General features: G+C 38.1%; 3 protein-coding genes across 4 annotated transcripts in view; 1 reads left to right on the top strand and 2 right to left on the bottom strand.

Annotated features, from left to right (window-relative positions):
* The window catches only part of LOC149828070 (heat shock 70 kDa protein, mitochondrial-like), a 4,901-nt gene extending 4,336 nt beyond the window's left edge, over positions 1-565 (bottom strand). The window contains exon 1 of the mRNA XM_090019866.1: positions 367-565. Within this exon, the coding sequence (XP_089875992.1) occupies positions 367-438 (72 nt within the window). The 5' untranslated portion in view covers positions 439-565. The remainder of the gene's footprint in view (positions 1-366) is intronic.
* A 4,175-nt stretch (positions 566-4,740) lies between these two features.
* Positions 4,741-12,719, bottom strand: BUBR1 (BUB1-related (BUB1: budding uninhibited by benzymidazol 1)). The gene is made up of 11 exons (XM_090018632.1): positions 12,464-12,719; positions 12,268-12,327; positions 10,937-11,081; positions 10,690-10,847; positions 7,174-7,255; positions 6,955-7,021; positions 6,827-6,881; positions 6,277-6,466; positions 6,058-6,140; positions 5,199-5,279; positions 4,741-5,069 (listed from the first exon to the last, which is right to left on the bottom strand). The coding sequence occupies exons 1-11, from the start codon at positions 12,652-12,654 to the stop codon at positions 5,006-5,008; spliced, it is 1,176 nt and encodes a 391-aa protein (XP_089874758.1). The 5' UTR covers positions 12,655-12,719; the 3' UTR covers positions 4,741-5,005.
* A 15,684-nt stretch (positions 12,720-28,403) lies between these two features.
* On the top strand, positions 28,404-63,089 carry LOC149828068 (Chlorophyll A-B binding family protein). 2 transcript variants are annotated; one of them, XM_090019869.1, is made up of 6 exons: positions 28,404-28,626; positions 28,745-28,911; positions 40,818-40,964; positions 49,648-49,780; positions 61,532-61,624; positions 62,590-63,089. In XM_090019869.1, exons 1-6 carry the CDS (start codon positions 28,498-28,500, stop codon positions 62,887-62,889), a joined length of 969 nt encoding a protein of 322 aa, XP_089875995.1. In that variant the 5' UTR covers positions 28,404-28,497; the 3' UTR covers positions 62,890-63,089. The 2 variants fall into 2 exon arrangements, with proteins under 2 accessions (XP_089875995.1, XP_089875994.1); XM_090019868.1 differs by having other exon boundaries at positions 62,581-63,089.
* Positions 63,090-72,089: the final 9,000 nt, after the last annotated feature.

Genomic DNA, 72,089 nt, shown 5'->3' with positions numbered 1-72,089 from the left:
ACCAAACATAACTTCATGTAAACAGTAACTGATCAACCTTGACATGACCACATAAGGATAAATTTTTATATCTATTTCAACCATCCTCTGCACCACCGATAGTTTGAAGATGACACCTTGAGGGAGAAAAAAAATCCCTTTTGACGTCAAAACACTCCAAGTCTTCTGAATAAAAACGGGAAAAAAAATCCCTCATATCCAACAACAGAGTTAAACCACCCAACGAAATCATCATCTAAAGAAATAAAAGAAAAAAAACACAACTTTCCGACCTGAAGCTTCACGATCCCAAAACGAATAAAGTAGCTATTACTCCATCCTATACAAGACACACAGAAAGAGAGAGAGAGAGAGAGAGAGACCAACCTGAAAGAGGCCCTTGGCCGCGATCCTGGAGGAACGAGCGAGGCGAGACATAAGCACCGAACCAATCGCCATTTTTTCCTTCTCCTTCTCTCTCTCTCTCTCTGGGATGCTGATGAGTCGCAGAGAGAAGACTAATAAGAGAAGAAGAAGGGAAAGAAAACCTCCCTAAAACCCTGAGAGAGAGAGCGGCTGAGACGGGTGAAGCGTGGGTGAGGGGTAACCCCTTGATTATATAGAAGACTTGAAGAGGGTTCTAGAAGGCCTTCCGTTTGCCACATTTTTCCGTCTCTTGAGCTTTACTTACCGAAACTACCCTTCATATTCCAGTTAAAGACGAACTAGGCGATCTGCTGTGGTTTTGGTGGCTCAACATAGGGTTTTGCTTAGGGGTCGGGTTTGGTTCGGATCCAGCTACAATCAGAGTTGAGCCCGATTTTCGGGTATGGCATCGGGTTCGGATCAGGATTTAAACGGGTCCTACGTAAGAAAAACCATACTGGACCTCATAAGAACTACATGAACTAGACCCAAACCATACCTGGTAAAACCATATTTTTTATCATTTTTCTATTAAAAAATTGTGGATCTTAATTTGAACTTGGGTCGAGACGGGTTCGGTATAAAATTTTACAAACTATACCCAGGTCCACATATTAACCTGACCTTCAGGTCTGGACCCGAATCTTAATCGGGTCTTCTTATTTATCACCATACCCAGACTCGATAGGGTTTGGACCTATCATGAAGGGATGTCAGTGGACCAGGGCAGGGACAAGGTCTCCACCCCATCCCGCCATCCCCGGTTCAAACGGGGTGAGGCGGGGCGGGGCCTTGTTTTCCCCGGGTCCATTGCCATCCCTAGGTTTGGTTTTTGTTGGGAACAAGTAAACCCAACCCGATGGCACACCTAGTTTTGCTCGATGAGACAAGGTGCACTTGTTTGTGACTTGGCTCATTGACCAGTTCACTTAAAGTTGTGAACCAAGCTTGGTCTTTGGAGCCTCGAGCTTGGTTTTCTGTCAAAAGGGATCAATGTACTCTGACTACATTGATCCCAGCCGTCCAACCGAGGCACCTGAACAGCTGGGATCAGAATGTGGCCTAATAATAGCCATTGATTTACCACCGAGGTGGTATCCTATGTGGTAAGGGGGATCTTGTGTCAAGCTCAAGGCCCAGGTTCGAATTCCGTAGGGCTTAAGAGATATCTGGTAGGGGTCTGCCTAACCCCAGCTTGACTTTCAAAAAATAAAATAAAATAAAATAAAATGATAGGCATTGATTTGAAGGCTAAGATTGATCCCGTTGTAAGTCAGATGATGAGATCTCTTGTTGGTACGTTAAGGTGTAGGACATCAAGCCATTGTGGTCAGTTTTCATTTGGCTTTGAATTTCTCTTTAGAACTTAAAAACTTCATCCTTTTCAGGAAAGCTAACTTACCTATATCGGTCGATTAACACCTACAAGGGCTCCGCTCGTCCGGTAGGGGCTGCCTGCGATCTCACCAAGTTTACGAGACGTCTCAAGTTCAACCGACGAGTAGTGCCCCTTGGCCAATTCTGTTTCAGCTTGAATCGACCGATTCTCTTAATCGATTTGAAATTTGATTCAGGTCAGAAATCGATATCAACAACATTGGAGAAAAAGTTTCTGTTAAAAATAAGCACATTTGAATTTAAAAATATAAAGATAGTAAAAATAAATGTAATTTTTAAAATTTTAATTAAAAATAAACATCAAACAAAAACTCGACCTATTCATTCTAAAAACAATATTATGATATGCACAATATATTAGTCATGATCAAATATCCTTCTATATATTTTAAAAAAACATCATGATATTGTCATTGGTCATTAGAATATGTTAACTTCGAATATGTGAACCAGTGTAAACTAGGCATTTCAGATACTTTTTTTGCAAATTCAACTCTGTGTATGTATTTGACAAGGTCCATTTGCTAGAAAATAACTGCTGGATCATGTATTTTGAATTAAAAAATGTGATTTTTGGATGCTTAAATATTTATGAAAATTCTAAGCAATAGATTTTCAAGCCTTAAAAGATCCTTCGTATACATCATAATTATATGATTTATTCTAGTGGTCTATATATATATATATATATATATATATATACACACGCACTATTGTAGGCACAAATTGGAAACATAAGTTTTGGATTTTTTTTAGATTAAATTTTATAGATGTTATCTACATGGTTTGTTTAGTGGTAAATGAGTTTTGAATCCTATTATTGTGACACATAAGCTGGTTTCTGGGCTTCAAAATTTAATGGCCCATGATGCACTAAAATTATATAAAATAAAGTATGGTTGCAATTTACATGCTTGGTTTTATGGTGGCCAGCTAAATATACATATAAAAGGACTGTGCAACTAAAGAAAGGTGCAACATCTATGATCAATAATGATTATTTGACTTTTCTTTTTTGATGTTCAAGTGTTTCTTCAATCCGGCCTTATATATTTGTTCTTTATAATGTATTTAATAAAAAATATGTTTTATATTTAAAAAATATATGATCTAAATATCTTTTTTTGTGACGAGAAACCCTCGCTGAAGAGAGAGAAAACCCCATATGGGGCCCCATGACTATCCTGCCTTACATGGATCACCACTGAAAACATCATCTAAAAATCAAAATTTTATAATCTGAAATATGTTGCTTACTAAATAAATGATAAAAATACAATATGTAGAGCCCGATCAATAAAAACATTAGACGTTAGCAAAAAATTGTTCTCAATCATCATTGGTTATAGATGTTGCATCAGGCCTTTGGTTGCACAGTCCTCCTTCTATATAATATAGGAAAAGTGCCTACCGCTTTTTTTTAGCATACCACAAGTGAATAGGCGTTTTGGGGTTGTTTTTTTGAAAATCTGACCCTGGAGATGTGTTCGTCTTGCTCTATTTACTGAGAGATAACATGTTTTTTATAAAAAAATGATTCTATTGAATTTTAAATCATATAAAAACCTAACTGTGTGTCGGAATTAGAATTTAGAAACATTAAAAAAAAATCTTACAAAGCTGGCGGTGTGTATATCTAGAGAGAGAGAGAGAGAGAGAGAGTGCAATCGCAAATGACTCATACACCAAACATGTTATAAAGGATCTATTTCTGCTCCACTAAATTTTCTTTTTACTTTTGTGGAATAGCATTGGCTTCCATCTTTTGTTTAACTTTGGCATTGGTGAGGGAGAGGAATTCGTTCACTGACTTGTCCATGCTCACCAAGCGAGAAAAAGCCATGGAATCTTGCCAGTGGATTGCTATTCAATATGAGAGAAAGGGTTTTATTCTTTTTGGGTTCTAATTGATGTAGGTTGCTTTTTTAGTCCATCTTCCCCAGAGGCATCCATGCAAAACTGAGTCAGAATGCCTTTCTCTACGCTGGGGCATACATGAAAAAGCACCTCTCACAACCTCTGACCTTTTGGCACAAGTTTATTTTGTAAACAAAGCCTTGCACCTGCTGTTATTCACTTGAGATTAAAGCATTGGATTGAAATATTTTCTTTCTTTTTTTGTTGACACTTTAGGAGGATGAATCTGTGCTTGTACCTATAAATGATGGATCTTATTGAATCTTGCCTTACCTTGTTCGATAGAATTGACCACTTTATTGATCTGGTGTTCCACACCCTAATGAAGTACAGGTAGAATAAATTGGTACGGACCACTTTATGAAATCCAGGGACTAACAAATGTAGACCAGCAAGCATGCATCAATAAAAAAAACAGGCATTGTGATGAATCCAGGGAAAGGAATAAGTGTAAACTTTTGCCTCAATGGTTAATGATACGTTCCAATGGAGGCTTCAGGTAGTTATGCTTTTATTAGCAAGTTAATGTCTGCAGCCTGTATCAAATTGGGCCTAATGTCCCAGGGCAGGGCTGCATCATATTCCAATCAGGTGGATTCCAAGCGTAGCCCTCAACAAATTGCTTCAGCTGAGATCACTGTAGTAACCCCTTCAGGGTCAGATTAGCTATCCGGGTTTTCGCATCTTAGTTGGGGAAAAACTTTGAATTCAAGCATTATGTGAAACCCTGTAAACTTTGATTTGTTAAGGGTAAATAGCTATAGCTAATTTGATCCGAGTGTGGTAAAGGGTCTTCCCTCCATGAGAGAATCTGATAGTACAGAATCAAAATGGGCAAGGTCAAAGGCATGCCATACCGCATGTCCTTTGCTCAACTAGCCAAGAAGTTGGAAAATTGCTGGTTTATGAAGATTGACTCACTATTAGCTGAAAAAAGAGCTAAAAGCCATTGAAAACCTTCCGTGACTTGTGAACTATACAGAACATGTTTAAAGATAACAGCATAGGATCCATGCAACCAATAATCCAACAAGAGTTACTTGAATATTATTTAAAATCTAAAGGTACAACATAAAATGAATTGGTTTCCGAATGTCAAAACCAAATCTCATGAAGCAGTTTGTATTAGTTAATACATTCTGCTCTTACACACAAGATTGATACAAACAGTAGATAGATAACAGAAATTGCATAAGATAAAAAAGGACATTTAAAAGATCAAAAACATCAGCATCTATGATTGACAGCACATGCAAAAGACACTTTGCAAAAGAACAAATGCAAATCATCTTGGGAGGCTACTCGGGGGAAAATGGCGTAAAGGGTTCTCCCTCAATAGGTCAGTTTCCCTGCCATGGAAAAGGGCATATGAGTAAGTGATGTCTAACATCAATCAGTAATAGTTCTGATGCTTAACAGGAGTAGGGATCCATGAAATCTATCCAAGTTAAAGAGTAAGAGCCTTGTCAGTTGCTTACTTCTTGAAGTTTTGAACGTCATGCGTCGGCTGCAAGACTGATGTCTTCCCTGAGTCACAGCCATCAACAGTAGCAGGTAACCTGATTCAATTAGCAAAAGTGGCGATTTTCAGAGACATGAGGATAAAGCAGATAAGCTTAGTGAGAAAACAGGACGTGATAGAAGTTCTCAAAGAAGATTAGCACTCATCTAAAGAAAATGTAAACCATGAAGATCAATAAAATGACATTTAATCTCAGAAGTTTGCAGTGTATATCTTATATGCAATAATGCAAGTTGCTTTCACACTGTAACCAATCTGCTCAGTTTATGTGTGTGTGTGTGTGTGTGTGTGTGTGTGTGTGTCAGTGTAAAGATTGTAGATGCCATAACAACATAATAGATGACAGCTTAAATAGTTGAATTTCCTATGCAAATGAAAAAGCATGAGAAGATCTGATTGAATAAAAAACAATAAGAATCCAAGAACACAACTGAACGACTCAACCAATGCCAGTAAAATTAGATAAAATCACATGCTAGAAAAGCTTCTTTTCTGGAAGGCACATTCCAGTCTCAAATGGCTACATAGCAAATACCAATGAAATTATTGCCATCAAAATGGCAAGTTTGTAATTAGACGTAGTCGATGGATGGTTTATACACTAAAATGGAAAACTACTGGTCAGATATTTGTAGCACCAAAATGTGGCACCTCCTGCAATGCCACTATACCAGTAAGCAGTCACATGAGATGGCAGAAATCTCATTCCCCCAGAATATGCAAGTTTTGGAATCTTATGCTTTCAAACTAGATTAGCGGCTTTTAAAGAAAAGGACAATAATAAATTTATTCAGCAGAAATGCTGGATCACTTACTCTGCAAATTCGTCATCAACAAACACTTCAAGAAATGCACTATGAGCTGCAGGTCCTCTTCTGACACCAGTCCTTTGGGGAATCTTGAAAAAATTAATTGTCAATCAGATTCGACTTGACATGGGAATGGAAAGAAATTAGTTAAATAAAGACACCCAGAGATCCAACTCTAGTGTTGCAATTTTGAATTAGCTGTTCAAAGAAAGAAGAATGATGCACCTTAACAGACGTCCACTTTGCAGGCACAGCTGTGTTTTCTTTGTTCCTGTCTGCTCGGGTTCCTAGGGTTTGCCAAGCATGAACTTGGCTCTTGGTTGATAATGGCTGAGACACATTAGACGATGACAGCCCTGAGTGCCCTTCTGAGCTCACATCGTTATATATAGATAGCGGAGCATTACTTGATGTCCTGCAAGTTTGGAGCCATAATAATGCCTGCATCATGTTGTGGCATTTCTTCCAGTTTCGAGTCCATTTCAGGATTTTAATTAGCAGAAGAAAGAGAGATCAGCATTTCTAAAAACAAACAAGAGATTAGCAAAATTTTTTGCTAACAAAAAAATGCTGATCCCTGTCCTATTCATTCTGGATAATGGACCCTAGTAATGAATGAACTAGGAAAATTGATTTCCTTTCTTTTCCTTTTCTTTTCCATTCAGAGAACCAACTTTAGCACAGGCATTGTAGAGTAAGTAGTAGCATCAGCAGCTAAAAGTTTATCCATATGGAATAAGAACGAACAACAATGATCAAAGAAAAGCATTTACACCTTAATAACTTGGCCTTTTTCCGAACATCAGAGTGCTGCTGAATGGGGTTTCTGCCTGTGTAGCACAAAACAACTCGTCTGAGGATCATTATTTTTTTCCAAATGAAGATAGATTCATTATTTTTTACCAGCTTCTCCGGCAGTCAGAATAGTTCCAAAGTTTCGAGCCGGTAATGGATCTTCCATCAGTTCTTGCTATAGATCAGTGAGACAGAAAAAACAAACAATATCTTAGGTAATTTATCATATGTTAGTGATGATTTCCTATGTGACCGACATCAAATAATTCATGCCAGAAAAAAGGAAAAGAAAAGGACATTCAGACTTCATGTTTCCAATTTTCATACTTCCTTAGTTTTGAAAGATCTCATTGAACGAGCCAGAAATTTCCTGTAAGCACTTTCCAACTTCTCTATTGGGTGTGCCTTCCTGAAACACACAATCACCATTGATTCAGTGGGTATAAATGCACGATCACAGAATAGTTCAAGGCATGAAAACATCTTTCCTCTGAAACAATATTAAGAACCCAGCATCTGATAAAAGGACCAAACAAACCATATTTTGAATTTATTCGACAGAATCAAGAAACTTAATCTTTTCAAATTTCAAAGTTTATATTGTAAATCCATGTAATACGGTGAAGGATCCCGTACCTGTGTCAAAACACGGCATGATTACTGGTACATTTTGGTATGGTCAGACCAGTTTTGCATCTGGACCCTGATCAAGACATCACCTATTTTTGTGCTTTATAAGCAGTCAATGTTTTCATTAAACATGTGGAGGTCATTTTGATCTACTTTTAAGGTGTAAAACTGGTTGTTTTTCATTCATTCTCATATAGTGCTATGTATGTTTGTATGCAAGTATGCGATGTTGTAAAAACTATACTGTGTCAAACAATTTATGGTAGCATCAGACCCTTGGGTGATACAATGCGCAGGTAAAAATCACATCACGATTTTTGGATTGCTTCAGCTTATATAGTACAAGTCAATGCTTGCTGGGAACTTAAAGTTTTTGGCAAACTTCTAATCATCCAGCCATTTTGGTCTGGTTTTTAGCATAAAGGGATCATTTTCATCACATCTTCACTTCCCAAACTAGGAAAGAAAGCACTTTTCCCTTATCAATTTGAGATCATTTCTTCATTCACCCTAAAAAGATGAAAATTTTAAATGTTTCTCCTAAACTGTCACATGGATATTCCATTTTATTTCTGGTTTTGTATCCCCTTATATACAAGTTATATTGGAAACTTCATAAAAGTGTCTGTATCCCCATCTCCGCAACCATATCCATGTGACATAGCTCCTAAAATAAGACCTAAAGTATTTTTTTCTCACATCTACCTAAATTCCCCCCTAAAGAGCTATTTTGGAAAGATATTTCAAAAGCCAACCCTTAAGTGTATCGTCCATCCTAAGGTTAGATCCCTGCAAATAGAAGCATGATATTTATTTATGAAGGAAGTTGGTCCAATGGCTTAAAACCGAGGTAAGAGCAATGTTGCATCCTATTGCATCGTATCGTTACTATGGGAAAAAACAATATGATACACACTCGTATCGCGATATGAGTGTGTATCGTATGTATTGTACGATACAACCTTGTATCATACCGTATCGTATGATACATAGTATATTGTATGATATACCTTCGACGCACTTTTAAAAAGCCGAATCGTAATTTTTTTGCGCTTTTAAAGACCTCTTACGGGCCGACTTCCTCATTTGTGTAGAGGCAATTAGAAAGGTATTCATACACCGTAGGAGTTATGAGAGTGATTTAGGGCGTCAATCTTTGTACAAGGGAGAGAGTTTTTGTGGTTTGCGCAAGTAAGAGTGCATTTCCACCATTTTTTCCACTCAAGAAAGAGGGTTTAGGTAAAAAAATCTTTATTATGAGTAAAATTACAAAAGTACTCTCCAAACAATATCCACCCCTGAGGCTCACGCCCCCGAACTCCCACCTTATGGGTAGGGGGCGCTGGCCACTTGCAACCCCCCGCCAGAAATTAGAGATTTCTATTAAGGTAGAAATCAAGTTTCACACTCCTCCAATAAAGATGACATCAAATGATCCGATAAGGCAATGGGGCACTCAACTAATGAGTGGAAACCGATTGAAAATCAAGTGCAACTATTGTCATAATTGTCATAATATTTAGGTTTATGTAATATGAAAGTATGAGTCTTGTGGCATGTTCTTAATTGCAAGATATTTAATATTTTGCATTGTTCTTGTGAGCTAGTTGACGTTTGATGATGTCTTATGCAGCTCATAGAGACATAAATGCTTCATATGTGATTTTATGGTTGTATTTTGTGCAATTCATCATTGTTTCATGTGTTATGATTTTTTTTTTGCTACTTTTTCTGATTTTTCATTATTGTTTTTTAAAATTTTGGGATTTTTTTATTAAAAAGTTAGTATTTTTTACGATACGCATCTTATTTTGGGCCTGACCGATACGGGTAACAATACGATACAACCTTGGGTAAGAGATTAGATCTACAATATTTTGAAGACTTCTCTCCCTCTCTCTACAATATTTTAAAGGGTTTTGTTGTAACTCTCTCTCTCCCTCCTTATTCTTAAGCAACATAGGTGACTTATTATATACTATTATAAATTATTCATTGTTTAGGCTCTCAGTTGCAAATAAGATGGGAAGAGAACAATGAAGTATTATCTTTGTAGGCACATAATTCATGGAAGGATATGTAGATTCAAATATCATGTTGTAGGTCATGAAAACTTCATAAAGCATTGCACTTTTCATAATATTCCAACCAATGTTCATGCAAAGATGATTGCTAGCTTACATAAAATGAATACAAGGACATAACAGAAGTGATACTGGATTTTTAAGACGAAATGTTTGAATAAAAATGTCTTATCATCACCACCACCAACTTCAGAAATTGAAAATTCCTAAGCTTATGAAGAAGCAATGGATAGAACTCAAAATGAAATGTTAAAAATTTACTCCAAAAATTTTTGCAATTAGCATAGAAGTTGTAGCCCTAATGTATTTTCTTATGCGATCATGAACCATGACCATATATTTCTAAATTTTCATTTTAGCTATTAATAATTGTGTTTCTTTGCTTTTTATTTATCTTGAATTGTTCACTTATACAATATTTATTGTTTTATTAGTTGTTTAATATTTTTTTCTTGTAGGTTTGTTTGATGTTCTAAGTTTCTAATAGTTTTGGCACTTTAATATATTTTTCTTTTTATTTCCCATTTCCTAATTTTTTTATTCTTTTAATTTTTTAAGTTCCATTGGTGATGGACCTCACAATACAATACAGTACAGTATGATGTAGACTTATGATATGATTACTCCAGCTTTATATAGCTCTGAAAGCTCTGAATTAGAGGATATTCAGTTTAGGAAAACGTTTATAGCGCACCACCTAGGAAAGACCTTGATGAATTTAAGCTGGAGACTAAAATCTTGAAGCATAAGAAACAAGAAAAGAAGCTCCCTACTTGAAAAAATCAAAGAATCATATAAAGATGAATGCATTAATTCAATGGCTTTGAATAAGAGGAACATCAATTAAACACAAACTTGAAATCTGATAGACAATTGAGTCTTGAATGTAATTCAGCTTTAGTATGAACAGCCTAACCAGCCCAAGTCTGTTAATTGTGTTTAGGATTGATTGAACAACCGGGAGACTAAAAATGCAATATCTAAATAACAGAGAATAGATCCAACCAAATAGGTTGCATCACCAAATTCTACAACGGGATGACTAATCCATGCAACGCTTGCTTCTTTTTGTCCCATTGAAGATTTGGAAAAAAAATTCAACATATATCTAATGTCATTGTCAACTAACCTGGAAATACCAAGATTGAAGATCTCGTCGGCCTTTTTCAGCTTATGCTTTGATTCCATATGCAAAGCATATGACATGTAATAATTGGAATGGGTTTGTCCAATTTCATTGGCATCCAGAAATTTGTATATCACTTCAGCATCAGAGCAATTCTCAGCCTGCCAAATATTAACAGGAAACAGTTGCATTTAGACTCGTAAGCTTCATGAGAAGGTGAAAAGAAAAGGTCATGAGAGTAGAAACCAACATATTCTAACCACACTTTCAGGTACCGCAAATCCCCCTTATATTGTGCTGAATGCCAGAATGTACGAACACATTGCTCATAAATCACAACCAACCCAGAATATTCTCCCCCAGCTGGAAAGTATTCTTGAACCCATTTGATGCACCTTCAGATAGAAAATTCAGTACTCAGAACTGAGCGACCAGTTCTAAACTTTAACTCGCAACCAAGAAAATTTAACTACAAATGTAAAAGATATACAATGCTCCGACCAATAATGATCTAAGTAATCTGGACCATAAGGAATTGCACACAGTAAAATACAAAAAAAAAAGAAATATTTTACAAGAAACATTACTGGAAATATCACCAATATCCATGGGAGACAACAATAGCTTCCTCTACAAATTTCATTCTTAAGTATAATCTTCTTTAACCAATAAATTCATAAGGTTTTTCCCCCTTGTAGGTATCACAAAGTGATTTTTATGCCCACTTGTTGAAATAAAATGATATCACCTCCTCTTGAAAGCATTCAATCCCAAGTCAAACAGGTACAGATGGCTTACAAGGGTCTAAATACAAAATCTAGAAAATTGTACAGAAACAAATATCTAACAATTCTTTGTCCCAGTGTAAAACAATTTATATCCAACATCATTCCTTGCATCCATGGATTCTGATATAAGTTTAGCACTCCTGAGCATGATCTGATAAACGGACACTTGGGGAGCATTTGACTCGTTGAAAAAAAAAAAAGCCGCCAGGATGCGTGGGCAGCATTTGTTCAGGACACTAGGCTCCCCTTATTTCAAAAGGAAACGCGCCTGTGTGGGTACACTATGGTACTGCACCGGCGTATGTTTCAAACGCAGACAACCCTGCGTGGGATTTTTTCCCATGAATCAAACGCGACCTTAAGGTTCTACAATGTACAATGGTAGATGAGCACCCCTAAACTTTGATCAATTAACAAAGAATTCTATTTCGTCATCACTTGGTAGCCAGCAAATAATCTTCCAGTGAGATTCTTGAATGATTAATCCGTGCATCAGTTCCCCATGAAGCACACCAACTCTCATAATTTTGTGAGTACAACTCTCGTCAAGAGAACACAACTGTCACATATGATATAACTAGAACCATGTTCGTCGACGTGCATCTAGACATCGAAGTGATTGAGCTTTCTGCATGACACTTAAAGATGTTATCAGCTTCTTATCATAATCAACAGATCAGAAGATCGTTTTTGCATACAAATTCTTCTCCAAAACAAGAGAAACCTCTAGTTTCCCCCAAGCGAATGAAACTAAAATAACCAAACGAATGAGATCAGGGAAGAAACGCCTCACTTGAGCCACGGATGCAGAGGATCTTCTCCTTTGTAATCGTCGATGGCTTCGATCAATTTCCTGAAACGACGAAACCGTGAACCCTCAGAAACCCAAATCGGCGGAATGGAGGCCGAGAGGAGCAACGCGCTGGAAGGTGTGTGTGCGTGAGCGTGCATGTGTGTGTGTGAGAGAGAGAGAGAGAAAGATGCGGCACCTGCGATGGTCTAGGAGGGAAGCCCTGGAGGGGTTGTGGTTATGGGATCTGAGGGCGTCGTTGAGGCAGCGGACGTTCCTCCCCCTCTTCAACGGCTTCACGTTCTCCTTGTACAGCTCCCACTCGTCGCCCGACGGCTTTCCAGCGAACAAGAACGCCGTCTCGGCATCCACCGCCACCGTCTCCTCCATCGCTTCTTCTCCTTCTTCTTGGAATTTAGGCTTTAGGGTTAGGGAGAAGTCTCTCTCTCTCTCTCTGGGCTGATTCAAACTGGTTCAAATTTCAAACTTTTCTCAACGGGAGGGAGGGGCGATCAAAGTTCAAACAGGTGTTGGCTTAATATCCTATTGCGAGAATTGTTTCTTGACAATACGCTTTAGTTTAAAGGACAAGAGCCTCATAATGCCACATCCGCAGTTGCACATATTTCTTTGGGAAAATGCTAGGGTTTAAAAATAATGTATTTATTTGGTAAATGGGTCAGTTTGTTCTCAGCTTAATGGGTTTAGAGTTCAATCTTATTACTTATAGTTCTTTATTTATTTATTTTGCTAAATGAGTTAGTTCGAGCTCAACTCAACTCACTCACCACAAGAAAGAGTCAAGCTGGAGCACCTAAGTTCAGCTCGTTGACTAGCCATAATAACAGATACATGACTCAAAGTTGGCTTTGGGTTCAAATTATCTACACCAATGTCTCATTTCTATGGATGAAAACGGATCAGATGTGGGTGGGGTTATGCCTTACCCAATACTGGATCTGATTATTTAAATTGGATACAGTTCTACATCTAGATAATTCGGGTCTCACAGTATAGTTTTGGATCCATCTGTTGAAGTGGGTAAAAATGTAGTTTGACCATATTTTTTTACATGGTTGCAACAAAGAAGTGAACAGACTTGCCATCTGCCTTTAAAACTTGATCTGAATTGAGACAATATATGGATATGTTACGATTCAAAATATGATAGTAGATACATATCTAGTACCCAGGATCTAGACACTATCTCTAAAAGTCGGCCCACATTGTGTGGGTCCTAGGTTGATGACATGGCAACTTACATGACTTCTTTAATAAAAGACAAATCCAAAATTCAAGACAAGAGAAGGAAAAACATGACACATGTCAAGCATAGGAGGTAAATCAATTAAGCAGTATGGTCCACTTAGAAGGGTGTGTCATGTTAGACAATCCTATAAGACGTCCCCCAGTTCTAGAACTTAATTAAAGTTAATTAATTAATTATAAAAAAATGCTTACTTAATTTTTCTTGTGACAAGCCCCCTATTAGAGAAGTAGTCATGACAGAGAAAAAGGACTTTTGAGTCATTGTTCAATCTTTATTTTTCAATAAGATTTTTTATGTCTTAAGTTATGGTGATTCAAAAGAGACCTTTATGTATTGATTAATTAAGTAAAGTTCTCATAACTCTCTCATTCATCTCTCATGACCTCTATGGTTCTTAGCATACCAGACCTCCTAGGGTTGGACATCCACCCCTCTTCAGGAGCTCGAGATCCCCAAGGATCACTCTCAGAAATTAAAAAACAAGGACAAGAGGTTTTTCACTAAAAGATTTTTTTTCTTTAAAATGGATCAGAAATCTGATCCAAACTTTGAGAGAGTGGAAAGACAATTCTTCAAGGTAAAGTGCATTTTTTCTTCTAATGAGCAAGAATCAGCCGAACCAAGAACTCTCGATCTTTGTTTTTAGAGTGGCAATGTTATAGATATTTGTACCTCATATGCAAGACCTAAAAGAAAATGAGTTCAGTGGCGGGAGCCACCAAAACTTGAAAAAAAAACATAAAAGCAAATAGTATATGAACGTTAGGGCTATCAAACTTTGAAAATGTACAAAATAAATAAAATATGAACAAAAATAAAAACCAAATCCTTCATTGGGCTTAGGTAGTCATTTCTACGATTTATGAGTGTATAAGGGCATGACAACACTTCAACTAGGCACATACTCTAAAAGAGGGTGAGACAAGAGATCTGGGTCCTACGATAGGTTAGTTTTGACTTGATCAGCTAGGCTAGGTGGACTAGGCTAGGCCTTGTAGAACCTCGGGTAGAGTGAGGACGTAGACACAAATGAACTTTGGATCTTAAAATAGCGGTGATGGCTTCCAATTTCTAGTTTTTTGGATAGATCTAGATATATTTTTTGTGTATCTAGGATCTATCTATATGAACGACTTCTAAATGGGTTGCCTTTGAATGAAATGCTAGGATTGCACGACTTGTCCTAAAGAATCATTTTGGAAAGATTACTAGGGTTATCCTAAAGCTTTTGGAAGGCCTAGACTCGAGAATCCATTATTTAGGTAAGTTGGTTTGGGCCAAGTAACATTTTTTTAGTCAAAACAGGTCTGAAATGTTAGGTTTAAAACAACTTTCATAATTTTTATCATATCTTCCCAAAATATAATTGATATTAACGTAATTTTTATTTTATTTGATAGATAACATGCTTATCTATAGTTTTGTTTAAATCTCACGACCAAAAACATAATTTGATAAGCCAAAAATCTGTTATAAGTGAGGCCTAGTTGAAAATCAAAGTCAACCTCTAGCAGACTTTACTATTTTAGCCATAAATCCCTCCTAAAGTATCTATTTTGACCCAAAATTATTTTATTTGAAAGTTAAGACATTCTAGAATATCTTTAAAAAATGCCCTTCTGTAGGTTAAAATCGTGTTGCAAGTCAATTTTGTCCTATTTTAGACCTAAAATAACCCATTTGAAAAATTCAATTATAGATACAATTTACCCAGGATCTAAATAAGTTAAAATCGGGGTATCTACAAATGCCCCGCTTTGTTGTCAAGCATGTAAAGCTCGATCAATAACAAAGAAATAGATACATTGGCATTTAAAAAGATTGAAAGATCAACTCTGATAGAGCATTTTTGAAAAGAGATATTTGGCAAAAGACATAGATAACTTGACGATTGACGTTAGCTAAAGATGTGCACATAGATTAACACGAGGTCTCGCCAAATGAGATTGGTCTGCAAACTAAGATAGTACCTTATTTCATACAAGGGCTTTTCCTTGAATTCATTATTGAGCAAAAAGTCTCGCTGAATGAGATTAGACGTAGACGAAACAAGTGTCTTATCACTTAAAATCGCACAAAAGATAACTGATGATTTTGACAAAGACAACAACTTTATTTTAAAAAGACAAAGGCAAATACGTGCTTCTTAGGGCAAAAATGTCTAAAAAGGCAAGCATTTTTTTACAATGAATAGAAATGGTATCTTTTTTCAAAAATGGATTTTTTGAGAACATGATAAGGGTTTAGGACAGTTTATGCGCTCACCAAATGGGTTTTGGATTTCTCCATCAATCCGTGGGATAATTTAAAAACCTAATATTCATATATTTATAGGATGATTATAAGATAGAACTAGGTATGGATTTTCTAATGGGACAATTGGGTTCCTTAAAACTATGTCAGCTGCAAGAAAAACTTGTTAGTAACATGCAAAAAGAATGCATATGATATGACATGACATGATGCATGATGAAATACTTTGACTTGACCCATTTTGATCAAGGAATTTTTGAATAAAGTTCTTAAGATGAATTTTTTGATGCATGAATGATTAATTTTTTTTTAGAAAATAATATAGAAGATACTTGGCATTAACTTGTTTTAAGTTGATATTGTCATCTTTGAAAATGATTATGCTGGAAAAATTCATTTCTAGATGTTCCTCATTCTCTTGCTTGATGATCAACCATTCAATGTGGGAGGATCTTGTCAATGACCAACCATCAATCTCAAGACAAAGAAGAAACTTTGTTTCACACGAGGATCTCCTTGTCGTAATGAGTAGTCATGCAAAGTAGGAGGTCTTGTCGATGACCAACCATGGGTCTCAAGATTAAACAAGCAAAACAAAATACAGTTAGACAATGATATATTTTTAAAAGATGAACTCAAAGTGACACTTCTTGCAAAAGCTATGATAATGACTCATGCATTATAAAAACCCCGTTTTGGATAAAATTTATAAAGATTGCAAAAGATTTTGTCAAAACAAATTTACCGTAAGACTAACTTGTAGACCTTTGTGGGTCAAATGAGATGACATGAATGTATGAATACAATATAAATGCTATGGATGAGATAATCAAATTATAATCTAAATGACTCTATGATAAATAAATGACACGACAAAGATGACATTTATGACTGATAATGGTGTATAATATAATGTCATGGTGAGACTTATGAACTAAAAATTATGCTCTGTTTTTCTTTTAAAGAAAAAAGGAACTACTCTTTGCTAAAAAAAATTAAAATAATATTTGAAAATGAACATTTTCGTATGATTGGATGATTGTCATGGAAAGTGTTGTAGATATGAGAAGAGTGAGTGCATAAGTGAGTATGTGCAACTTGTATTACTCAACAATAATTTGATTATTTGTCAATATTGATTTGATTTTACTTTCCAACTTTTTGCTCTTAATTGAAGTCGTCATAAAATAAACAAGCTCGCTCTTCTTTACTAAATCAAATTTTTTAATTGACCCTCAAATTTCGAAGTAACTAGTCATATCAGTGCATGTATAAACTCATGCTTCGATAAATGTCAGTTTAATCTCACAAAGATTGAGACTCTAGAAACTTTTAAATAAGACTCATTGGCTACATAAGCGCTTCAATCTCATGAAAGCCTAAGACTTTTCAATCCAATTCACTTTAACCTCATCTTTCCAAGGCTTGCATCAAATTAATCTATGCTAAATATTTTCAAGTAACCAATCATTTTTCAATGACTTTGAAGAAAATAAATAGGACACAAGTTATTAAACTTTAGAAAACAAAGTGAATGATAATGACAATGGCAAGAGATGAAATGATAATGGCTTATTTTTTTTCAACTTAGGTATCACGAGGCACAAAAGGGAGTACCAATGAAGGTTGGACATGCCATTTTTTAATGTGAGGCTAAAAAAAAGAAAACGAGTTAAGGAATCCTAGGGATCTCTTACTTGAGATTTTCAATTACACAGAAAGCACTACAATTTTTTAAGCTCTCATTTTTTTTTCAATAATACCTTTTTTTTAATTCCCTTTTTTGGCATTTTCATATTTTTTATGAGAACTATTATTCTCCTCTTCATAAAAAAAATGCCTCACGATAAGACCTAAATGGGTAAGTTTTGCTTTATACAATAAGATGACCTACTTAGTTTTTCTTAAGGATGCTGAAAATAAGGCTTAAAAGCAAAAAATATCAGAGCATAAGATGGATAAGTTCACAAGATCGACTAAAAGGAGGGGGTGAAAAGCAAATATAAACCAGAAGGTAGTCTTGACATTTTCATTTTAAAGAGTTTTTCCTCTAAGTGAATCATCATGGTCTTAAGCCATAGAATATAAGACTCAATATCACTTGTATTGATTCATCTTTTGCTATGTTTTGGCTTCATAAAGATATTTATCTTTCTATTTCACTGCAAGTAACACACCAAAATTTTAACCCAAAAATATATCTGACTTTTTTTTTTTAAATGTGAATGATGCAAAGCCTTAGCGATGACAATGTTCTAATCGAACTACACCACTAAGGGGTTGCATGAGCGTGAGCATATATTAGCCACTAGAACTAAGTTCATGAATGAGACAACTATGGACAAAAACACTTTAGAATACAGTGGAAACATTCATTTTGGTTCTGGTTAAATTTTTAGGTGGGTTATAGGCATTCTAACTCAGCACGAGACTGGATTCATTCCTTGTATGAGACTTGGGTCTAGGTTTAAATTGTGAATTAGTTTCAATTCAAGAATCCCAATCTAAGGTATAAAAGAAATAATATAATACATGAACCAAATAAATATATTCATCAATTAAATGAACTATTTGGAAACATTGAACTCTAAGGCCTATGACATTGTCAAAATAAATTAACAAGTCTTAATAATAATAGACCATTTTGAAAACAAAATTCTAGATATAAAATAGTTGGTTATTGGTACTGCATATAGCATCTTGCCATCACTTCAGTTCATTTACTCATTACATGGATGATTATGATATAGGGGTCAGACTCATGTAGTACAACAATAACAGTGCATATATATACATAACCAAACATACATGAAATCACACATTCTTTTAAAATATGTGCAATGCAACATAACAAACATAATGTAATTAAAAGGACAATTATATCAATTAAATTCATGCAACATGCTATATAACAAGCACGTATCCATGATTTAACATTTGAATTATTGAATGCATAAATCAAACAAACATCAACCTTACAGAACATTAATAAAGTACATAAACCAATTCAGATATGCTGTAATCACACAAGATACATAAACCAATACATAATGCATGCGATAGCTTTTATCTTACTTTTTGACACCCACTTTTGAATTCATGAGCATGTTACTTGCAATCAATTAAGTTTCTTGCGACCTTCTGTGGATACTGTCACAAGCAAAAACCGAATTTCAAGGAAAACTCAGGGTATATTTTATTCTCTCACATACAATTGCATTTTATTAACCCGGTCTGTTCATATTTCTCGAGGCAACATCGGACATCATCACCCTAAGTGGCCAAGAGCATTATCACCCTAGGTAGCGACTACTTAGCATCATCGAACATTATCACCTTAACTAATTCTTAACAACACTATTCTCGAGTCTCAATGGTGAAAAAAATCCTCTACTACCATGGTTAAGGACACATGCCACAATATCGGGCTCTTAAAAAAAATAACACCATGAAGTTCAGTACTACACTGTCCCCTATGACAGCCATCCAAGGATCCCACCATCATCAGAGGACAACCAAGGAGAAAAATTATTAGCATATTGTTTGGGTATATTTTTACATCTTAATTTTCATATATTTTTTTTTCACATAGAATGATTTTGGATTCACAATATTCATAACATGCAATCATGTCGCATGAGCTTGATATCCAACTCAAACATGCATATTATGTCATGCACCATCTGATTGGGCAATCTTCTTGCTTGAACACAATAGAATACTCATCATGTGCAAGCATGTGTCATTCATCTTATGCATCATGACAAAATTTAAACTTGCATTCATTATAAATTTTATAAAATATTGCACTAACATATAACCTCAATAGGTCCACATGTTGCTCAACAACATAACATAAAGTCATATTTGTGCACTTATGACACTACTTGTTCACTCATAAGCATTCTCATGTGCATGTATGTTTTTCATGTCTTATAACACATTATCATTACATCATACTGTACATTATAATATCATATTGCATATCACAACATCATGTTGAATATCAAAATGACAAAATTTGTATCTTTATATTAAAAAAGAATTTATAAAAGATCACACCATGCCTTAGTAGGCTCACATATTGTACATCAATATGTCACATGTCCATCTGGTTCACATCTGGAATCATCTCATACATTCAAACACAATCTACTAATTCGAGACTAATAATACAGAGTTTACCTGTCATTGTAAATTATGTCATAAATCATATATAATGATTTAGGATCTGGTATTTTTACTGAAGGTTCATAACCATTTTGCATGCATACAATCAAAAACTCAAACCTTAACTCATTACAGATCAAGAATTAAAATTTATGTAACACAAACTATTTTTTGGTCATAGAACAGTCTTGTCCAATTATGTCTTTTCAATACAAAGCAATCATAAATCATATAGAATGAATTAGATGTTGTAATTTTTATTGTGGGTGAAATGATATGTCTGATTCTCGGCCATAAAAACCAATAATTTAATTCAATTCCAACAAAGAGCTAAAAATATCATAACATCTGTTATTTCTGTTATTTGACAAAACATGTTCCAAAAAATTAAAGATTTTGAACCAACATCCATGATTTTTTGTTTTCAAACACCGAGGAATCAACCTCTAAGATTTTAACCATGTGTTCTTAAATTAACTTTTTTTTAAAAAGATGTGATATAACACCTCAGATTTTTAGACCCTCTAATTATGTGGTTATTCAATTAAATATGATACTTTGCATTGGGATTTATGATTTATATTGATGAATAAGGATTTCTCGTTGAAACCAAATTATAAAATGGTTAGATTTGGGTTTAAAACTCAAAATCCTTTTTTGAAAGCAGATTTTCATTTTTATAGAGAAAACATGTTCTCTTTTGAAAAACATATGATTTTGGAGGTTAGATTCATGTATATATTGTATTTTTATCTTTATATAATGATTTCATAGTTGTATGCATAAATCTAATGTGATCTTGATGGATTTAAAATCATTAAATGAGCTTTCTTGATGTTTGCATTAAAAGCATAAAGTTCTTAGTTTATTATTATATTTTGTTATGTGTATTTTAATCCAACTATTTAGAATAATAAATTTGGTTCTCCTAAACCATGAACCCATAAATTTTGAAAATTTGTGGGGATGTTTGGTACATCAAACTAGACTTCACTCTTTTAAGATATTCAAAAAAATGTTTGAAACCTCTGCATTTGAGAACTATAATGTAAATTTGTCAAGGAATTGCCAAAATGGAGGTGTGCTAGAGTATCAAGCAGATTTTGAGCGCCTAAGCAATCTAGTGAGAGGATAGAATAAGGATTCTCTAATTAAGATCTCCATTGTTGAACTTAAGAGGGACATTGTGATTAAAGTACATGCACCTAGACCCACCAACCTTGTCCAATGCAAGGCTATCTAAAGAGAAGCAAGCCTAATTGAGTGCCTAGTGGAGCCGAACAACTGGTTCTACCAAGTTTGGCAAGTGACCAACAAGGACATGAATATGACCAAGCATGAGAATGAGATTAGTTTGACACCAAGGACCAACAAAAAGAGAATAACAAAACCCAGCCAACACTAACAAAGAAGATACAAATAAAAAAGTTCACCAATGAAAAGATGAAGGAACATCAAAGGCTTGGCTTATGCTATCATTGTGATGAAAAATGATGACCAGGACACCATAGTAAATTCCTCAATATGTACATTGCAGAAAGTAAAAGTGAAGAATGAGAAGAGAGAGGGAAAAAGAAGAAGAGAATGCCCCTAAGATCTCCTATCACACCTTTACGAAGATAGTGATACTTCAATGCATGCGCGTGATCGGGAGGCTTAAGAATGCCACCATTTTTTTATGGTAGGCACCAGATCCAACCATAACTTTATCTATGCCAAAACATCCAAGAAAGTGAGATGTGAGATCCTACCACAACATTCCTTTGAAGTGGTTGTAGGTAATGGATTCAAATTGAGATCCTTGAGCTAATGTCCAAATGTGGAGATTGAGATCCAAGACCACAAATTCAAACTAGACATGGATGTGCTCTCCCTCAAGGGTGCAATTGCAAGTTTAGGGATGCAATCCCCTGAAAGTGTTACGTGGGATTTTAAAATTTTAAATATGGTTTTTGAACGTGGAGACCATAGGGTTGAGATCCAAGCCCATAAAGATCTCCCCTCCAAGAGAGCAGGTCCAAACAAATTGCCGAAGAAGTGAGAGCTAACTTACAAGTCTTGTTAAAGACCATTGGGACTTCAAACTCATCCCAACCAGCTATAGCTCTAGAAACTGGGGAGCTTCTTGAGGAATTCTCAAAGGTGTTTCAAGAACAAAAAAGTCCTTCCAAAAGAAGTCTAAAACACCAAGTTCCAATCATGATTGGCACCCAACCGACCAACAAAAATTCCCACAAGAATGAGAAATTGTATGAGGATGCAAAATAGCAAGGACTCATGTTGTAGATGAAGCTTTCATTGCTACAAATCAGCTCTTGAAACAACTCAAGCCCTACTATAGAAAAGCTCCAACCCCTACAACCCCAATAATGGATCTTGGACAGCTTGCCCAACCAAGCACCATCCAAGTGCTTGGTAATAGAAGAAGACGACGGAAGGTTGATTATCAAAGTCTTCATTCAATAGAGCAATTCTAAGCTACGTACAACCATGGTGGAACACAAGGACAAGGCAAAGCTTGAAGGGTGGTGGAATGTTACATACACATTTTCCACTAGCTTCACTAGCTGGCTAGCCAATGGGGCACCCACACGGGTTGGCTTGGGCATCTTTAAAATTCTTGTGATCCCTTCTTTCATCCAAAGTTCTCAAATTTCAAGGTTCTAATCAAATTAGGACTCTGTCTTTCCACCTTTTAAGCCTCTTTCAAAATTTCATTTTGGTTTTAAATCAGAGGCAATCTTATCCCTCGTCCATTTACTTTATTTTGGCTAAAATCCTAGAGTTTTAGTCAAACTATGACTCTATCCCGATTTCATTATTTATTTCAGTTTTTTACATATTTTCAAAAACCTTTTCATCTGACTTACAAAAAGGTCAAAATCATAGAGTTTTAAAATTTTAGGACTATCATAGAGTTTCAGTCGGATTAGGACTCTATCTTTCATTGTTATTTTTACTTGTTTTCAAGAAAATCTTTCAAAACTTTTTAAAAGAAGTCGAAATCTAGAGTTTCAAAATTTCAGGACTCTGTTCCAGAGTTTCAGTTGGATCAGGACTCTAACCTTGACTTCTTTTTTTGAGAAAATCTTTTAAAAATCTCTTCATTCATCTCTCGAAAATCAAATTTTAAAATTTCAGGACTTCGTTGTAGAGTTTCAAAATTTTAGGACTCTGGCCCAGAGTTTCAGTCAATTCAAAACTCTACTCTGATGTCATCTTTTATCCTCCTTTTACTTGTTTTGCGAAAATAGACCCCATTCTCAGAGTTTCAAAATTTAAGACTCTATCTTAGAGTTTTAAAATTTTAGGACTCTGTACGAGAGTTCCTAGTCGGTTCAGAACTCTACTCCGATTTCATTCCTTACTTCTATTTTACTGGGTTTGCGAAAACAAATTCAATTCTAAGAGTTTCAAAATTTCAGGACTCTAGTCAAAGTCATAGTTGATTAGGACTCTAAACCTAGTTTCACCTTTGCATTCATTTTCATCAATCTCTGAGAATATCTTTCAAAACCTCTTCGTTTGTCTTTCAAAAAATCAAATTTTAAGAGTTTCAAAATTTTAGGACTCTAGCCAGAATTTCAGTTAGTTCAAGACTCTTTTTTCAAAACTTCTGATTTTCATCTAGTAATTTCAACTCTGTTTTAAAACCCTTTTCGGTCTTTATTTTAATCATTTTCAAAACCCTAATGCGGGGTCCACACAGTTGGTGCCACATTTGGAAGAGTTCTGATCTAGTCAAAACTCTGTTTTATCCAAAACTTTCAACTTCAAAATCATCTTTCGTTTTCAACTTCTTATGAAAACCTTTATTCTCAAGTTTTTAAAATCGTTTTTTGAAAATCAAATGGGGCCCCACTTAGGTGGTGCCACATTTTGAAAGCATTTTTGTTAGTTTAGGATTAGGCAGTGCTCTAATTAGGTTAGAGGTTTGAATAGTCAAAGCTCAATTGATTTTAAAACTCCATTTGATTTTAACCTTGTTTTAGATTTTAAATTAAAGGTTTCTAAAAACCAAATATGGGCCCCATGGGTGGCACTACATTTGAGGGTGTTTTTAGGGTTTAGCCATGAGTCAATTAGGTCAATCAGGGTTAGCTAGTTAGTGTCCCACCTAGGTTGGAAGTCTACCGAAAATCGTCCCCCTTTAGTTAGTTTTATTAGATAGAATTTCAAAAAGTCAAAAGAGCCTAATTAACCCTAATTGCATGGGTTTTGAAAAACCTATAAATAGAGGCTCTAAGGGGATCGACCAAGTCTCTCTCTCTCTCTCTCCTCCAAGCATCCTCCTTTAGCCAGATACCCCATTGTTGCAACCCAAGGTGAGTTTTAGTTCATTTTTTTAAATCTTTTTCATGTTATTTTATGTATTTCACCATTATTGCCCTTTGTTTGTTAATTTCAAGCATGATCTTTATTCAAGAACCATGAAATCAGTTCAAGAACTTTATCTAACGTTGTACCATGATATATTTTATGTTTTTGATCCATTAGAATAGCTTGAATTAATATTTTTTTATGTTTATGCCAAAGAAAAGATGAGATTCGATCCCTCTATCGATCGAATCCCTCTTTCAAGGGCTAGATCAAAATTTATTTCATGCTTCCTGTATTTTTTTATTCATTCAAGCATGTGCATGCATATTTTCATTGTTTACTACTTTGAAACATGCCTAATAGCCTTAGAATAATTTTATTTATTATTTATGATGCTTAAATCATGCCTATTTCATGCTATACTATCTTAGATCTGAGTCTTGATTTTTCGCTGTCTGTTATGCTATTTATTTCACCTACCTATGATAGTCATAAAAATCTGATTTTTTTATAGTAGCATGATGCATGTCTTCTCTATTTTCAATAAAAAAATACAATTTTTAGGGTTCTGTAACCCTATTTTCAAAAATAGAAGTCATATATCTATTTTTGTAGGTCGACAGACCGAATACAAAATCAGGATTGACTTGTTTTCATCATATCTCCCTAACGGGAGATGACTTTTCAAAACTGTAAAAACCAAGTTTTTCGTTACATGCCTAGTATTTATCTTGAAGTTTTCATAATTTTTGAGATCTATTTGACCCCTTTTTCGAATTTAACACCGAGACTTGTACATAACCCAAGTTCTGTAACAAACCTCTTTTCAAAAATAAATTCCTGACTTCTTGAAGTCACACAATCCTAACCCTGAAATGTTTTTCAGTGTTTTAAGTTTTGATATGTCCATTGAGATGTCTAGAATCGTTTCCTAAAATTTGAAAAATATTAAAAATATTAAAAATTCCTAAACTCTGAAACATTAAAAATACTGAGGCATGTTAGAAAAACTTGTTTCCCATTTTAAAAGCTTCCATCTTCAATGTTTTAGTCATAAAACAATTTTTATAAATTGTTTTTCAACTGAATCAATTCCATTTAGTTCTTAGGAATGTCTAGAATCTTTAGTGTCAATCTGAAATCAATTTAAGCTCTTTTTGAACCTCTCTTGACCAAGACACCAAAATCAGTTTTTCTCCTTTCTTTATTTTTATAAAAATTTCAATTATTTTATAAAATATCTTATCTTCCTAATTTTCCCAAAAGTTTCCCTAATTTTTATATTCTAGGATGTTCCTAAGGCTATTAGGAGTCTTCAAACCAGTTTTGAGTTTTTTTTTAAATCGTTTTGCATATCATTCATACATTAGTTCTTTGAAAACACTAAAGCATGGATAAAATAATGGTTTTTACTTAATATCTTTATTTTTGGGTAATATTTTAATATTTCAATACTTCCAACATGTTCTCAAACAAGTCAATAGCTTTCATGATCGATTTCATAGAATTTTGAATGCCCAAATTAGACATATTTCAAATATTGTTTTGAAAAACCCTGATTTCAAGGCTATAGTCTTGCTTTCAGGGGTATTTTGGTTATTTTTACCCCAATTTCGAAATTTCAATCTTCATATCAAGTTCAATTTCATCTTTTATTAAACTATGCATCATCTTTTATATTATTTTATTTCAGAGAAGCACATAAAAAGACTTATATCCAGATAAATCCCTCAATTTTTAATATTATTGGATAAATACTGAAAAGCCTACATATCTCCACTAACAAGTTTGTTAATTTTGTAGGGATATTTAGGATTAGATTTCCTTTTATTTTCTTTTATTTCAATTTAATTATTGATGTAAATTTTAAAAATTTAGAATAAGAATTTAATTTCCTGCTTAGCTTAGGCTGCATTGCATATAGTTTATTTTTCAAATAATGTTAATGTGTGATGGATGATGATTTATGCATATTCAAATTCACAATGATACATGAATGACACGTGCACTAGCTTTTAAAGAGTTGATAAACTCGATGAGTTTCATATTTGTGGTCATAGTTAGAATACGAACAAAACCCAGATTTATCATATTTTTTAAACCACAAATGACCTACACTCTTAGGTATTTTCAGAAATCATATCATATTTTTAAAGTTTTTCAAAGTATTTACCCCTTTTAGAATCAAATGAGATATATTCAATACGTATTCGTGGCCATAGTCAGGGATATGTAAAGAATTTATTTCATCTAAGTTCTATAAGGCACAAAAATTCTTTTATCAAAGGTTTTCTTCAAATTCTTTAGAAAATATTTTTGTAAATTGCATTCATTCATTCATCTGGGTTAGATTGCATCATGGAAAGGGATTTCCTAGGGCCACACGCCCATCCCTATTGATTTATTTCAAAATTCAATCCAGAAAAAATGATTTTCTCAAAATTGCCTGACTTTTCCTCAAAATCGATTTTCAAGGCTTTTCCCTTTTCCAAATAATTTTATAAGTCCAAATTCATGATTTTCCAATTTTCCTTTTCTTTTAAAGTATTTTCCTATGTGATTCACGACTTCCAAAGTGTCCTCTTTTACAAGTATTTTCAAAACTTTGAAGCATACATCATATTTTTAATCTGCATTTTCCAAAATCCATAGCACATGCCCGATTCTTTGTGCATTTAGGAAATAAAACATCGATTTAGATAAGTTGAGCAAAATAAAGCACAAGTTGATCCTTAGTTCAATTACCCCTGGTTATGGCGTCAGGAACAATTGAAATTCGTACAGACAGGCGAGTCTCATTTTTCAGAATTATCTGCATTCTAAAATGGAGGAGGGTTATTTTTTTTTTCAAAGGTTAGTTGGACTTGCAAAAGTAAAATTTTGCAATGAAAACAGTTGTCCTTGGGGATTTGACGTGGGTCAAAAAGAAAGAACGAGTATAAAATTCGTTATCTTGTGGTTTGTTTTTCTTTTAAAGGCAAGCTGGGGTTAGGCAGACATACCCCTACCAAATATCTCTTAAGCTCCATGTGGTAGAGAGAATCAAATATGAGCTTTCAATGCACAAGACTGCTTTAATTTTATATTTTATGTTCTAAAACACCATTCACCCCCGTCTAGTGTTATATTGCCATAGATCTTACGTCTTTTACATCTCATAAAAAAAAACACTTAGGGCACTTTTGGAGGAGAGAAAGAGGTAAGAAAAGTGATGCAAAATGAAAAATCAGTAAAGATTTTCTTACCCTTCAAAATAAGAGAGACCTTTTTCCCATAGAGTTTTTCTAAAATGTACACTTTTCTATAGGAGGTGGCGGAGGAATGTTTCTTTCCAAGAGAAAGTTTATTTTTACTCTCCACCACTCATTTCATCACATCTTACCACCACTACCCACCATCTCACCACCAACCACGGCCATCCATCTCACCACCAACCACCGCCATCACCACCACTCTCCTCCTCTATCTCATTTTTTCACATTTTCTCAATTTGTTTTTCTCAAGCTACACAAACAAGCGAAAAACTTTCTTTTGAAGAACTTCTCATGTCAAAAGCTCTCATAGGCAAAACTTTTTTTTCTTATGAGAGTTTTTCTCTTCCAGGCATGCACATGAGAAACACTTAGGAAACACATGTAAAACAAGTTTCCTAAAAATATGAGAAACACATTTCCTACAACATGAGAAACACGAATCCTAATTCTTTTTTAGGGTTTCTCACACGTTTCCAAAATGCAGCGTTTTCTGTTTCAGAAAGAGTTTGCTCCTTTAGAATTTCCAGTAACTCTGTTCTAGACTCAACGAACCACGGACGGAGTCATGGACTGCCTTCAAAACCCAAGCTCGTTAGAAATTGAACCAAAATCCAACCCGTTAACAAATAAGCCGAGTTTCTGGGAAAACCCGATAGACCGAAGGGATAAACAGATTCGAGTTGGAGCAGGTGGGCGCGTTGCTCTTCCCTGCTCTCCTAGTCCTAACAAAGCACCGTAGTGGGCTCACTAGGTGGATCTACGTCTTTGTTGTTCAGATTCGGGTCAAGCTATCCACGAACCGAACCCTATCCGGGTCATCCGCCGGACCGCCGCACGGCAGGGATAAGATTCGAGATAAATGCCGCAAGAATAAGGAACGAGGGAAATCCATAATTCGAAAGATCCTGGAATTTCTCGTGTTCCTCGTGGGCTCTGAGAGTCACGAGTGAAGGCGGCCACCAATCCATGGCGACGAGCTCGCATACGTCGCTTCTCTGTAACTCCTTCAGAGGTCTCCCCTTGACTCGCCTCCCGTCCCCTCCGACGAAGCCTCGTGCGAGACTCGCGCCTTCGATCGAGGCTTCATGGCAAGAGGTCTCCGGATTTCCGCATTTCTTCCCCCTCCCCTTTTTTTCCCCTCATTTCTAGGGTTAGTTTTCCATCTAATTTTCTAACCCGTGTCACATTTATTTCTTTTATGTGAAAATTCCAGGTTGCCGGCGTTCTAGTTTTCTCTGCGATACCGTTCACCGTTGTCAAGGCGATCGCAAATAGCTCTGCTGGAGCTGCTCTACAGAAGAGGATGCAGACGACGAAAACGGCTGCCGTGGCGAATTATCCGAAAACGAGAGCTTTGGCAGAGAGAGCTCGGACGGAGAGGTGATCGGGAGTGCACACCTCACCTGTTTCTGAGTTTGTTCTAGTTATTCCTCTGATTCAGAAGATTCAATTCATTCCTTATGTTAATTTTTCCTGATCGAAGAGAAATAGTTTATGCAAGTTCATCTCTGTGACGAGAAACTTTTGGCATTTTTTACTGGTTTTTTTGTTGTTGACAAACGGATTTCAAGTTCTTGTTGGGGTTTGCAAAGAGTGAACTTTGGCAATATTTCTGCTTGATAAGAGAAAATTAGGCGTTCATTTAGAGACTTTCAGCTGTGGACGAAAAGATATTGAGTGCTTCTGTGTTGCTTCTGTGAATGATTTTCTCATGCTTATAGCTGATTATCAGTGAATTATGAACGCCACATTCTCGTTTTGTGTAATAGAGACAGTGATGGAACTGTGCAGACAAAATCTCAAAAAATCCAAGTTTTGAAATGCGTAAAGTAATCTGAGCATCAAAGAGAAATATGCGAGAAATTCTGAGTTAATTTCTTTGTTTGTTGCACTATTTGCAAAGATAGAATTTCCTCCTTTTCTTTTTCTGTTTGATAAGAAAGAATCCATTAAAACTTATATTTGGAAATGGAAAGAGAAAATTAGCTAACTGCTCAGAGAATTTGAGTTGCCTGATGGATGACTATGTAGTCAAAAGCCTTAGGTGGTGCCTAGTCGGTAGACCCCTAAAAAGACTAGTCGAGGATTAGGTGGACTAGTCGGTATCCCAATTAAAATATAAAAAAGTACACAAAATATACATAAAAATATGTTTAATTCTTTTAATAATAAGATGTTTTCATTACACATGCTTTCACAAAATATATTAATATACATAAGCAAGAGTATACATATATAATTGTACACAAACACAAATATATGTATATATATATATTCAATTATTCATAACATATTCAGTATAATCAACAAAATATGCTTTCAACCTTTCACAGTAGCACAATAACACATACATATATAAATAACATATTACATAATTCATAATACTAAACATGCTTTTATTAGAAAAATTCATCGGAAACAAAGTAACACACACATATATAAAAAACATAATCAATTAAAATTAACTGTGCATGCTTTCATTGTTTCACTAAAAAATTCCTAAAAGCAAAGTAGCACACACACATATATATATTTATATATAATAACTAAGCATGTTTTCATGATTTCACATAACAAATCACACAAACACATGCAAATATATATAATTATATATGAAAGAAAATAATAAAATATATATAAGAATAATAAATGACTAAACTACCTTCGTGCCTAGGTGGAGGCAGCTTAGTCGCCGACTAGGCACCTTAGTAGGCAAAATTGGTACCTCTTAAGGTACCCACCTAGGAATTGCAAAGCCTAGGCATTTTACTTATGCCTAGATCGACCGACTAGGAGGACTAGTCCGTGCCTAGTCGAGGCTTTTGACTACATAGATGGAAGGATTTGCATCCCGATTTTTTTTTATGCTTATTTCTCATTCCCATAATATATAAATTCTGTATTGTAGTCAGTCTCCATAGGAATGCAAAAATAAATGAAAAAATTGTGCAAAAAGTATCACGGCCCAGAGTTTGCAACAAGGAATGCAAACAATGAAAAATTAGGCCACTGCTCAGAGAATTTGACTCAGAATTTGAGTTGCTCAATGGAAGGATTTGTATTGTGGATTGTTTTTCGTTGATGGCTTTTTTATGCTTATTTCTCATTGCCATGATATATAATTGCTGCATTGTAGTCTGTCCATAAGAATGCAAAAATAACCGAACAAATTGTAGCACAAAATATCATGGCCCAGAATTTGCAACAAGAAATGCAAACAATGAACTGGAGCTATATTAATGCAGATGCTATTCAGGAAAATTGAAATTAATACCTAAAGCAAGCATCATCTACTGCATTGTTGTTGTTGGTCAATCTTGTCATGATTTTGGGTTTCTGCATAGATCTCTTTTTATGGAAACCTTTCCTTCATGTAACTCATTAAAGCCTTTGCTTTAAAGTCCGTACCTTGTTTGGAAGCTTGATATTCCACAACATCATCGATATTTTCTTAAGGCTATGTTTGTTTCACGAGAAAATGACCCAGTTTCATATGAAAAGGCCATTACATTTTAACTTTTTCAATTAATATATTGTTCCATGGGGCACCATTTTGATCCACAATTTTTATCATGCATGCAACAAACAATAGAAAAGCTTTAATTTTTCATTCCTTTATTTTGACATGACAAGATTCTCTCATGAGGAAATATGTTTGTGGAGCATAGCCTAAATCTTCGTGTATGATTTTGGTCTCTACATTGAAACTCATGCTCCAACTCATTAAGTCACTCTGCCATTGGGCCTTGCATCATTCCTTGGACTCCCTTTGAGCCATGTAGGCCAGATTGAGATTAGCACCATTTCGGTACTGAAGACTCATGCAGTGAGAGTTTTTGAATAGGAAACACTAACAGTCACAAGCCAATGTAATATGAGTTTGACAAACGATGGAGTGAAATCACTGGCTGGAAGAAATTCTAGATTGCTTATCCCACTCTTTAAGAATAAAAAAAAGTTAACTCTCAAATTTTATTTCTTATTTGTTTGGGGATTTTTACATTGTTGAAACAACATATCATATGCAACAGGAGATATATGTACAAGTCAAATAACTGACCCAAACCATTTTGTCGGCCGAAAAGGCAGGATCCCTGGTGGGCAAGGAGTGTGACCGAGGGGGTTTTAACTTTTAAGTAACTGCTTGGGGTTAAACCGTATTGCAGCACTTCGTTCTCATCCCGCTCCACTACCTAAACTAGTGTTTCCCCTTATTAAATATTGAAAAAAAAACATATCATATTGAAATTGCAATACAACAACAAACAACAACAACTACGCCTTCATCCCAAAACAATTGGGGTCAGCGATATGAACCAAAAAAAGAAATTCATTTTGGGTCTTCCACATGAATCCTTTTCCTCCAATCATTTCTATCCAATGCCATGTCCTCGATGAGGTTCAAAGCATTCATATCCTTTCCTATCATCTCTATCCAAGTCTTCCTAGGCCTACCCCGACCTCTTTTAACTAATATATTTTCCCATTTCTCCAACCTTCTAACTGGAGCATCATTAGGCCTTCGCCGAATATGTCCAAACCACTGTAAACGATTCTCTCGCATCTTATTTTCAATGGGTGCAACACCTACCTTCTTACGTATCTCCTCGTTCCGAATCTTATATTTTATTGTATTTCCACACATCCATCTAAGCATCCGCATCTCAGCTACACTCATTTTTTGAATATGATGTCTCTTGGCAGCCCAACATTCTGTACCATATAGTAAAGCAGGCCTAATAGTCGTCCTATAAAACTTTTCCTTCAACCGCAATGGCATTCTACGATCGCACAACACTCCAGTTGCACTTTTCCATTTCATCCACCCAACCTTTATCCTATGATTTACATCTCCATCAATTTCTCCATACTTTTGAATGATGGATCCCAAATATTTGAAATAATCATTCACCGGTATTTCTTGCTCACCAAGCTTCACTACACTCCCCTCACTACTTCGTTGCTTACTAAACCGACATTCCATATATTCAGTCTACTCTTACTCAACTTAAAACCTCTAGCTTCCAATGTCTGTCTCCATAATTCTAACTTAGTAGTAACCCCAACTCTAGACTCATCAATCAAAACAATATCATCAGCAAACAACATACACCACGGTACATTTTCTTGAATTGATCTCGTAAGCTCATCCATCACTATCGCAAATAGAAAAGGGCTTAAAGCAAATCCTTGATGTAACCCAACCGTTATCGGAAAATTGGTTGCCACCCCTCCACAAGTGCGGACATTGGTTACTACTCCTTCATACATATCTTTAATTATACTAATGTACTTGAGAGAAACACCTTTCTTCATCATTGTCCACCAGAGAACGTCCCTAGGTACTCTATCGTATGCCTTCTCTAAATCAATAAAAACCATATGCAAATCTTTGTTCCTCTCTCTATATCTTTCAATAAGTTGTCTAAGAAGATGTATAGCTTCCATAGTTGATCTTCCAGGCATAAAACCAAATTGATTCTCCGATATCATGACAACCTTCCTCAACCTAGACTCAATCACCCTCTCCCAAAGTTTCATAGTATGACTCATGAGTTTTATACCACGATAGTTTGTGCAATCTTGTATATCACCCTTATTCTTATATAAAGGCACCAAAGTACTCTTCCTCCACTCATTTGACATGGAATATGAAAGTTGTATCCCTACTATAGCCTCATGATTTAATGAGAGTCACCGTTATCCGTTGATGTTTTGAAAGTATCACACTTTTAGAGAATTTTTAAGAAAAGCTCAAAAAGTGACAGGATCTGATATTATCAAAATATTGGTATTTGAAAATGTGGTGATATTTACTGTGATAAAATCATGATATTTTCTCAAAACAAGAGAGCGGAGTACAGTCATACACTCAGTATCTTTAGAAGGGTCCAGGTTAGAATCCCACGAAGGGCCATATTATACGTATCAAATAAAAATGCTGGAGGGATCCAATACACTTGGGATTGCCTGCGAGCAACATGAATCTTTGAGTGATAATGCTAAACCAACAGCATAGGTACAAGGAACTGCTTATTGGCTATTTTCTTGTTCCTTTATTGTTATGGTTCTAGTGAAAATCATAAATTAAGAACTTACTTTGTTCACAACCCTATTTCCTAATGCCTGAACTTACTTTGTTCATAAATTAAGAAATTTATTTGATCATATTCTTGTAATACTCTATGATCGATAATGCTATATATATACATTTCCTCTTTTCTGCATATTCTCCTTTGAATATGCTTGTATTTTTTCTTAAGCATATTTTTTCCTTTTTTTATTTTTTTTCTTTTCTTTTTCTTTTTCACCCATTAGGGGCCCCACTATATAGACGTTGGGCCCCTCCAACGTCTATATGGAGCTCCTCCAAGGCCTCTATCTCTTGTATTATAAATAGGGGCTTAACCCCATTGTATTCTTTAAGCTTTTAGCAAAAGCTCTCTCCTTTTTAATAAAAGATCCTATATTATTTTTACGCCTTTGTGATCTCTTGTATGTATTGTGCCTTTGTGCACACATCACACATTGAGAACTTAGTGTTCTTGTGCATATACTCTCTTTGAAGACATTTTCACATGGTATAATGCAAGGTCTCCAGAAGAAGAGCTCGGGTATTGCATCTTCACAGTGGTCGCCTCGAAGAACGTGCCCATTCCTCATTCTCATTCTTTTGGCATAAAAAGCTCTTGCAAATCAATTCAAGTGAAGCGTAATACATCAAGTAAGATCAAAGAAGATCCGTTGTGGTAATATTTCAAATTTTGAAGACTCTTTCTTTCTTTTCTTATAAAGGCATTTCCATGGGGGAAAAGGATGCTCATTTTTTCTTCAAATTTAAACTCAATGTGTTCAACTATCATGTTTGGGCCGGCAATATGGAAGCCCATATTAGGGGAAAAGGCCTTTGGGGCTATGTCAAAGGCACTATTTTCGAACAAAAAAATCACCATTAATGAAAAAGGTAAAATTAAGGTTCTTGATGGAGAAGAAAGAGAGAAGGCATTTGAAGAATATAATAAGAAGCATAAAGAGTGGAAAATGAAGAATTACAAAATCCTTTCATGGATTTTTTCCACTGTGGAAACAAGGATAAATGCCAATACTTTGAAATTTAAAAAGACATTTCAAGTTTGGGATTATCTTGAGAAGATGTATACTTTAAGAGATTTATCCCATAAATGCTATCTTCAAAAAAGGCATTCATCCTTCGATAAGGGAAAATGTCCATTAGAGAGTACTTTGCTTATCATCCATTTGGGATGAACTTGCACTCCTTGAACCCAAATGGAGTGGTGAAGCTATTGAACTAAGGCATAAGCAATTGAAACATGATCACTTTTTCAATTTTTTGAATGTGCTTAGACCCAAATTTAAACAAACTAGATCTTCACTTTTATCTTCTTTTACATCTCCACCTTTAGAAGATGTTCTTACTAAATTAAGTGGAGAAGAAACTAGATTGAGAATGAACAAAACCAATCAAAGTGTGTTGGCCATTCCTTCTAAAGATGAAAATGATGGAGCCTATGCCATCTCTAGACCAGAGAATAATGTAAAAACATACAAATGCCATCATTTTAATAAATTTCAAAATCAAAATCAAGGAGCAAGAAAAAATGGTGGCTAAAATGAAAGGTACCAAGGAAGAGATTATAGTAAAATTATGTCATTTTTGCAAAGAATCGAGACATTAAATCAGTGTGTCCTAAATGGAAGAAGATAGTGGCTATGTGGACAACATTTCAACCACATAAGGCGGAGGGTCCATCTACCTCCAACAATGGAGCATTGTCTCTAAGTCAAATCATGGAAGCTTTTCAACCTCTTCTCATGGGATCCGTTTTCGGGGCCGCCATGTCAACCTTCTCTACTCCCGGTAAAACTCCTTGGCTTTTAGATTCAGGTTCTTCTTTTCATATGACTCCAAATATTTTGGCCATTTCCGAATACACAAAAAAATTATCTCCTTTTGTCTCAACCGCGGATGGTGTTTCTTTTGAAATAAAGGAATTGAAAATTTTGAAAAACAAGATTTTTTTATTCCTAAAGTTAGATTAATTTCTAAGTTAAATTTAAATTTGCTTTCAGTCTCTCAACTATCGAACCATGAGTGTGATATCAATTTTTCATCAAATAAATGTTAGATACATGATCGCCGGTCTGAGAAGTTAATTGGGGAAGGCTCTAGAAAATAAGATCTATATTACATGGAGTTTCTTCAAATTTCAAAACACTCTTTTTGTAACATTGCCCAACATAAAGATATAAATATTTGACATAAGCGTCTTGGGCATCCCAATATTGTCAAACTTTTTTATTTGCATTTTGCTAAAGATCTATGTAAAGACAACTTCACTTGTAATGATTGCATTTTTGGAAAAATGTGAAGCTTACCTTTTGGACAAAGAACTATGTTTACAAATAAACCTTTTGAAATTGTCCATTCGGATGTACGGGGACCGACACCCGTTGTATCTAAATGAGGATTTTCTTACTTTGTTATTTTTGTTGATGATTATTCTAGATTTTGTTGGATATACTTTCTCAAGCATAAACATCAGGTTTTTTTGACGTTTAAGACATATCACATGATGATAAAAAATTAATTTCATGGTGTTGAAGGAAGGATTATATACACCGAACCCTAGGTATATATATATATATATATATATATATATAGAGAGAGAGAGAGAGAGAGAGAGACGACTGCACAAGAAAACTCGTTCTCTCTATTAGGGCAGCTACTCTCTTTGTTAAATAAAGAGAGGCCATAAAGAATAAATTACATCTAAGTCCATTATTAAATAAAATTTCAAATAACCTCTAATCTAAGAAGGCTTAAACTTAAAACCACCTATTCTCAACACTCCCCCTCAAGCTGGAGCATAGATATCGATCATGCTCAGCTTGTCACAACAATGGGAGAAACTAGGCCTCGCAAGGGCCTTGGTAAAGACATCAGCAACTTGATCTTCGGAAGATACATGATATGTACAAATATAACCAGCCTGAATCAAGTCACGTATATAGTGACAATCAACTTCAATATGTTTAGTCCTTTCATGAAAAACTGGGTTGTTGGCAATATATGTAGCAACCCTATTGTCACACACCATCACCATAGGTAGGGATACTTTCACCTGAAGTTCAGTCAAAACTGATTTTATCCACATGATCTCAGCTGCGGTCTGAGCCATAGTTCTGTATTCTGATTCAACACTCGACTTGGCTATAACAGTTTGTTTCTTACTCCTCCAGGTAACAAGATTTCCTCCCACAAAAACACAGAATCCAGTTGTTGACTTTCTATCTTCGATAGATCTCGCATAATCTGCGTCAATGTAAGCAACAACGTCCAAGGAAGGATTTTGTTTAAACAACAATCCTTTACCAGGAGATGACTTTAAGTACCTGAGAACCATCATAGCTGCATCCCAGTGAGCTTTGGTAGGTTTATCCATGAATTGACTAATTTTACTCACGGCTAATGAAATGTCAGGTCTAGTAACGGTTACATATAACAACTTACCCACCAAGGATTTAAAACTGGTACTATCCGAGATAAACTTCTTCATAAAAGCCCCAAGATTAACTTCAGAAACAAACTGAGAAATGGGATGAAGGGTGCACTGTCTTTTCCCTTTTCGCAGAGCAATAGGAAGATCCTCATCAATAGTAGAAACTTCAGTATGCTCAGTGATACTTGCCTCAGGAGAAGAAGACAGTGGGGGCATGGAGGTAGGTGGTAACCTGTGAGTATACACTATAGGAGGGTTTTTGTAACGAGACTCCCCAGAGGATGGAGCCACAGGCTTTGGAGTGAACGACTCTAAAGGAAAAGGGGGAATTGGCAGAGGAAAAACATCACCCTGACTCTCTTGTATCCTTGGAGTAGTACTCGAAAAATAAGGACTAGACTCAAAGAAGGTAACGTCCGCACTGACATACTCTTTATGAGATATAGGGTCATAGCAACGATATCCTTTTTGGTTTTTAGGATACCCAAGGAAAACACATTTAATAGACTGCGCAGCAAGTTTATCTCAATCAGGACCCAGCTTATGCACAAAACACACACATCCAAAAACTTTAGGGGGGATAGGAAAGAGAGGAGCCTCTGGATGGAGAATTTGAATTGGGATCTGGTCTTCTACAGAACTGGACGGCATGCGATTTATAATAAACCCGGTTGTCAAAACCGCATCGCCCCAGTATGTAGCAGACATATTGGATTGAATCATAAGGCACTAAGCAACATTAAGGATTTGTCTATGTTTCCTCTCAGCCACCCCATTTTGCTGGGAGGTATGGGGACATGTAAATTGAGGTTGAATCCCATTACCAGAGTAGAATTTAAGTAAGTCTTTGGATTTGAACTCAAGAGCATTATCGGTGCGAACAATTTTAACACATATGTCAAATTGAGTTTTTATCTCTGCAATTAAAGATTTAAGAATGACAGGACCTTGAGACCGATCTTTTAACAGGAACACCCACGATAGTCTCGAGAAGTCATCAACAATAACTAGATAATAACGACATTGAGACCTATTCGGAATCCTACTCGGACCCCACACATCTACATGAAGAAGATTAAACAATCCTTGACTTGATGGATTCTGACTAGAGGGAAAAGAGCTTCAACAATGTTTTCCCAATTGACATGTTTCACACTGAAAAGAAACTGAGGGAGGTATATGAGGAATGACACGACGAAGTTTTGTCACTGGAAGGTGACCCAAACAATGGTGCCACAATAGAGGACTTGAGGATGATGTAACAGCAGAGTGGGCCGAAACCTCTGGTTGGTGAAGGTAATACAGACCACCTTCCTCATAGCCACCACCAATCCTTCTCCCCGTCAGCAAGTCCTGAAAGGTGCATCCCATAGGATAAAAAATCACTCTACAATTCAACTCTTTTGTCATTCGACTGACTGATAATAAATTCTGTGGAAACGAAGGAGCATGAAGAACATGTGACAATTGAAGAGTAGGGGTAATAGACATGTTTCCCTGTCCTACAATTGGGGAAGAGCTACCATCAGCAAGACGTACCCCTTTCTGACCTGTCACAGGTTTTAAACTCAAAAAATTGCTCGAGTTTCTGCACAAGTGACCAGAGGCTCCAGAATCAATGACCCACCTACCACCTTGAGCATATAGGTCATCACCTGCCGAGCACACAACCTCCGCAACAGAAGACTTTGAATTAGATGAAAGTAAAGCAAGAAGCTCGTCATATTCAGCCCTGCTAAGAGTTACACAATCATTGGAGGAATCTGCATCTGATTTAATCACTTGAGCCATAATATAAACTAATGGGCTTGATTCACAAAATGCAGGAGCAACCACATGCGCATACCCACAATCAACAACAAGCCTGACTGTATCAAGATTTGACTTCACCAATGAAATCTGAGAAACACGACCTTCGACTGTTCAGATCCAAACTCCAAATATAATTTTAAAGAAACTTGACTAAAACCTTTCACCTCAACCAAGGATGACTATAGGCTGTAAATTAAGATCACACATCCAACACGACTTAGAGTGTGTTATCATCACACATACGCCACTACTACAACCAGTAGCAGCACCCAACACACGACTTAGAGTGTGATACCACAGTGCCCAACACAGAATCCCACTTCAAAAAACATGGTTCTGCACAACACTTGTACTTATCAACATAGATAAAGGTATTCACGACAGCTGCGTATTTATCAACCAGCCAAAAGGAATTCACGACGAAAACTCCCAGCAATATAAATCACGACAGCCACACACAATCTGCTGCAACAACTATATATCTGACCAACACCTAGATGCAATTATAACACCAATAAATCTGATCAAATTTAAGAGACGCTGATCAGTTCTGGTTTTCCACACCGATCAGCAACTTCAACACTAATAGGTCTGATTAGCTTTAAGAGATGCTGATCAGATCTGATTTTCCACACGATCGGTAACTTCAACACTAATAGGTCTGATCAGATTTAAGAGACGCTGGTCAAATCTGACTTTCCACACGATCGACAACTTCCATTGTCTTATTTAAAACACCCCCCACAAACACTTCTATCGACTTAACAGATCTGATTTAGATCACAAAGAGAAAGGCTGCGACACGCAACATGAAACCCACAACCACGACAAGAAGTTTATAATCCCCCAAAAACTGAACACAGACTTGAATCATAAAAAAACTGTGTCATTCACCCTAAGATCGATACCCAGATCTGAACACACACAATTAAAACTGTATCATACCTCACCAGATCGACTCCAAGCAGCAACTGCAATCTTGGTTTACATACCCGATAACCACGACGCAGAGATCACATGCTTGCATTCATCGACTGACCTCCACTCCGATGTCGACAGAAAATCTATCCTCTACGACACACCAAGAACAAAGATGACGCCCAGATCTGCAATCCCTCTGACGCGTAAACCTATTTGAGGAGGAACTTGATCAGATCACACGCCCAGATCTGCAACCTGCTTTGATACCATGTTGAAGTTTGCGGCTAGGGTTTTCAAGTAAACAAGAGAGAGAGAGAGAGAGAGAGAGAGAGAGAGAGAGAGAGAGAGAGAGAAGAATAGAAAATCGTTATTCAATTAGGGCTAATCTCTATATTAAATAGAGAGAGTCCAAAGAACAAAATTACACCCAGGTCCCTCATTAAAGAATAAGATTCAAATAACCTCTAGTTTAGAAAAACTTATTTACTAAAAACATTTTACTAAAAACATCTTAGTCTCAACAATATACATGTGTACTAATATGTACATGTATACATTTTAACACCCTGCTCATTTACATTGTTGTTATGCTGTGGTTTAGTCTTGTCCTTTCTATAATCTCTAGTTAGTCGTAAACATTTTGGATTTGGTGATCTGCAATTTAACATGCACATTGGACTGTATCTGTTTCACTTTTTTCCTTTTGCCTTACCTTTCTGCATACATTTGGTGTTTTCTCTGGTCACAGTTATTTCATTTCATTCCTGTTGATTGCGGACATATCTAATCTTTAAAAGTTCATCAACTGCATCCTTACCTATCCAAAAAATCTAAATACATTTCATTTGTTTGAAAGTGCACCTTGTAATATTACTTGATTTTCTTCTTATTAAAAACAAGAGCAAATGAAGTAGCATTACTTTTCTCATTCTTTTTCTTTAGTTCCTGTCAAATAGCTTTTTCAATATGCATTTAGTTAGTAGAAAGCATTTCTTTCTCATATATTTGATAACATAAATGGTTTCTTTGTAGTTTTTGGTATGGTGAAGAGCGCCCCCGTTGGCTTGGCCCAATCTCATACAATTACCCTACATATCTAACTGGAGAGTTGCCGGGTGATTATGGCTTTGATATTGCAGGTTTAAGCAAGGACCCTGTAGCTTTGCGGAAATATTTCAAGTAGGTAACACAGCCTTGATATTTTCCTTCACATGATTTATTCGAGTTATGTTTAGAACACAGACATGGCTTCTGTAGTTTCATTTGATATTTGATAACAAGATTATTTTTGGAGATAGTACTACAGGATTAAAACTAGATCTTCTAAACTATGAGTACTTGGGGATTAGAACAAGATTTTAACTGTGGCAAGTGTTATTTAGATACTTGTACATAATGGTAATGATTAAATAACTAAATGCCCCTAATTACAGATAAAACTGGTATGCAACAAACAAACTGTTAGATTATATTATAAAATTTCCATAATTCCTCTCTCGACTTCCAAGTGTTTTCACTGGATGTCATATATTTTTTATTTATTTAAGGTTCATTTTTCCCTCTTGCAGTTCTTTCATGTTTCTCATGCCAATTGAAAGAATTTAGCATAGCATTAGTCTTTGCAGAGTCGGCCATAGTCTTGGCACTTTTAGGAATGATAAAATTCTGTTCAACCTTGCAATCTTACAGTCCATCTGCCAGGCACCATTTGGCCTCTTTGGTTATTGTGCAGCTTGCATGCATATTCATTTTCCTGTCTAAATTTCAGCCTGGCTTGTGGCAATAGGTTTACTTTGTACATGTTGGAGAAAGCGTATACTTGTGTATATCTCTACTATGTCAAATGAACATTTCTTTTTATGGTCATATTCTATGTCACATGAACACTTCACCTAAATTGTGTATCTAGTGTCGACATGATATGACACTTGGATGCTTCATGGACACAGTCAAACCAGTTTCACACAGTCAACATTCTCTGATTAATTTTATTTATTTTCTTTTATGATCTTATTGTAAAGATTCAAAAAGCCTTCAATCAAGAACCAAGAGTCCACCAACTCCAACTTGAGTGGATAACTACAAAAGTCTTCTCTAACGAACACACTTACAAATCCCACAAAGTGGATACACACAATAAGACACAATATAAAAAATAGATTTTATTCAATGAAACAAGTGTGCAAAAGCATACCATACAAAGGGAAGAACACCTCTATTTATATACAATAAAGAGAGGAGAGAGAGAGAGCTTAAAGAGTGAGAGAGAGAGCACTAGAGTCGAGAGAGGGATCTCTCAACGGCTAGATTTCTAGTCGTTGGGAGCAAGTCAAACTTGGTTGACTTAGTCCCCAAATATATATATATATATATTCTATATATTTATATACAATATATATAATATTACAATAAAAATATATATACATATAATATGTAAAAAGTATGAATATACGTATATGTTCATCCATATACATATATATTATGCTGTATATACAAATATGTATATGTACAATTTAACACTCTCCTCAAACTTACGGTAGGATAACCGAAAGTTTGCCTAAGAGGAAGTGAAACCTAGGAGCAAAGAGAGGTTTGGTAAAAAAAGTCCGCCAACTTGTACTCAGATGCGACATAAGGCAGATCAATGGTTATTTGAAATATTCTTCTCGAACCTAATGGTGGTCCATTTCGATGTGCTTCGTCTTGTACACACAATTCTCTCTACTTGAGTGTGCTCTAGGCTTGGGATTTGGTCCATAGAGCATCTGGCGTGTGTGGAAGAGAATATAAAAAGGTGCGCCGGTGAAAGGTTTCATTTTGGGGCACAATTGTGCATTTTCCGATTGACTGTCAGAACAGGGACAAAAACAGTCTGTGCCAGGAGTGATTTTGTGATGACTATCTCGGGATCCGTCCATGCATTGTGGTTCATTTTTTATCAGCTTGTTGTTTGTAAATTTGGTCTGAGTTTGTGCCAATTTATACCGATAAATTCATTGTATTCTGGGAGTTATGATGTTGCAAAGTTGGGTTCAGAATATACACAGTCTGTATTTTTTGTTTTTGTTTCTAAGTTTGTTAAGTGTTTGATAGTTTGTGTTTGAGTTGTAAAACATGTATAGTGTGGCTGGGATTTTTCAAAGTGTTTGTAAATCATCTGAGGAGGTGTGTTTAGTGCTCAAAAGCACTAAGATCAATAGGTCTAAAAGGAAGAACCATGTGAGAGAGATTGGAATTGAAAGCACCTACTCCTTATCTAAGGGTGAGCTTGGACCGATTTTGGATTATGTTGCTTTGAAGGTTCAAGATCCAAGTGGGGCCATATCATTGTCTTTGATGGAATCGGTGGGGATTTTCCATGTCTATGATTTGTATAGAATATGAAGTGTTTAATATAATGATGCATTACTATGCATGCATCCATCTAAAACAAATGGGTTTGGGCCGAGCCAAACCATCCCGATGAACAAACCCGACTCATTATTAAATGGGCTGGGTCGTTTTCGGGCTGGCTGAGCTCTAAATAGTTTTGGGCCAGCCTGATGCCAACCCCTAGTTGTGTGTGGGGGAGGAGCACAATGTTTTATACATGGGGTCGGGTCTGGCCTTGACTACCCTCACATACAATTTTGGGTCAAGGTGGGTGCCCACCTTGGCTTGAACCCTCTTGTTGGAGATTTTGGGGTCAGATTGTGCACTTGCCCACCCTCGACCCTACTTAGATTCGCTCATGTGTGGCATGTTTAAGTACAAGAAATTCATATTGTACATTTGATAGTTGATATGTCTTGCTAAGTTTTATCCTAAAGATTTCTCTATACCAGATCTATTGATGTTTGACAATCAACTACAAACATTTATAGTTGATATAGAGTGCATGAGGAGTTTTCAAATATAAAATGCTTGACAGAGCTTGTAGAAAGGATGATAATGACTAGAAAATACATTGTATCAGAAAGAATGGTAATGACTGAAAATGTAACGCCCCAAAATTTCAAACTTGCGAACCTTTCAGAAAACAGGTAAGAGACTAGAAAAAATCTCTTTCCTTCAGAGTTTGTTTATGAAATCAGCGGAAGACTATTCTTTTGTTAAATTCAGAAAGGCAAGCTGACAACTTTGGGCGCGCTAGCTAAAAGAACTAAAACTCACAAAATTCGGATATCCCAAGAAAAATCCGTTACAAAACCCAAAACGTCCAGGACGCGAGCTAAGAGCAGGAAGAAAGTCTTGAAGCCATCTTGCCATCGCACCATCGCCCGTGGTGTATCTAATCATCACTTGTACCCATAAAATGAGTTAGTTTCGCGAAAAACTAGTAGGTGCACAAGAGAGACTACAGAAAACTGAATTAAGTACATTTAATTTATCAGGTTACGCAGTTTAAAGCAAATATGCAGTTAAATAGGTAAGCAATTCAAGCAAGTAAGCAGTGCAGAACATGTAAGTAGTTCAAGCAAGTAAGCAATGCAACTGTTAAACACAGCATGACGATTCATTTGATCGTAAGCTGTGAACTACCACACAACAAACTTGTTTTCGTTCCTAGAATGAGGTCTCTGCATTTAATCACTATCAGGTCATCGTTTATCGCTCTCACAATTTCTAACAAACTCTTTGTCCTGAACAATTTTAATTTATTCTCATCTCTCAAGGCCTTACGTGGCCAACTATCACCTTTTATGACTCAGTTAAGGGGTCATACGTTCTCATAAAAACCCACCCTTCCATAGAAGGTCTGAAGCATGATCTAAAATCAATAAAGATCTGATTCTCACATCTGGGTTCAACATATAATCATGCTAAAACAGAAAGCCAAATCTATAGATTCATAACTGACTATCTCAATCAATCTCAGAAGATCATCAGAGCTCACCATAACTTTTTATGGTAATCAAAACTCACAAGCTCTACGTCGGATCACTAGGTTCGGGAAATATACGATCTCACGAGGAATTACCGTCCTAGATGGTATACCTGGTCTTGGAAAACATACTTCATCACAGGAGTTCACCGTCTTTGCGGCTACCCGCTCGTGGACAGTGTACATCCTCATAGAGATTCTATCACTCTAGCCGAGTCACCTGGTCTTAGAAATGTACAACCTCACAAGGAATTCCGCCCTAGATGGTATACCTGGTATTGGACCATACACTTCCTCACAGGAGTTCACCGTCTTTGCGGCTACCCGTTCGTGGATAGTGAAAATCCTCACAGAGATTCTACCGCTCTAGTCGGGTCACTTGGTTTTGATTATACACGCCCTCGCAGATAATCCTTTGGAGATCAAGTCCTCAACAAATTCTATATTCAATGAAAATAATTGCTAAATCAAGCAAGAAAAATAGGACTAGCAGAACTAACCAACGTGTCGTGGAGTAAACAAAACTATAGTAAAACAACTAACTAAATACAAGTGCAGTAATGACCATAGTGCTAAACAAGCAACTATAGCAATCCAACTGAATAAGACAAGCATTCACAACAACAAAGTAACTGAATAAGACAAGCATTCATAACAATGCTTGCAATACATACAATTACCATTAATTGGTTCAATCCATCTGCAAGTAACTACATTAATCGTAAGATATAAACCATTACATCGCAAGCCATTCATAAGCTATACATGATAAACAATCATACGACAACAGTTATATCACAATATTTAAGCAGCTTATAAGACAAACGGCCACATCAATCCTAGTTGCCACAAGTTCGTAGATTACGAGCTGTATGCAATCACATCAATCATAAGAGATGCAAGCCAAAGTGCTACATTACAATAAGCACAAAGCATGTCTCATAACCCATCAACCAGTGTGAACAAACTTTATGTTTCAATATTACTGGCTTGCGGGTACGTGCAGCCAAAACGTAGAAACAACTGAGACTAGTTCAGGCTTATGTTATTCTATGTTTTTCAATAACCCGAATAGCTAGTTGAGTCTGCTCCTAAGAGGACGACTTTAGCCTAGAGAGGATTCCCCAAAGGCAGGTAAGCAGTGCCACAGATGCATCCAACTTCTGCAGAAGTGTTGAGCTAACTTTTGTAGCCCTTTTCTCATAACTCCAATGACTGGGGAGGCCAGATCTTTGCCCATGGGGTGGTTGTTAACAATCTGTTTATTGGAGTTTTGTACCGCTCTATCCTCTTCCTTGGCAGATAATAAGAAGCGAATGGGTGCGTTAGAGGTTGCTTAACTAACGACCCATTCTATAATGTGGTCTTTAAACCACTCGAGCATCTTGCCCGTGAAGGCGAATAATCACCATTTTATGTGATTACAGCATTGTGCATTTAGCAGTGTTCGAGGTCGCACGACCGTCTCATCCGATCATCGTAGTACTAGCGTGTAGTGCACGACTACAACAGCAGAAGTGTTTCACAAAGATGTAATTTTTCTCAAACTTTACTTTGCATTCTTTATCTTTTGAAACCGACAACAACTTGTGCTAACATCTGGCATGTGATTATCTCGAATCTCATCCGCTATCGGGGTATCTACATGCCTCACATGACTCGATATTGGCCTCGATCGATGAGATACGGGTTTCTCAACAGAACCCCCTCGCTAAGAAGTTCGCTCGAGCCTCAATTCGGGGTTACTCGAGATATGTCGAATAGACAAACAGAACTGGCCAAAACACATTCTTCCAAATGCTTCGATTTGGGCAGTCTTTGATGCCATTCTGCAGCTCCCTAAATCTCAAGTCTACTCTGCAGGTCTGCGTACTCGAAGAGTCAGGATCCTTGCAAGGTATCCCTATCCTTAGACGAGGATGTATCGCCAAGCTCTCAGCTCAACTTTTGTCGCAAGAGAGAGAGAGAGAGAGAGCGGTAAATGCCTTTGCATCCTCCACGAGGATGCCTTTATAGCGCATGCAATGAGCGAAAACCTGAGCGTCATCTGCAATGGCAAGACAATAACAAAACATATGCAAAAGCAAGAGCCTGAGCGCAAAGCATGACAACAAAGAAAAAACTGTAAGAAGGAGTGCAACGTAAAGCCTGGGCGCAAAGTGCGACGACAAAGGAGAAACTGTAAGCAGGAGTGTAACGTAAAGCCTGGGCGCAATGCACGACGACAAAGTAAAGAAATGACAGAAAGTAAAAGACAAGGATCGCGAAACCGCGTCCTTAAGTTAAATGTGTACTCATATAAATATATATATTTCTATATATATTTATTAAATGGTCCTTTTTAGTAAATTGAAATTAATTCAATTGTCCACATTTTTCATGCAATCTTCCCCTACCTTGGGGAGTTGCAAGCTTGCTGGCGACTGCGAGTGTAGGCGATTGACGACTCGGGTCACAAAGCGTGAGCGGGATCTGTCGTACGAGCTAGAAAAGCGATAGTCAACATGCTATCTCAATCAGAAAGGTAGAGAGGACAAGGACGTTGCCGCTGTCCTGACGTGAAGGAAACAAAGGCAGGGGCATCGTGCCCTTGCGCACCTGCTATCCGGGCAAGAAGCAGGGGCTGCGAGCCCCTGCTGACTTGCTGTTAGCGGACTACGAGGAGGCAAGGGGTCACACCCTTGCCCGAAGAAGACAACGAGGGAGGCTTTGCCCTGCTTGCTGAAAGAGCAAAGAGGCAGGAGCGAGGCCCTTGCGCGCAATCCACTAAGGGGGAGGCAGGGGGCTTCACCCCTGCCTACCGAATATGCAAAGAGGCAAGGGCTTGGTCCCTGCCTGACGAACACACAAACAAGCAGGGGGTGAAGCCCCTGCCTGATGCCAGGGAAGAGGGAGCAAGGAGGAGGCTCGACCCCTCCCTTGAACAACGAGGGTGCAGGGAGGGGGCTCAACCCCTCCCCTGACCAATAGAGGGAAGAAGGGGGTCTAGTCTCCTTCCCAACGAAACACGGGAAAACAGGGAGGGAGTCGACCCCTTCCCTGCGTAATAAACAAGCAGGGAGGGGCTTGACCACTCCCCGTCAACCAAAACGCAGGGAAACGACAGGGGTTGGCCCCTGCCGACCTATCCGAACATAGGGTGGTCGCAGGGGTTCGACCCCTGCCCACCCAATCAAGAAAAAGAGTGGGAGACGACGACAGGGCTCAGCCCCTACCGTCGTTCCCGAACTCAGGGAGGTGGCAAGGGCTCGACCCTTGCCAACCTACCGAGAACCCGAAGAAAGGAGGTGGCAGGGGTTCGGCCCCTGTCGACCTGCCTGAACAAGAGGCAGGCACGGGGCCCTGCCACCCTCCCAACCATAGCACAAGGGCCACCCGAGAGCCCTCCCTTGAGAGCCCTCTGCCAGAGAGGAAGCGACGAGGGCGGCAGCCCTGCCGCCTGTCGAAAAAGAGAGCGGGGGCAATAGGGGCTTGGTCCCTGCCGGCCTGCTGGAGCAGGCTGACGATAGGGCCTCGCCCCTGTCGTCCCTCCGAAGAGGAGACAAACCAAAAGGAGTGCTCTGCACCACCCTTCTGGTAGACCCAAAGCGAGAGAGAGAGGTAGGGGAAGGCACGACAGGGGCCACTGGCCTCCTGTCGGCCTTCTAGTGAACGCAGAGAAAGAGGGAGAGAGGGGCAGGGGTTGGAAACCCCTGCTGACCGAGCAAAAACAGGCGGCAGGGGGGCGTCGCCCCCCGCCTGCTCTCCCAAAGGCGAGAGGCAGGGGCAAAAGCCCCTGCCAACCAGTCGGACACAGGCGGTAGGGGGTGTCGCCCTGCCGACTGAAAAGGAGAAGAAAAGGGGGAGAGGAGAGAAAACAGGAGAAGGAGCGTACCTGGAAGTCGCCGGCGTCGGAGCGAACAAAGGCAGTCGACAGCGGTGGCAGAGGGTGTCTTCGACGACGGTCATGAATGCCGAAGGTGGTCGGCTCCGGCGGTGAGGTCCAACGAGAGAGGGGGAGCGACGATGGTCGACGCGTGGGGGAGGGGCTCGTCGACTGTCCCTTTCCCTGCGTGTTTTATTTATAAAATACGCAGGCGGTGGGTAGTGAGGCGGTGCTCGACTGCCTCTCCTTTTGGATCCAGGTCGGGTCTAAATCTGGATTCGACCCGGGTCCAACAACAATTTTTTTTTTCTCGAGGGTTTACAGAAAAGCACTTTGTATTTCCTCTGATTATACCATTTGCATTAGCAAGTGTTGAGAGAGCATTTTCAGCTACAAATATTATCAAGAATCGTAGTTGAATGAGAGATGAATGATGCTTTGGTTACCTACATCGAGAATGACATTTGATACCATCAACAATGAATCAATTATGAATGACTTTCAAAATAAAAAAAACCCGACTCGGTCAATTGTAAAAGGTATGCTTTAGAATAACTATTTGATATTTTTGGAAACATATTGGTAGTATAGTTTATTAATAATTATTTTTTATTTTTTATTGTGTATTTGTGCCCACTCTAGTTTAGATTCCTGGCTCCGCCCCTAGTCATAGGGACTTGTGAGTTGTTCTAGTCCAAGCCTGTGACATTTAGTGCCTTTCGAAATACAATCATATTCTGTGAGATGCATGTGTATAGTGTGAAATGACAAGACTTTAAACAAATAAATTGAGGTATATGCATTGGGTAATTGGGCTAAAGTTTGCTTAAACATAGATTATTTCTTAGGCCATCTCCAGCCCAACTGAGCCAGAATATTATGCATGTGGGCAGTTTGTGACCAAGTTATTCATCCTGATGGTTGGAAGTTGATGGCTTTTAGTCTGTAGCTTGGGAATAAAAAAAGAAAACCTTTAAACCTAAGTTGGTTTCCCTTACTATTTTGATGCTTTCTATCTAGTTTATCAGATTTAATTTATTCAGAAGTGATTTGAAAATATATACCATCTATAACGTATCCTTTTATTCTGGAGGGTAGATCACCATAGTTGTCACTATTTCCTTTGTTTGCAGCTTTGAAGTACTCCATGCACGTTGGGCTATGCTTGCATCACTTGGTGTTCTGATTCCGGAGCTGCTAGACCATTTTGATGTCGTCCACTTTGTTGAGCCTGTTTGGTGGAAAGTAGGCTATGCAAAACTCAAGGCAAGTCTCCCAAGACTTGCAAATATTCTAAATTTTCTAAATAACTCTGAACCACCTAAATAGTGTAAGTTTAATAAGAAATCCACTTAATGATGTAAATATTCACTCTAAAGCAAACCATGTGAATCTATTTGCATCTTTTGAATAATTGAAGCCAAATTAAACTTTAAATGTGGTGCCCCCTTGTGCTTCTAATGGATCATGTGGAACTTACTACAGGGTACATTCGGTACACACACACACACAGAGTTCCATAGTGACATCCGGATGTGGAAAGATCATCGTTGTTTGCTTTTGGTGTGAGAACCATCGTATCATTCTATAAGAAGTCTCTTGTAGTTTCCCTTTGATTGATCACATTATTTTCGTTATTATTTGTCTTCTCATTTCTTCTAAAGGACAGTTAACAATGTACCCAATTTGTTCCTCTTATTTTTGGAATCATTGCACACTGTTGTATAAATTTGCTTTTTAAATACATATATTTTGGCGGAATCAGTGGTTCTCAATGATTGCCAAGGATTTCATTTTATGTCTATGCCAGAAACCTGAATGATCACAATGTGATTAAATTTTTGTTAATGTGATGGCATTAAGTGGTTGACTATGTCACACGGACACTCCATTTTGCCCTCCGTACCTATGTCGACACGCGTTGACACCTGGGCATGCCATTTTACCCTTCGTATATACAAGTTTGTATTTAATTTATAATTATATTTTCAGTTTATATCTTTATATTTTCAGTATATAATATATATTTAGATTATATTCAGTTTATTTTGATTTTTTTTTGTATTTATGTGCTATATATATATATATATATATATATATATATATATATATATATATATATATATATATATATATATATATATATATATATATATATATATATATATATATATATATATATATATATATATATATATAGCCGTGTCCCCTTACCCACATTTTTTTGAATTGCCATGTCGTACCCTCCGTACCTGTACCCGTACCCAGGTGACATAGGTGGTTGATATGTGTCACATCTTGATTTTTTCACTGTTTAACTTTTCCAAGACAAGACTAGAAAAAATGAGATTTTTTAACAAGAAACCTTACAGAAGAAATTGAAATCCATGCTGTAACTAGTGAGAAATCATCAAGTTCATAAACAAAAACCAGCTCTGTTGATGGGTTTATTCTACCTGGACACGATCTGGATCAAACTACATTGTTCTGAACTTGATTCATAGCTAGTGAGGCCTATACTTTAACAGCAAAAGACTTAACATAAATCGATATGGATGTGGATCATGGTTAGGCTTTTGGATCCATATCGATATGCTCACATTCTTTAGCTGGTTCTTTGGGGGTGTATTGTGATTGAAACAAAGCAAATCTGAACATAGATCAGGATCTGAATCACACAAGTTATGGACTGGTTTATACATGGAGCCAATGAAATCTCCATGTCTCTAACCTTTTTTCAGATTTGGATCCAGAGTTTAGAAATATGGGTTTGAGTTGCTTAGATGTCCTTTTCTGAGTGAATGATTAAAGAAATGTGAACAGTGGCACTAAAGTTACATAAGATTATATTCCTTCTAGATGTTATAATGTACATGAATATGGGTACACTTGCAGACCTAGATACGAATGATGCGTCTTGGTGAATGACTTTGATAGCAGTAGATATTTTCTGTTCATCATGAGCTTGATGATGTTTTTGTGTAATTTATAGGTTTGATAGATGTTATTCATCGTGAAGTTGCTGATAGTTTTTCTATCTGTAGCTTAGTTGATATGGGACAAAGTTACAATTTATAAGTTTCTCTTTATAATTCAGAGGCTGATTGTCTAAAGGCTTGTATAAATGGTGTCATACATGTTTTGTTCTACCTCATATGTATGTATGACAAATCATTCTATTCTAATGGTTAAGATCCATTTGACATCAAGTATCAGTGTAGGACTGGTTGAACTTTAATCTACTGCTTTTTGTTACGTGACACATTGATGCAGTCCACGTTGGAGGAGGAGAGAAAATAATGGCCCACCGTGAATCGGTGTGGCTGAACTTCTTTATTAAACTCAGAAATGTTTCAATAAGCAATGGGAAAATGCAATAAACAGGGAAGAATGTAAAGGAAAACAGTAAGCAAGTAAAAGAATAGGAAAACTGCAGGAAAGAAAAGACGGCTAGAGCTTTTCAGTAATCTCTGCCCCACGCAACCCTAGGCAGGGCCTTTTAAAGGCTGTTTACTGGACCCGGGTCGCGAGTCCAGATTTGGATCCGACCCACGATCCGGGTCAGCCTCTATCTGCAGCTGGTTCTGGGGCGTGCGAACTCCACCACGCCTGGCGTAGGTGCGCAGGGGGACCTCCCTGCGTCGTGGTTCCGTCCCTGCAAGTGAGTCATACGCGCGGGGTCCTTCATCTGCCCTTTGTGGTGGATCAGGTGGCACGATGGACCCAATCGGGTCCTGCCCTGCATCATTCTCCCTTGGTTGGGAAGAAGTCGGCTCTGTCGACTTGTTGTTGCCACAGTAAGCATATAGATCAGCCACGTTGAAAATAGGGGAAATATGCCAATCATCAGGCAGCTCAAGGAGGTAAGCATTCATACCCAATCGCTGAAGGATCCTAAAAGGGCCATACTTCTTAGGACTTAATTTGCTATAGGTGCCTACAGGAAAACGCTCTGGACGCAAATACACCCAGACAAGTTGACCGACCTCAAAATGGACATCACGACGACCCTGATCTACAAAAGCTTTGTAGGTTTCGTAGCTTTCAACAAGTTTGGCCCGGACTTGTATGTGAATGTCACGCATATATTCAACGGCATCAAAGGCATCCAGAGCTGGAGCTGAGAGATCTGACACAGGGGCTAGGTCAACGACATGGGTGGGAGACCGACCATAGACTACCTGGAACGGAGATTTACCAGTAGAACGGTTAATGGAGTTGTTATAGGCGAACTCGGCTTGGGGCAATACGAGATCCCAAGTTTTGACATTTTCGCCCACTAGGCTCCGTAACAAATTTCCTAAGGTGCGGTTCACAACTTCGGTTTGGCCATCAGTCTGGGGGTGGTACGCACTACTGAACTGAAGCTTAGTTTTCAACAGGGCCCATAACGATTTCCAAAAGTGGCTCATAAAACGCGTGTCGCGATCGGAAGTGATTGTGTGAGGTAGACCGTGGAAACGGGCAACATCCTTGAAATAATATGAGGCGACTAAAGAGGCATCGGTGGTGCGCTTGCACGGGACAAAGATAGCCATTTTGGAGAACCGGTCAACAACTACTAAAATTGAATCAAAACGACGCGGTGTGCGGGGAAGGCCCACGATAAAATTCATGGATACATGCTCCCATGGCCGTTCAGGAATGGGTAACGGGGTATACAGACCACTATTCTGACGATGCCCCTTGGACACTTGACACACATGACAGCCTTGGATGAACTTGACAACATCTTTGCGCATTTTGGGCCAAAAGTATCGTTCATCTAAGAGAACAAACGTCTTATCATGCCCGAAATGCCCTGCTAACCCTCCTTCATGTAATTCAGAAATCAACTGAAGTCTAAGGGAGAAGTTGGGCACACATAATTGGTTACCACGGAAGAGGTAACCATTATGAATACAAAAACGGGGGTCGAGGGTGCGATCGGAAGAGATGCACCCTTCCCAGACTTTGTGAAAATCAGGGTCCGTAGGGTATAACTCTTTGCATTGTTCAAAACCAATGACCTGCACTGACATAGTCATCAGAAGGCTGTTCTTCCTACTTAGAGCGTCAGCCACCTTGTTTAGGGTACCAGATTGATGCCGAAGCGAAAAGGTGTACTCTTGCAAGAAGCTGACCCACTTGGCATGACGAGCACTTAACTTCTTTTGACTGTTCAGATACTTCAAAGCCTCATGGTCCGTGTACAAGACAAATTCCTTATAAATGAGATAATGTCTCCAATAACGAAGGGCTTGTACAACAGCATAGAACTCAACATTGTAAGTGGAGTATTGACACCTGGCCTGAGTCAACTTCTCACTAAAGAAGGCAACGGGCCTACGATTCTGACTCAAGACGGCGCCAATCCCTACTTTAGAGGCATCACATTCAACTTCAAAGACTGCACTAAAATCTGGGAGAGTTAAGACAGGAGCACTGGTCATTTTGTCTTTGATGATCGTAAAGGCTTTGCTAGCCGCGGGCGTCCAATGAAAACTAGTACCTTTCAGGCACTCCGTGATGGGGGCCATAAGGGTACTAAAATTTCTCACGAAACGTCGGTAAAAAGTGGCTAACCCGTGGAAACTACGGATCTCTCCTATAGTCTTTGGGGTAGGCCAATCGACAATCGCGCGGACTTTTGCGGGGTCGGCCTTGACGCCATCAGATGACACAATAAACCCTAAGAACACGACACTGGACGTCATAAACTCACACTTCTTGGCATTGGCATACAATTTTTTCCTTTCTCAAAATATCTAAGACTTGACGTAGGTGACTCAAATGCTCGGACAATGAGGAACTATAGATCAAAATGTCGTCAAAGTAGACAACAACAAACTTCCCAATACATGGACGCAAGACCTGGGTCATCATGTTCATAAAGGTACTTGGGGCAATAGATAACCCAAACGGCATGACTAGCCACTCGTACAATCCATCACGCGTCTTGAATGCCGTTTTCCACTCGTCCCCTTCGCGTATACGAATCTGGTGATACCCGCTTTTTAAATCGATTTTAGAAAAAATAGAGGCACCAGATAACATATCAAACATATCATCCAAACGAGGAATGGAAAAATGGTATTTGACGGTGATGCGATTGATCGCACGACTATCGACACACATGCGCATGGACCCATCTTTCTTAGGAGTAAGTAAGGCGGGAACGGCACAAGGGCTAACACTGTCGCGAATGAAACCCTTTTGCAGCAAGTCCTGAACCAGTCTTAATAACTTCGTATGCTTAGTGGGGTTCATGCCATATGTGGGAAGATTGGGTAGACTCGACCCTGGAACAAAGTCAATGGCATGCTGAACTACCCTTGCCGAAGGTAATCCATCAGGTAGTTCATCCGGCATAATGTCGCGGAACTCCTCTAGAAGAGGGGCAACGTCCGCGGGAATGGACACTGACGAACTCATCACTGGCTTTGCCACTAGGGCATAACAATAACCATCTTCCTGACAATGGTTCAGGAAAAGCCGGTACGAGAGGCCTGCGAGTCGGGGGACTCGCTCAGGTTTGTCCACAGTGGGAAAACCAGTCTCCTTGATAGGTAGGACTATCTTATGGCCATTAAAGACAAACGAGTATGTGTTCTTGCGGCCATCGTGAGTTGTCTGGCGATCAAACTGCCAGGGACGACCCAAAAGAATGTGACACGCGTGCATAGGGGCTACATCACACCACACCTCATCGTGGTAGTGTTCCCCCATGGAAAACCGGACTAGGCATCGCTGAGTGATGGGAACGTTTTCTTTCTTGAACCAGGCCATCTTATAGGGTTGGAACAACTTTTCAGTGTTGAGTTTCAAGGTAGACACCACACTCTCAGACACCATGTTCTCACATGCTCCGGTGTCAATGATGACATCACAAGCATGCCCCTCACAGTTGCACCGAGCCCTAAAAATGTTATTCCTTAGCCATTTTGATGGGGCCGATTTGCGGGGTGTGGTCAACACATGACGGATGGACAACAAACTTTCGACGTTTCCGTCGAACTCTATAACTCCCCTCTCATCCTCAACTTCAACTATTGACGTGTCATCACTACCACTCTCACTTGCGGACTCTACAATTCCTTCAACAAGATGGGTGTTTCTGCTCAGGGTGGGACACTTGGACGCGACATGTCCTAACTCTTGACACCTAAAACAACGAAGGGTCGACTCACTAGGTTTGGCTCTGGACCGGGTGTGGAAAGCTGGGCCTGACTGGTCAGGTTTGCTAAGGTCTGTTCTAGGCTTTGAATCACTAGGGGAGCTTGCTCCCCTGGTTGGGAAACTCGGCTTGGGTCGACTGGTGGGCTCACTACGGGTCGTCCGATATTCTTGCCTCCGCTTCAGCTTGTCCTCGATGTTCATGGCGTAACTGCTGGCTTGATCTAATGTCTCTACTGTGACACAACTAAAATCATCAGATATAGCAGGGCGGAGACCCGAAATGTATCTCGTGACCTGCTGACGAGCTGTTTCCTCGATCTGCACACGCAGGGAAAGACGATGGAACTCCGCGGTGTACTCTGCTACAGTTCGGGAGCCTTGACGCAGGGCCAGGTATTCCTTGTAGGCTCGCTCGGCGTGATCAGAAGGCACGAATTTTGACTGCATCAATCTTTGCATTTCATCCCATGACTGTACACGCTGTAATCCCTGTCGTTCCCTCGATCGTTGTAGCTCCACCCACCATGTTTGTGCTAGACCTCTTAAGCGCGTAGATGCGAGCGAGACACGATGGTGCTCGGTGACAGTATGATAGTCGAAGAAGAACTGTACTGCATAAGACCAGTCGAAAAACTGCTCCGCGTCGAATCGCCCTGCAAACTCCGGAAAATCCAGTTTCACGCCATAAGTGGAGGAGTGGTCGGGTGCTCTCTGTTGTCGCGGTTCTACCAGTCCTGCAGGATGCTCATTCCAGAAAATGTCGTCGTCCCATACTACTTCGTTGTTCGTAGTGCGGTGTTGCTCGCCTGGATGCTGGTGCTGTCGAACTCTCCTGACGGGGGGTCGGCGGTCAGGGCGCGTCGGTTCTTGCTGACATTGCCTCGGTCTGGTTTGCCCGTGGACGGGCACCATCTGCGGCCGGTATTGTGGTACTGGAATGACGGGAAGTCCAAGGGGGGGTGGAGGGTTCAGGTGGGGTTCGGGTTCCTGGCGGGTAGAGTTGGTGTAATATGGTTGTGGGTTGGGAGTATGGTGTTGGATCGGATGTTGTGTCGGATTCTGGGTCAGGGTTGGGTAGACAAGTGGGTTTGGGTTTGGGTATGGGCATGGGTATGGGTATGGGATCTGGTGGGTATATGGATGGGTTGATTCGCCCGATGGGATATGGATCGGGCCCATTCCTACACTACTCGTCGGACCCAGATATGGATGGGTTGGATCGAGGTTCGAGTTGTGGGGATAATAGGCTTGGTCTGAACTCGAACCCCGATCCAAGAGATTATGGGTCTGGTTTTGACCCGGTTCAAATCCAAACTGGAGTTCCGTCCGGGTCCGATATGGGCTAGGGTCGGCATGGGGTCTACTTTGAAGGTCAAAATTACTGGGTTGGTGCTGGTTCGGGGTTGCCCTCACACCTGCACCAACTAGGTAGGTCGGATAAGGGATGTCTAGACCCAAACCCGCTCCCTGGGGCCCAAGGGTTGGTCCCACCGAAACGGGCCTGTGCCCTGCTGGAACAAAAACCGAATTGGACCCTCTAATGTCAGGTCCCCCCAAATGGGTCTGTCCCGCTCCCGTTCGTAGAGGTACCATTTCGGAGCCTCCCCACGCGGGATCGGGAGGGAGAGATGGCTCTCCCCTGATTCGGACAGACGAACCTGGGTCCACAACTGGGCCCAGCGTGACGCTGGGACCCTGTCGACCCAGGTCCAGTTGTTGCGCATCGCGCGTGGTGCCCTGCCACGAGGCCGGACCTGAAAGTGGGCCCAGCGCAAGGCTGGGACCCTGCAGGTTTGGGTCGACCTGCAGCGTAGCCCCAGGTACGCGCGACCACTCGCCGGGACTGGCAGGTGCCCCCTGCACACTGCTGGGTCCCTGCAGGTTCGGTCCTACCTGCGATCCCAACGCAGGGAGGCACGATTTAGATGGTGGGGCTGTTACCAGGGGGTTGCTTCTCATCGGGGCTCCCTGGTGTTGCTGCGCATTATTCAGATCAGGGGCGAAGGCTGTCGCCGACAGGAACGCGGTGCTTCGACCCTGCTGGTGTTGCGTCGGTTGCAGGGATGCGGTAACGCTGGGAAGTGGACCTACAGCTGCGCCCTCGACGAGGCCTGCGCACAATGTTGCGCACGGCTCAAGGGGTTTCTCGAGCGTTGTCACGCGATCCTCAAACCCGTCCATCCTCTTTGACAGGCCGGCGATATCCCTACTCATTCGCATCATGTTTTCTTGGATTTTCGTCAATACATCCATGACACACAATAATGGGCCTTCGCTGCCGGCCTCCTCACGTTCCTCGCCTCGCACCGGATCGCTCCCTGCTTCAAGAGCCATCTCGCTGATGAAGACGGGTGCAACTTTGATACCACTTTGATGCAGTCCACGTTGGAGGAGGAGAGAAAATAATGGCCCACCGTGAATCGGTGTGGTTGAACTTCTTTATTAAACTCAGAAATGTTTCAATAAGCAATGGGAAAATGCAATAAACAGGGAAGAATGTAAAGGAAAACAGTAAGCAAGTAAAAGAATAGGAAAACTGCAGGAAAGAAAAGACGGCTGGAGCTTTTCAGTAATCTCTGCCCCACGCAACCCTAGGCAGGGCCTTTTAAAGGCTGTTTACTGGACCCGGGTCACGGGTCCAGATTTGGATCCGACCCACGATCCGGGTCAGCCTCTATCTGCAGCTGGTTCTGGGGCGTGCGAACTCCACCACACCTGGCGTAGGTGCGCAGGGGGACCTCCCTGTGTCGTGGTTCCGTCCCTGCAAGTGAGTCATACGCGCGGGGTCCTTCATCTGCCCTTTGTGGTGGATCGGGTGGCACGATGGACCCAATCGGGTCCTGCCCTGCATCACACATCATTGCTCTCATCCTAAGGTACAGTAGTTGATATCAGCAGCCTCCTTAAAAAATTAATAAAAACATTTTAGTCCATGGAGATAACCATCTTAAAGAAGTGTGAAGTGTTAGCAAGATCCTTATATTCTTTTCTTGTATTAATCTGGCCTATATGTAATTTGGTTTTTGCTGCAAATAGTATGTACAACCATATTTATTTTTGAAGCATCGCTTCAGGTCTTGGCCTTTCTCAATAGTGCACTTAAGCTTCTATTGATTTGATTATGAGCACTATGTTTTGCTTGCTATGCAAGAAAGAAAATCGTATAAGATTAGTTGCATTTATATGCCATTTAGCTGCTCTGTATCTTTTGATGCATTGGTTTGCAGGAGATATTAGAGTCTATTGCATATTAGCAAATCACCTGTGAGTCTCCACTGTGGGTATAACCCCTGCTGGGGTTTGAACCTGAGATTCTTTAGTTAAGATAGTTCAACTCTTGGTCCAATATTTTTATTTATCTGAGCTATCCCTTCCCTTGCTGCAGGTGATTTTTTTTTGTAAGAATATTTTGATTCAATAGCAATGATCAGACTGCATACTATGCAGTTAGCTATCTAAGAAAAAGAAGAAATAGTGAAATATACACAAAAAAGAACACACATTCTTTGATGTTTTGAAGGGATGAACAACTTCTCATGCTATATAGTTTGATGATGGAGAGCTTGAAGCCCTAATCAAGAGAGCAAAGTTTAAGACTGTAGGACCAAGTTAACTCATGCATGTGTATTGCATTTTAAGCAGCATTTTGTTCCTTTTTAGTAATAGTGAAGCAACTAGGGCTGTCAACGGGTCAGGTTTACCCGGACCAAGACCCGACCCATACCAAACCCTATAGGGTCCGGGTATGGTGATAAATAAGAAGACCCAATTAAGACCCGTGTCCAGACCCGAAGGTCCAATTAATACATGGATCCGGGTATAGTTTGTGAAATTTTATACCAGACCCGGGCCTGGTTCATGTAGTTCTTATCGGGTCCGGGTATGATTTCTCTTATGGTGGGTCTGATTAGACCCCAGTCCGGACCCGATACCATACCTGAAAATCGGGGCCAGGTCTGGTTCCACCTGGGTCCGAACCAAACCTGACCTGTTGACACCCCTAGAAGCAACTGCATTGAACATATTTGCATATATTTAACTTTGTTTGTACCCATATAATTTTTGTTGCCAACTATTTGTTTATTATGTACTAGGTAGGGCTGGGAAACGAGACAAGCAGCTTGCCTTGACTCTGGAGAAGCTTGGCTTGGCTCGGAAATCGAGCTCGGCGAGCTGAGCTATGAGTCAGCTCATTTAGGCAAACGAGCCAAGCATGAAAATGACGAGCTCGGCTCATCTCAGCTCATATAGGCTCATTTTACATATTATATACTTATATATTATATATTTTATACATATTATATATAATATACATTATATGTGTTTTATACATTTATTATATGTTTGTTATATGTATTTTATAGATATTATATATATTTTATATATTATCAAGCTTCAAAAACACTTTAAAATAATTTTTTAAGAAAACAAGCCAGCTCTTGATCGGTTTGCCAAGCTCGGCTTGTAATGAGCTTGGGCTCTGCTCATAATGAGCATGGGCTCTTCTCGTAATGAGAACGGGCTCAGCTCGGCTTGTGATGAGCTGACGAGCAGAGCTCGAACAACCCAAGCTCGGCTCGTTTACCAGCCCTAGTACCAGGCAGTCTTCTCATGCATAAATTTTTTACAGGATGCTTGTGATATTTTTTATTCATTGATCATTTTCTCTCGTTTTATTTTTTCCTTGTAAATAGAAGTTTCTCAAAGTCCTAAAGAAGTACATGGCATTTCCTCCAACTCAACTTTCTTTTCTGTTAAAGTGCTCCCTCACCTTGACTGCTAGCTACTGAACTACAAATACTATACTGCCTATAAATGGTGCCCCGTGGGTCCATTTGAATGTAGACAGTTCTTAAATACCTGCAACGAAATTTGAATCTCATTCCCTTGCCATGATAGGAACATCACTTCTACAAAGGATTGATAGTGGAAACTGATAAACCAAGGTTAAATTATTTGAAACCAAAACTTTCAGAATCTGCAGGTAATAAGCTGGTTCTGCATAGTAATAAGTTAAATGGCACCTCTTCTTAATCACAATTAGCATGAATTGGAGATGTGAAACGTAACTACACGATGCTGAACAGTGGTTAAAGATGAAAGGAGACAGCGGCAATGCCTATCTAGGTGTGAATTACTGCCAGACAAGAACCTAGTAATTTAATGTCTTTGTGTACATCTGCATTGACCACAATGATGTTTTAGGATGCATCATTTAATCCTTTTAGCCTGCTTTCTCCTTTGTAGGATGCTTTAACATTTAACAGGAATCCAGTTTATGGCACGAGTAACCATCTCAAATTGTCTGGTTCGCACATGCAATCGATACAAGATCAATGACAAGGTTGTGCCGCTGTGGTGCCCTGATGGAATGCCTACCTTGCTGAAGATCATGGAGGGTACTTGCTGGGTCAGCATAGGATGAACATTCCTATTGAATTGATGTTTTCATCACACTGGGTGCTTTATTCTGATCGGTTAGCTATTTCTTAGTCATTTTGGTAACCACCAGCTCATGACTTGACTTGAAACTGTCGACCTGCTAAATCTCGTCTCCTGCAAAGGTTGGTCACTGAAGGATGTTGACCCTAATGTGCTGGAGTTACTTGGCACTTGATGAATTGGAGAGAGAGAGAGAAAGAGAATCTTTATCTTTTAAGTTTTTTTTTTAATTGTTTTCTCTCATTAATTTGACCCCTCTCATGACCTTCTCATGTTAGGGAGTCATAGGTCCGTGCTTTGCCTTAACATCCATTCCATCAAACAGTTGGTGTTCTAAAGCTTACCCTAAACTAATTTATGTTCATGTAAAAAAATGGTCACAGCCTCAACTGAATCGTGGGTGTTTTTTTTTTGCAGGGAGACACTCTAGACTACCTGGGGATACCTGGCCTGCACATAGCTGGAGGTCAAGGAGTCATCGTCATAGCCATATGTCAAGCTCTTCTGATGGTGATTCCTCTATCCTTAACCAAATTTACTAAGGGCGTGTTTGCCGGCCACTGTCAGACTCTCCGCAGCATGGATGCCTCGGAAATAGGGATGGCAGTGGACCGGGGTGGAGGCGGGGGACAAGGTCTCCACCCTCGCACCATTTCAAAATTCTGCCCTCTATCCCCGCCTTCATGCCCACACGAGTTTTGATTTTAGCCTCCATCCCTGCCTTGATGCTCGCACAGTTTTTTATTTTAACCTCCATCCCTGCCTTCATTCCCGATCCAAATGGGGTGAGGGGCACACTCTAGACTACCTGGGGATACCGAGCCTGCACATAGCTGGAAGTCAAGGAGTCGTCATAGCCATATGTCAAGCTGATAGTGATTCCTCTATCCTTAACCAAATTTACTAAGGGCGTGTTTGCCTGCCACTGACAGACTTTCCACAGCATGGATGCCTCAGGAAATAGGGATGGCAGTGGACCGGGGTGGAGGCGGGGGGACAAGGCCTCCATTCCCGCCCCATCTCAAAATTCTACCCCCATCCCTGCCTTCATGCCCGCATGGGTTTTGATTTTAACCTCCATCCCCGGTCCAAATGGAGTGAGGCGGGACGGGGCCCTGTTTCTCCCTGGTCCACTGCCATCCCTAAAGGCATTTTAGTTATTTTACTAAGGGGGATCGGGGATGGGGCAGGGCTGGGGCAGAGCTTCCCGCCTCCATCCCAGGTTTTGATTTTAACCTTCATACCCGCATCCATTTCTGTTTCATGTCCTCCATCTTTGGTCCAAATGGGGCAAGGTAGGGCGGGGGCCCGTTTTCCTCTGGTCCACTGCCATCCCTATTCAGAAAGTGTGCGGAAAGCAAATCAAACCCCACCAAAGGGGGCTCATATTTGTGTTGCTGCTGGCCCCATGGACCCTAAAGATTGAACCAACATTTCTACTTCTGTGGATTCTTAATGGTTAGTAGATGTCCCAGGTTGGGCCTGAGTATGCAAGGTACTGTGGCATAGAAGCTCTAGAACCTCTAGGCATTTATCTACCAGGGGATATCAATTATCCTGGTGGGCTTCTTTTTGATCCATTGGGCCTTTCAAAAGATCCCACAAATTTCGAGGAACTGAAGGTCAAAGAGATCAAGAATGGACGCCTGGCCATGGTTGCTTGGCTGGGATTCTATCTTCAAGCAGCTCTTACAGCTAAAGGACCCGTCCAGAACCTGCTAGACCACCTGTCTGATCCTCTCCACAACAACTTATTTTCTTTAATTAAACCATAGAAAAGCAAATCCACTACCAATTATGTATATAGAAACTCTCACCCACATGTCTGTCTAGTCTGTGTACTACAATGATCCACCATTCCATGAATTATAATAGAAACGCTCTCTCTCTCTCTCAAAAAAAAAACAGGAATGTAAATCGTTTTTATTCCTTGTAGAATAATTTAGTCCCCATGCAAATTATAGCCTGAATTTTATTATTTTGTGCCTTTTGCAAATTATAGCCTGAATTTGTTATTTGTTAAAATAAAAAACAAAAAGTTGATGCACAGAGACTCTTTCACTGACTCATTAGTCGTAGCCTGAACTGTTTTAGTGATTTTTATAATTTTGCTAGAAATATTGTAAATATATGCCATAAAATTGGGACGGCTATAGTACATTTTTACATAGAACAGTTGGTGAACAAACCATGCCAATAACAATACAAACCCATGAAAAAAAAACGATAAAAATACCTAAAAATTCAATAAATCATGATTTTGGGTTGGCACTCAGAATGAAAAGGACTAAAAACAGAAGAGGTCATGGACTATTGAATCTCTCTTATTCTGAAATGAAATCCTCAGTGCCTTTTGAACCAAAAAAAAGAAGAAGGAAGCACATAAACATATGAAACAAAAAAAGTGAGCATATTCAGAATGAGAAGGAGGTTGTTGACTCTCAATAACAATCATATCAGAGTGCAACATTTCTCATCATCGTGCTCAAAGAAAGTTTTCTTTTTAACGCATAAAAATAATGACAACAGGAGAAGGTAAAAAAGAACCATCATCCTTATAACTTTGAGAGTGTTTCAGATGTCCGTCGTGAGAAAAAAATCCGGTATCATCACATGGGTCTATCTCCCCAGCAGCAAAAACAGAAAATCCAAGAAAAATAAAACGAAAACGAGAAGGCACATTATGAAAACGAGAAAGAAACACCATTCTATGCACGCGGGGAAGCAGGAAGGGGAGGTGCTTGTTGGACCGACGGGGGCTCCTTTTAAAATGAGGTCTGGTTTAGGTTTTGTTTTTAACGGGATTACCAAGATTTCCTTGAGTTTGTTTGAAATGACATGTACGGTCTTCATTTTTTATAGACTAAATTTGCCTCAAAGGTAGGGATGAGTCGGATGACAGTGGATCGGGGGAAAACCGGCCCGCCTCGCCTCGTATGTAAGGGGATGGAGGACATGAAACGGGGATCGTAGTGACAAATATCGCAAGATTTATGAAAAATCTCGTGATAATATCTTGAGAAATTGCCTGAAAGCTTAAAATGACAATTTTTTTGTGAGATTTTCAAAAATATCGTGAGATTTATGAAAAAAACATAAATACTGTGATTTAAAACGTGATATTTACGTTTCAAATGGCTATTTATCATGATAAATCTGTGTATTTTTAATTTTACATAATTTATATTAATATTTTCTTATAAAAAATAAGTTTTATAATTTTAATTAATTTTTTTATTGCTGAGATTTTGCCAAAAAAAATGCAAGATTTATGAAAATTTTTTAATTTCTTGCAAGTTTTTGAAAAATGAGATTTTGACGATAAAAATGTTTGTCACTATGATGGGGATGAAGGTTAAAATAAAAAACTGTGTGGGGATAGACTTACGTTTTTCTCCACCCAACCCAGCTCCACCCTCGATCTTTATTAGTAAAATAACTAAAATACCTTTAAGATGCCAGTGGACTGGGGAGAAATGGGGCCCTGCCCCGCCTTGCCTCATTTAGACCGGGTATGGAGGACATGAAACGGGAATGGAGGCGATGATAGAGGTTAAAATAAAAACCTGTGTAGAGATGAAGGCTGGGATGAAGGGCAGAATTTTGAGATGGGGGAGAGGGTGGAGACCTTGTTCCCCGCCTTTGCCCTGGTCTATTGCCATCCCGGTCGTTAAACTTGGAGGAGTGTCCCGTTGAAAGTAAGGGCTTTCTGGCTTGGCTCATTTTGGCTCTTAGAGAGCTGATTCAAATTCGGAAAATAAGCTCGGCAAGTGTAACATGAACAATAGGCACTGGGCTCGGCTCGACTTGTATGAGCTCGTTAAGGAGTAAAAAGTATATTTTAGATACATTTTAGATCATATAGTGTATGAACAAGTAGAACATATGATTTAACTATTTGTGTTGCAAAAAACAGGCTTAATTGCTTGTTTAACTTGGACTTATTATGAGCCAAGCTTGAATACTTCAAGGTTGACTTGTTGAGCTTGTTTACCAGCCTTAATTGACAAAGAATTGGTGTCTGTGACCACGGGGGCTCCATCTTTTTTGGTAGAACTTCCTGGTTGACATGGTTCCAAACACAAGGAGCCTGTCTCTTACCACGAAACTAGGTGTATTCTTTGGTGAGTTTTTTTTCTTTGTTTTAGAGAGAAGAAGAAAAATTGGCCTATGAAGAACAGCTTGTTATTTTCTGTCGTCTTCAGTTTATTTTGGACAAATGCACACAGAGTGGACCCACGCTTGAAAAAAAAAAGTGTAAAAATAAAGGAAAAACTTGATTGCTCAACCATGTGTAGACTATCATGGGGCAGTCAGAGAATTAAGAAAAAGGTGACTTTTGGATAAAGCGTTTAATAAAATAAAGAAACAATGCACATATGGAGAGAGAGCGAGCTGATTACATGTCTGGTATTTAAGATAAATATAAGATTTGCTTCATTTTTTTTATTGAGAGAGAGAGAGAGTTATATGGTAATTATTTAAGATAAATATGTGGTTCCCATATTTGTAGCGGAGACGGGCCCTTTGGTTATTGACTCTTTGTTAAAATTTATAAGATTACCATGTAACACTACTTTTTTTTGGAAAAAATAGTTACATTACCCAAAACAAATTGATATTGACACATAAAGATCACATGACATGAAAGCCACTAAAAAAAGCAATGAAGAATCAAGTTTTTTTTACTTGCTACCCCGCGTTGGGATTTGATGCAATCACATTGCGCAATTTCAATGTGCCGCTGCACCTGATCACCCTCCATCTTCTGTCAGTACAGCTATCATTAGATAGATGGTGATCAGGTGGAACAGCACATAAAATTTGTGCAATGTGATTGCACCTGATCCTGACTCTGCTACCCCTGCTTAAGAGGTGAGATCAGAGAGAGAAAATAAAAAAATTCACATGTATTATTAGAGATTAAGTAATTAATCAACAAGGATCTTTTATCTTTTTCTACCCTTGTTGGAGGTGAAAATAGGTCGGATATTGGTTTAATCGTATTGATTTTTGGTAAAGATGGCACTAGATTTGGGTCCAAGGCTAGGTAAAATTCAGATTTTGTAATAAAATATTCAGGTTTAGTTGGGTTTGATTTTGGTGACACTAGACTCGCTTAAATCAATCAAACATGAAAAAATAACAATACTTTATGGTGCTTTACTGTTTTTTTTTAGAGAGAATGAATTGTTCTGACTTGGTTCTGAATTGAATATGATGACCCAAGTTCAGTTCTCATGCAAGGGAATTAATAGTCACTCTTGAAATCCCTCAAATTGTTACCCTAGCATAGTTATCTAATAATATTTAAAATTAGCTAGAAAAGCAAAAAAAGAGAAAATAATTAGAATAACTAAAAATAAACTAAAATTATTCTCAATTCCAAACTCTTTGAATTGCCCTACATCTTTTATCTATTCATAGAAAATTCTAATTCTAACATATACAAACTACCTAAATTTGATAAATCTTAATTAAGATAAGTTTCTAATCTTGATAAACTTCCTAATTAGATACAAATCCAATATAGATCAAATTATCAAAATACAAACTATCACCTAAAATTAAAATGTACTCGAAATACAAGAGTAGATCCACTTGGATCTCATGGACCTCGAACTCATTTAATTTTCTCTCGGCATCCTTATCTCTAGGTTGGAAAAAGATTTGCTGATTGGAATCTGAAGCAATTAGAAGTAGATGATGATGAAATTGGTTGGAATTTATAAGGAATTGGGGAAAATATGTGGATCGGCTAATGAGATGGAGGATATGAATGATGGAGATGGTTCTAGATGTTATGGAACGGATGAATGAAGAAGTTTATTCTCCTAAACTCAAGGGTTGCAAGAGTCTAAGAGTCCAATTTCCCTAATTGGAAGGAAGGGAATCCTCCCAAGAGCACTCTAACCAAGAACCCTCTAAGAAATTGCTTTCATTAGACAAAAGATGATTATTACAAGAGCCTTCACGTACTTATAGCTATGGTGAGACTAATACAAGAGTGTGGATCTACTAATTACTACTTGGATCTAATCAGTGTGACAAATATCGCGATAATATCGTGAGAAATTGCCTGAAAGTTTAAAACAACAATTTATCGCGAGATTTTCAAAATATCGCGAGATTTATGAAAAAACATAAATACCGCGATTTAAACGTGATATTTACGTTTTAAAGGGCCATTTATCGTGAAAAAATCCTATATATATTTATAAATAATTTTTATTAATATTTTCTTATAAAAATTAATTTATATATTTTTTAATTAATTTTTTATTGCCGAGATTTTGCCGAAAAAAGAGAGATTTATGGAATGTTTTCAATTTCTCGCAAGTTTTTGAAAACGAGAAATTGCCGATAAAAACTTTTGTCACTATGGATCTAATCTAGAATAAATGCAAAATATAAAGAATAAATCCATCATAAAATAATCTATCCAAACTATGAAAGATCCAAGCCAATACAAGCTAAATTGTAGAACATAGACCCATAACCCATTGGAAGGCAGATCCAATTTATGAGCAAATCCGTGAACTCAAGGTAGGATGGGTGTGATCGTAACAATTGTCCTCGAGTCTTTCCTCATTTGCATTCTTTCCAATTCAACTCCACTATTCGGTTATGCACCCATAGTTTACACTAGGGAAACTTAATACATGAATCTTTTCTGTTGCGTTAAGAGAAAAAAGGACGGACAGCGAAGCGACCTTTGGTGCTGCTCATAGTGACAAACGTTTTTATCGGAAAAATCTCGTGTTTCAAAAAACTCACGTGAAATTGAAAATTTTTCAAAAAACTCGCTTTTTTGGCAAAATCTCGGCAATAAAAAGATAAAAATTCCTTTTTTTATAAGAAAGTATTGATAAAAATTATTTAAAAATAAAAATACATGTTTTTTCATGATAAATAGCCGTTTAAAACAAAAATATCGCGTTTAAATTGCAGTATTTATGTTTTTTTTTTCATAAATTCTTACGATATTTTGAAAATCTCGTGAGAAATTGCTGTTTTAAACTTTCAGGCAATTTCTCGTGATATTTGTCACTATGGTGCTGCCATCATATATTTTTGGTTTTCTTGTATTTTTGTTTTTCTATTTATCAAAATTTTCATACTTTGATTTCTACAGAGCTTGGGGCTCTAAAATAAACAAATTAAAAAAATCAAAATAAAAAAAAATGGTCAGTTTGATTAGGTTACATAATTACTTGTCTTCATGCAGCCGCATATTTTGGGTAGTGTATGCTGTTGTATCCGACACGATGACATGGAACTATAAATGCCTAATACAACACAGTTTCTAGTAAGCTACGTACAACATATATAGGGTTATTGTTTATTTTGGGAGAAAATCATATATTGTCGTTTATTGAGCTAACGAATAAAAAGGTATATGGCTTGCAACTTGCAAGATCGTGTAAGATCGGTTGGGCAGAGAATAAAGTAAGGATAAACTCACAGACGTATCTTACTTACAAGCTAAGCAGGTTATATGTCCTCCCCCCTGTTCTGGGGTTTGAACAAGCGTAATGTATGTAAGCACGTGGGGCTCGTTTCCCGTGTGTGTCTGCATCACTTAGCATTGAAATCCAGTGCGTTTGCAAAGACATAAGTATCCTTTCCTGCCATTAGCGCCATGAAACAACGTTTTGAGTAATATACCAAAATATCCTCCAGTCAGAAAATGGAGGATAACCTTTTGTTTTCGCCCTATTGTTTTCGCCTATGCTTGAAGAGTCTTAACTTCAAAATATGTTGTTCTCTCTGTTTCGGATCACCCTTACACCTCGGAGGAGCACCTTTTGCTATCGTCTGCTGCCGCGAGAGCACCCTTTGCCGTCGTCTGTTGCCGAAGCACCTTTTACTATCATCTGCTGCCGGACCACCTTTTACCGTCGTCTATTGTCGGACCACCCTTTGTCGTGCAACTGAGGATCTATCAGATATTAAATCAACAAGAGCAGATTCAAAAGTATACTCTGCAACTGGTAGCTCCATGTTTTTCTGCAGAAGTTCTGACAACTCTGTATCAGGGGTTAAATCCCACATATCCTTTGTAAGCAAACGATCTCATTCGTAATGGTTGTACATACTCATCGAAGAGAAATAATTGAAGATCTTTACAAAGAATGGGTTGACTCTGCCAAAGAAAAGGTGGTTGGAAGCATGACAAAGCATGATAAGGTGGTTGGAAGCATGATAAGGTATCACTCATGAGGAGTGTAATAAATTGGAGTTTATTAACTTAGTATACAAACTTTATAAACTTTGTTCAACATTCAATGCCATTAATGATCTTCGAGTTATTATTTACCATGCCAATAAAACTAACAATTTATAGTATTAGCATGTTTTGACGCGATTCATACGATAAATATCGTAATAATTGACACCAACAAACATATAATATCTATTTACAATGATTCATACTTCAAATAATGTGCAACACTTTTAATAGAAATCGCTAAATGAGCAACGATTTGAACACACAAATCGATATACATATCGCATAATATACTACAAATCGACACGACAATTCAGCATAATCGCTTATTCATATTACAAATCGATACGATAAACGTAAGCATAATAGCTTATAAATCGATATTAACAAACAAAATAATATCTCTAAAATCGATAGTATATTACTACAACCGCGATTTGCGTTATACTATTCCAATATTTTCTATACAAAGGCAAATCGTTGTGGCCGACATAGACGTTATTGCGTAAATCTCATAAATCGTCAACCGGAATACAGGTCTCACAAGGCATATCGATTTTTGACAACAAGCAAGATGTGTAACAATGTTTTTTTTATAAATAAATGACAATATTTTTGGTAACAAAGCCAAATCGACACAATTTATGATTTATACATTTAAAGCAACAACGATTTATACATTTAACGCAGTAGCGATTTATGATATATAAAGTTACCAAGATTTGTAAGTTTGTTAAATCGTACAACGAGGTTTGCTGTTGAAGCCAAAATGTTACAACAATATGTACTTATAAAGGGTGCAATTTCTACATCGATTTGTAAGTTTGAAGCAGCGATTTGTACGCTTAAAGTAGGAACAATTTATACGTTTGATGCCATAGCGATTTATACTAACCCTAAATGAACAACGATTTGAACACTCAAATGACCACCTCATGTCGCTACAATTGTTATTCCTCACTCAAAGGTTTCAATTACATACTACAAATATCTAACCCTAAACCCTAAACCCTAAATATCTTACTAAACCCTAACGACAAACATTAAACCCTTAATATATTACTAAACCCTAAACCCTAAACCCTAAATAGTAACCCTAAACTTGAAACCCTGAACCTTAAACCCTAAACCACAATCCCTACAACATAAACCCTAAACCCTAAACCCAAAACTCTAAACCCTAAACCCTAGATCCTAAACCCCAAACCCTAAACATCGTGTCAATTTGTTCTTTAGTAAGTCTAAACATTGTGTTGATTTGTTTATTATTTTTCCTTTCTGCCTTTTATGAATCAGTATCAAGTAAATTGCTATACAACATATCGTTCACGTAGAAAACGCTCTTAAAAGCAAATCGTGATAGTTATAAAGTTGTAAATCGATTTGTATTTTACTAAGTCTAAATGTCGTGTCGATTTGTTACTATACCTTAACCTAAACCCTAAATCCTAAACCTCAAACCCTAAAACTAAACCCTAAACCCTTAATATCTTACTAAACCCAAATGCTAAACCCTAAACCCTTAATAAATTACTAAACCCTTAACCTTAAACCCTTAACCCTAAAACCTAGACCATAACTCTGAACCCCTAAACCCTAAATCTTAAACCCTAAACATTGTATCGATTTATTCTTTAGTAAGTCTAAACATTGTGTCGATTTGTTTACAGCTATTTCCTTTCTGCCTTTTATGAATCAGTCATTAGGTATATCGTGATACGACATATCGTTCACGTAGAAAACACTCATAAAATCAAATTGCTACATGATATCGTTCATATAGACAAAGCTCGTAAACACAAATCACGATAGGACAAATCATTTCCGATTTAGGTCCGTTGCTGTACAGATCTTGATAGAACACTTTTTCTATAAAACAGTGATAACAATTTGCAACTTTAACTTAATGTCTGTTGCTGTACAGATCTTGATAGAAAACATCTTCTATAAAATAGTGATAACGATTTGCAACTTTAACTTAATGTTTGTTGCTGTACAGATCGTGATAGAACACTTTTTCTATATAACAGTGATAGCAATTTGCAGTTTTTTAATAGTTATAAAGTTGTAAATCGATTTGTACTTTACTAAGTCTAAACGTCATGTTGATTTGTGTACACGTGCGTAAAACCCTATTCTATGTAAAACCCTAATATAGATCTGTGTAAAACCCTAATCTATGTAAAACCCTACCCGACCCGACCCATTGTCCATGTCTAAAACCCTAATCTATTTATCCTCTTTTCTGCGGCAATACAGCTTCTTCTTCTTCTTTTTTCTCCTCTGCCTTCTTCTTCTTCTTCTTATCCCTTGTATTTTTCTTTCTTCTTTGTTTCTTCTACCTGTGCTTGATAGATGAGTTTTGATGCTGATAACGTAGTTGCTTTACGCTGTGAGGAAAGGTTTGTATAATCTTTGATGATGATTATGGTTGTTATCTTCTGTGTATACATCGATATATTCATGACACATACAACTATGACGTATTTGTCGTGAAGTATACCAAAGCTTACGCAGAATATAATGACCATAATCATCTTTAATCATTGCCGCCATACTGGAGCAAGCACAAATATTCTTCATGATAGACAGGGGGTGATGTTGATGTTCATCTAGTTGATCTATTCCTACTGCCGGACCCTCCATTGTTCGTAAACCATAATTCGTAGTTGAAAAAATCTCTGCCTACCTTTGATATACTTCATGACAAATATGCACATAGAATCAGTTCCTTCTAGCAGTGAG

This window comes from Nuphar pumila, chromosome 10, assembly GCF_984573655.1.
Source record: "Nuphar pumila chromosome 10, dmNupPumi1.hap1.1, whole genome shotgun sequence".
In the NCBI taxonomy this organism is placed as follows: domain Eukaryota; kingdom Viridiplantae; phylum Streptophyta; class Magnoliopsida; order Nymphaeales; family Nymphaeaceae; genus Nuphar; species Nuphar pumila.
Note: the sequence above shows the minus strand (reverse complement) of the source record. Positions and strands in the feature narration are given on the sequence as shown.

Bases quoted from the DNA above. Each gene is read 5' to 3' on its own strand.
- LOC149828068 (XM_090019868.1), top strand. From the start codon at position 28,498: ATGGCGACGAGCTCGCATACGTCGCTTCTCTGTAACTCCTTCAGAGGT. The intron at 40,965-49,647 runs GTAGGTAACACA...CTTTGTTTGCAG, and splicing joins GCTTTGCGGAAATATTTCAA to CTTTGAAGTACTCCATGCAC. The intron at 49,781-61,531 runs GCAAGTCTCCCA...TTTTTTTTGCAG, and splicing joins TAGGCTATGCAAAACTCAAG to GGAGACACTCTAGACTACCT.
- BUBR1 (XM_090018632.1), bottom strand. From the start codon at position 12,654: ATGGAGGAGACGGTGGCGGTGGATGCCGAGACGGCGTTCTTGTTCGCT. The intron at 11,082-12,267 runs GTGAGGCGTTTC...TTCTATCTGAAG, and splicing joins CCTCTGCATCCGTGGCTCAA to GTGCATCAAATGGGTTCAAG. The intron at 6,141-6,276 runs GTGCATCATTCT...AATTTTTTCAAG, and splicing joins CAAAGTGGACGTCTGTTAAG to ATTCCCCAAAGGACTGGTGT.